The sequence below is a fragment of the Liolophura sinensis genome, chromosome 1, assembly GCF_032854445.1.
Source record: "Liolophura sinensis isolate JHLJ2023 chromosome 1, CUHK_Ljap_v2, whole genome shotgun sequence".
Classification (NCBI taxonomy): domain Eukaryota; kingdom Metazoa; phylum Mollusca; class Polyplacophora; order Chitonida; family Chitonidae; genus Liolophura; species Liolophura sinensis.
The window spans coordinates 7,399,563-7,470,754 of NC_088295.1; the positions used below are offsets into that span (position 1 = coordinate 7,399,563).

The 71,192-nt window shown below is 41.2% G+C and overlaps 3 protein-coding genes across 4 annotated transcripts in view; 1 reads left to right on the forward strand and 2 right to left on the reverse strand.

Annotated features, from left to right (window-relative positions):
• Positions 1–931, reverse strand: part of LOC135474354 (RYamide receptor-like) — a 16,956-nt gene extending 16,025 nt beyond the window's left edge. Inside the window, exon 1 of the mRNA XM_064754365.1 lies at positions 221–931. Within this exon, the coding sequence (XP_064610435.1) occupies positions 221–931 (711 nt within the window). The remainder of the gene's footprint in view (positions 1–220) is intronic.
• Positions 932–18,742: 17,811 nt separating this feature from the next.
• On the reverse strand, positions 18,743–57,782 carry LOC135462064 (long-chain-fatty-acid--CoA ligase 5-like). Of its 2 annotated transcripts, XM_064739415.1 has the most exons (22): positions 57,767–57,782; positions 56,735–56,970; positions 55,014–55,122; positions 54,530–54,597; positions 54,037–54,138; positions 53,001–53,100; positions 52,302–52,474; positions 51,473–51,505; positions 47,675–47,726; positions 46,951–47,024; positions 46,465–46,542; positions 45,698–45,832; positions 44,885–44,967; positions 38,589–38,739; positions 35,118–35,190; positions 32,727–32,815; positions 32,377–32,493; positions 30,795–30,848; positions 29,863–29,952; positions 20,748–20,849; positions 20,246–20,317; positions 18,743–19,655 (listed from the first exon to the last, which is right to left on the reverse strand). In XM_064739415.1, exons 2-22 carry the CDS (start codon positions 56,912–56,914, stop codon positions 19,515–19,517), a joined length of 2,076 nt encoding a protein of 691 aa, XP_064595485.1. In that variant the 5' UTR covers positions 56,915–56,970; positions 57,767–57,782; the 3' UTR covers positions 18,743–19,514. The 2 variants fall into 2 exon arrangements, with proteins under 2 accessions (XP_064595485.1, XP_064595483.1); XM_064739413.1 differs by lacking the exon at positions 57,767–57,782 and having other exon boundaries at positions 56,735–57,332.
• Positions 57,783–65,416: 7,634 nt separating this feature from the next.
• On the forward strand, positions 65,417–66,193 carry LOC135475327 (uncharacterized). Its single transcript, XM_064755565.1, has one exon. It carries the CDS (start codon positions 65,417–65,419, stop codon positions 66,191–66,193), a length of 777 nt encoding a protein of 258 aa, XP_064611635.1.
• Positions 66,194–71,192: the final 4,999 nt, after the last annotated feature.

Consider the following 71,192-nt stretch of genomic DNA (forward strand, 5'->3'; position numbering starts at 1 on the left):
CAAATAAATAAGTAAATAAAGAAATAAATAAATAAATAATTAAATAAATAGCACGCTTTAAAGTTACCATACATCGAAACGTCAAAATGGCATGTGAGGAAATGTTACCTACGGAAATTTCTAGCATTCTGGCTAAGGTAGAAAGTTGACCAAAAGGGAAACATGACGTACTCTCATGACGACAAACAGAAAAGCCTTTATTCAGAGACAATATACCCACCTTGGTTTTAGAGGGTGCCAGTTGAAACTTATTGGAAGTGTTGCCTTCACAGTCGGGATTCTTTATCCACATCATGTAGCAAATGCGGGCATAGGAGAATGTGAGTAGAGTGAGAGGGCCGAAGTAGTGCAGGGCCATGATGAAGAGGCTGTAGATGTAACGTGTGGTCTGGTCATCCCAGTGCTCTAGGCACATGCCCGTCGTGTTGTTCTGTCCGATGGTGACCAGCCGCGACTGAGTCAGGGTGGGCAGGGGGATGGAGACGGACAGCACCCAGATTCCAGTGATCACCGCCGCTGCCTGTTTGGGAGTGATCCGTCCCATGAACGGGTGCACTACGGCGATGTAACGATCCACCCCCATTGCCACCAGGGTGTACGCGCTCAGAAACACGGCCACCACCTGTAAGTACGTCACCACCGGGCACATCAAAGTTCCGAACGGCCAGTGTTCCAGAAGTAGATTGGCCACAAATGTAAAGGGGATACAAAAGACAGCCATGAGCATATCGCTGATAGCGAGATTCACGATGAAATAATTCGGTACAGTTCTCATCCGTTTGTAGGCAAACACCAAATAACAAACTATTCCGTTACCGCCGATTGCCACGACCGTTATCAGACTGTACAGCAGAGTCAGTACCGTTTTCGTGGAGTCGCTTATCCCTAGAAATGTCCTGTTAGACTCCACCGGGTGTTCACTAGAATTCATGGCCCTTTCACGGAGAACTTCACAACTGTCCAAGATATTAAAGCCGTCCGTGAGATCCGAGACCACATGCTTACCGCAAGGATCAGCCAGGACACGGCGACAGAGCTGTGCTATCTACCTGCCTCCGATACATCCCTGTCTGCGCGCGACTGGCCTTGGGTCTATCACACGTTCCCAGTGACTGCCGGACTATTCGTTTCCACGCAGCCTCGGGGTAGCTCTACTCCCCTCTTCACCAATATCACAGGACGACGACGACCAGAACCAATTTCCTTACAAAGGCCTGATCTCCGAGAAGAATACCTAGTCTTAAAAAATGAAATTAATGTAGGCGCAATATTTTCTGTCTGCGAACATCGGAAGCGTATGAATGAGATGGTAAGGTGAGATGGGTTTAGGCAGATTTGGTAGAATCAGTTCGCCCGTATTGACCACCGAGATAAGTTATGCATATCATACCTTTTCACAACAGAAAATAAAACGTATTAGTGAAATTATACTATTGTTAGCGCAAAAGGATAACAGAATGAGATGTCGGATGACAACAGCACACAATCAGAAGTTAGACAGTCATTTGAAAAACTTATCACAAATAAAACTGACATGGCATGAATTGTTGTCCGCTCCATTTTGTACAGTCTACCAAGGAGTTTAGTTAACAAGTAGGAATGGCCCTGCTAATTAGTAAGACATCCTAGTTTTACTTCCTAACATTCAAGGAAAACCATTGCATTTATATGAAAGGTGCGACAGAAGTGTGGTCACAACAGGATCGATCTTTAATTAAACTTTAATATCTTCAGCATGATAATAAAGCAACTTTCTTAGGCAACGCGATTTTATTTCGCGCAAGTACTTAAATACTTTAGAGTTTTGCGTGACATACGTAGCATTTGTCACATGAATTAAATTGGTATAGCTATAGTATATCATAGGTCGTTTCACAAACATTTATTATTATTATTACAAACGTTACAGTGTACATAAACATGACGTTAGCATAACTGAATCTTCTGATCGCATATTTGTTCTATGATGGTAATGTTTTCAGCGCCTTCAAATTGCTCTTCTAGAATTTTTCCTCTTTTATCGTTTGTAGTATTACATGATCTTTGTTTCCAGCGTCTTGTCGTTGCCTCCGCTGGCGAGGAATTGTACTGGAATAAGTCCAGTTGATATACATCGCTTAACAATCGTTTGACAATCAGTTTTGTTCATTCCTAATTGGATTTGCACTGTGTTGTTTTGGAGCAGTAGAGAGCTGACATGGATCATTGCGTGCATGATATCTGAGACAGATATACAATATAATCTGCTCATTTTCGCTTGCTTGAGCAGGTAGCTGAGGTTTTGTGTGCTAACATCCGACTGACGATCTAACCATGGGCATCGCCCTCTCCTATACCCCAAATCAGTGCCTCTCCAGCGCGACTGTCAGATGGAAATTTGACGAAAGCAGTTGCTACCTCTCTTGTTGATACCTTAGACAGTATACGGTTGGGAGCGTCATTAACGGGTCTATTCATGCAGCTGCCCCAGGCTTCGACAGACACGAAGAAATCTATATTACACAGGGGGAAGTAAGGTTGTTATTTTGCACAGAGATCAGATCACGAGTGAACAATCTGCCACAGGAAGCCTCAGAATAACAACAACACAGACATGTCATGATGTCGCAACTCCTCAGGTTATACTGGGCTTATTATTTACAATCCGTGAATGATTGGACTTTATTGAGAGATGTCATCCTCGAACGTAAACTCTTCCGGTATCAACTAATGGAGAATTGTGATATGTAATTCACAGCTGTAATATGGGATTTATCTCTTACTGGCCTAATATTTACTTTTCTATATTGATATTCTTTGAGTGTAAGCTCAATCATTAAGTATCGCAATATTTCGTTGATACTTGGTGTGTCTTGCTAGCACAAGGAGAACCTTGAAATGTAACTTTTCTTTCAGACAGCATCAACACATAAATTCATCAGGCTCTGCTCTGTACCAACATGTTGCGATGAGAATTTAACTCGGCCACATCATACGTGAATGTTTAGTGCTATGAGGTTTAATTAAAACAATCCAACGGTTAGAACTGTCTCTCATGTAAGAGAAAAATTCGCGGTGCTTCACGGTGCTGTCGAATAATTTATCATGTGAGAAAAACTTAGCACAACCTCACGCCTAGAATATGGCTTCTCAATTTTAATTGATGTGGCAAATCCACATAATGAAGGTATGTTTTGAGCCATGGGGGAACTAGCCTAACAACACAAGGATAGTTTGAGGGGAAATTAGCTAAGAACACGGCAAGGAAAGCTTTAGGAGAAATGAGCGTAAGATCACGGCAAGAACAGCTTTAGGAAAAATGAGCGTAAGATCACGGCAAGAACAGCTTTAGGAAAAATGAGCGTAAGATCACGGCAAGGATAGTTTCAGGGGAAATTACCAGAATCTCGCTGTAAGGATAAGTTTTCGTGTTGGAATAAAGTGTAATAACCTCATGCTCAGTATAGTTTCTCGTGGGTTCTGGGCTCTGCCACACAGTTTCTCGTGGGTGGGGATGTTGGCAACAATTCACGATTACAATAGGTACTAGGGAAATTAACACAGTTGTACTAAAAGATTAATTGACCGTGTGAGAAAAACTTTGTACAACCTAATGGTAATGATAGTTTGTCGTATGAGGGGAAATTAGAACAATCTGGGGATAAGGATACCGTTTGCTTTGTGAGAAAAAATTAGAACAATCTTGCGACGAGGGTAGTTGTCGCGTGATGGAAAATTAGAACAATCTCGCGTTATTGGTAGTTTGTCCTGAGAGGGGTAATCAGCACAATTAATGGTAAGGATAGTTTGTCGTGTAAAAGGAAGCTTAGAACTTAGCAGTTCATGGCTGCTGCTACCACTGAAGTATTATGCCAAAGACACCAGACGTACCCCAGTCATTCACATTTTACTGACCAGGCCAACCAGTTATGTTTCCTTACTATAAGCTCTCAGTGCGGGTTTGATCCCTGGATGTCCCGACTTCGAGGCGGACGCTCTGCGGAACCCTTCAGTACGTGTAAGTGTAAAGGTATAAAACGTACTATAGTCTATCTGTGAAGTTTGAAACAAAAGTCTCCGTTCTCCAGTGTTTTGAATGGATCCTCCGTGTTAGATTTTGAGCATGTGTAACCGTGACTTGTCTTTGAAGATGTCTGCCAATAGGCTGTCCATTGTAAGAGGTTTTTTGTCAGTAAAATGAAATTGCCTTTCACATGCCAAATAACAAATTGATCGAGTTCACGTGGTTCCATTCATTGTAGGAATCAAGACCCAGTTTCACAAAGATGTGAAAACGCCAAATGCAAAAAGTTTTTTCACTTATGTGATAGCGGTCAATTATATGGATCATGGAAGCCGGTTACTGAAAAGTGTTTCCCTAAGTGATGTGCACACCATATTGGCGGGAAAAAAAGTGGTCGTCAGCGAACGCTGGACTGGCCAAACGTCACAGGAGCGAAGTCCATCGCTTACAGCTGGCAAGGTCCAAACAATAAATAAAAGGACTTGGTTCCATTGTGTCTGGAAGTGATAAGTAGTCCAAAGGCCGCAGAGATTTCCGACTGGCTCTGACAATTTTTTTAATCCATAAAATTTGAAATGATTGTTGTATAGTCAGATAAAGCCCAGTAGCCCGCAGTGTAAATTGCAATTAAATTGCATTAAACCAGATTGAAAGATGATCAGAGACTTTTCTTTGTTAATGCCAAGTTAATTTCAGAATGAAACCAAGGACGTTGCCGTCGGAGACGGTGAGTTAATCTTGCTCACTTTTCAGATATGTTGATGAAAGCTTAACATCGTGCCCTTTACTCCAGATAACGTTAGCACAGCGGTGAGGACCGTACAAGATCTGTAGGCCTACGATGTTTTAGGACGTATCTGTAATACAACATAGTTACTAGCCCTACAGCATCGGTACATAGCATATACAGAGGTACATAATTAGGGAAGCACCATATCTATAGCATTGGTGTAGTGTTGATGGAAGTGTCATCTTTATAGCAGCACTGGCACAATGTAGCAGCGTTGGTACAATGTATCAGCATCGGTACAATGTAGCAGCACCGGCACACTGGTATAATGTTCCAGGACGTACCTGCACCATTATACTGGCGTAACGTTAATAGAAATGTTGTCTCTTCAGTAATGCAACGCTCGGCGCATTGCGTTAATGTCAGCTGTATAACATCGATACGATTTTAAGAGAAAATAGCAAAGGAATGTTGAGGGAAGTAGCAGTAGCAGCACTTTAGCACTGATGCAACGTCGAGGAAAGTAACAACTCTATAGCACTGATGTAATGTTGAGAGAAGTAGCAGCTCTACAGCACTGTTGTAATGTTGAGGGAAGTAGCAGCTTAATAGCACTTATGTAATGTTGAGGGAAGTAACAACTCTATAGCACTGATACATTGTTATGGAAAGTAGCAGCTCTACAGCACTGATGTAATGTTGAGAGAAGTAACAACTCTATAGCACTGATGTAATATTGATTGAAGTAGCAGTTCTATGACATTGGTGCAGTGTTGAGGGAAGGGGCAGCTCTATGACATTGGTGCAGTGTTGTGGGAAGGGGCAGCTCTATGACATTGGTGCAGTGTTGAGGGAAGGGGCAGCTCTATGACATTGGTGCAGTGTTGTGGGAAGGGGCAGCTCTATGACATTGGTGCAGTGTTGAGGGAAGGGACAGCTCTATGACATTGGTGCAGTGTTGAGGGAAGGAGCAGCTCTATGACATTGGTGCAGTGTTGAGGGAAGGAGCAGCTCTATGACATTGGTGCAGTGTTGAGGGCAAGGGCAGTCCTATAGCATTGGTGCAGTGTTGAGGGAAGGGGTAGCTCTATGACACTGGTGCAGTGTTGAGGGAAGGCGCAGGTCTAAGACATTGGTGCAGTGTTGAGGGAAGGAGCAGCTCTATGACATTGATGCAGTGTTGAGAGCAAGGGCAGCTCAATAGCATTGAAGCAGTGTTGAAGGAAGGGGCAGCTCTATGACACTGGTGCAGTGTTGAGGGAAGGGGCAGCTCTATGACAGTGGTGCAGTGTTGAGGGAAGGGGTAGCTCTATGACATTGCTGCAGTGTTGAGGGAAAGAGCAGCTTTATGACATTGGTGCAGTGTTGAGGGAAGGGGCAACTCTATGACACTGGTGCAGTGTTGAGGGAAAAGACAGCTCTATGGCATTGCCGTAGTGTTGAGGGAAGGGGCAGCTCTATGACATTGGTGCAGTGTTGAGGGAAGGAGCAGCTCTGTGACATTGGTGCAGTGTTGAGGGAAGGGGCAGCTCTATGACATTGGTGCAGTGTTGAGGGAAGGAGCAGCTCTATGACACTGGTGCAGTGTTGAGGGAAGGGGTAGCTCTATGACATTGGTGCAGTGTTGAGGGAAGGAGCAGCTCCATGACATTGGTGCAGTATGGAGGGAAAGGACAGCTCTATGACATTGGTGCAGTGTTGAGGGAAGGGGCAGCTCTATGACATTGCTGCAGTGTTGAGGGAAGGAGCAGCTCTATGACACTGGTGCAGTGTTGAGGGAAGGGACAGCTCTATGACACTGGTGCAGTGTTGAGGGAAGGGGCAGCTCTATGACATTGGTGCAGTGTTGAGGGAAGGGGCAGCTCTATGACATTGGTGCAGTGTTGAGGGAAGGAGCAGCTCTATGACATTGGTGCAATGTTGAGGGAAGGAGCAGCTCTATGACATTGGTGCAGTGTTGAAGGAAGGAGCAGCTCTATCACACTGGTGCAGTGTTGAGGGAAGGGACAGCTCTATGACATTGGTGCAGTGTTGAGGGAAGTGGCAGCTCTATGACATTGGTACAGTGCTGAGGGAAGGAGCAGCTCAATACAACTGCTGTTATGTTGAGGAAATGTTGAGCTCTGATGCAATACTAAGATAAGTACATGCTACGCTCAGGGCTACAAACAAGCGACTCTGGCCATTATGTTATATATAACGCAATTTTCCGACTACCCGTAATCTTTCCATCTGGTATATCAAGATACTTGTAACATCACAAGACTTATAATTGAGTAATGACCGCTGTACTGTACTCTGGCTTTTCACACAATCTAAGAAAGGCCAGGGATAATCTTGATTTCCCGCGATCGCCAGGGGGACAAACGTCTCTCGGTCGTTTATCTCCAGCTTCGATATGGGAACTCCCTGAGGTGAAATCTGCAACAGCCTCTAGGTTTTTGTTCCGGTCTGGCAGTCAAGATTGGTGGATGAAATCCGATTTCGAGTTATGTTTTGGAAGGGAGACATCACAAATATTTCCTACGTAATAACAGGCCGGTCCTATAATATTATATGACACAGGTTATGTTATATTTATCAAAACAGAGATAACATCTGTTGAATAACTTACCGGCCAGTTTACAGTAGCTGAACAATTCAGTGTAGCCATATCCTCACGAAACACCCTGAACTTTGCGATATAGGTGACTTTGTGATATAGGCAGACTTTGTGATAGCGGCAGACTTTGTGTTGTTCGCGCCTTCCGCGCATTCCACGCTTTCGGCGGGGACACGGAGGTCGTGGTGAGAGCGGTTTAATTAAACATAAACGATTTAATTTCTTGGGAGCCCGAATCTAACACAGCTTTGCTAAACCCGTGCCAATCGCCGGGTCGCCAGAGTCGGTATTAACCAGCATGGCACAGTAAATACTTTGTAATTTTACGTATTAATTCCAATTGTGGTAGCTACACTGTCTTGCTTAGATCAAGAGTTTTTTGTCTCTCAGAGCATATGACTGTTTTTTCAAGGTTTTTTGCTCTTGCACTTCGATTCAGTGTCGACATGGATGGGGCAACAGCTGACTAATCCAAAAACGGGTGCTATAATAAACTGAACGTGTTAAACAATTACAACACACAGACTGCTTGCATTTTAAAATTGCCTACGTAGCTTTAGAGTCAGTTCATTAGGAACTAACCATTTACGAAATGACTCGAACAATGCACTACGGATCATATGCTGTGATTCGATTGAGAGCCTTTCTCCATAAGCGTCTCCTCTCTTCGCTAATATTTAGTGTTTCTGTCCCCAGGTTGAGGATAATTTTTGGTGCCTTGTAGTAGCTAATATCTTTGTTTACACCAGGATGGTTAGAACAACCAAAAGCTCCACAACCTGGCATCTTCAATGAGACTAAGTGACACACAAACACATGTTCTGCGGTCATTCGCGCGTTTAAGTACAGGGAAACAAAATGGGGGCCCTGATTTACGACGCTCCGATCAGCTAAAGTGATGATGTCAAAAGAATACAACGAATAAGCATTTCTGAACACAAGGGTTTTGCACTGAATGATTTTGTTCAACGTTAAATCACATCTTTTAGCCAAGTGTGGAAACTCACACCTTGCTACAACACCTTGCTTTCAACACATCTTCGTGACACCTTGTCAGAAATCCAGTAGAAGGCTTAAAAAGTGGTAATGTCGTATTTTCGGAATTAATGACTGGAAAGCATATCGGTAGCGGATATGCAGTCAACATACCTGCATTCTATCACTCATTAACCTCGATTGAGCGATTGGCAAACGGTCGCCTGTACTTAAGCCCATGGGTCCGGACATACTTAGTGCACTAACCCAATGCGTACCGGCTACAATTTCAGAATTTATAATGATATAACAACTACAGTTGTATAAGCTATGTAAATGGGCCCTCCTGGAATACGCCAGAAGCGGCATTTCTAACAGATGCCGAATGCATCGGTAGGCGTGACACTAAACCTAGATTATAGCATGTTCCTTGATAGCTTGAAGGAGCTACAAGGACTTTAGTTTTTAACACAGGCACCACTGTTAAACAAATTTGATCCATTACGAAGATTCTTTATTGTGCACTGAAGACTTGAACGCGTCATTCATCATGGAGACTTATCGCATGTTCTTCGAAAGTTTAAACAAGCTATATCAGGCATTATGCTTGTACTGTTGAGGTCAACAGTACTAACTGATCACGTAGGCTATACCATGTCCCACGAAAGCTTGAATAAGCGTCATGTAGGCTTTATATACTCACACGTCATAAGTTCTATAGTTCTAGCTCTCCAAGCTGATTATCGAATGTTCATAAAAGTTTGAGCAATCTACAAGCTTGTGTTTCACACAAAAGCCATTGACTTGAATAGAGTTAGTCATATACCTGGATTGTCGCATGTTTCACGCAATCCGGAACAAGCGATAAACTAACAGGTCATTAAGTCCCATAAGTCTGGCCCTACACATACCAAAAAAAAAAAACACAAGCAGTAGTCACAATAGCCCGGTCTCTACAAGCAAATCATCGCATGTTCTACAAAAGCTTCAACAAGCCACAAACAGGCTTGAACACACTCGACATAAGATTCCACAGGCCTGTCCTAGAGCTAAAGTATCACATGTTAATAAAAGTGTTAACGATCTCCTAGCAAGTGTTTTGCACATACACCATTTACATAGATAGTGATGTCCATATACCTGGATGATCGCATGTTTCACAAAAGCTTGAACAAGATACACGGCCTTAAGCCTCACAGGCCCACATTTTGATTGCCGTACGATCAACGATGGCTTGAACAAGTTACAAGCAGGGGTTAGACACCCACGCTCCGCATAACCCCGGGTTATGGGCTGTATATTTATCGTTTTGAACAAGATCGCCACGTTGGACGCATGAACAGTTGCAATCAAAGCGCAACTCAGATACATAATTTTATTAACAACACCTTACCAAGCATTAAGGTCGACGATTTCGATACTGATTTACAGTCATCAATGAAAACTGCTGAATGCTTCTCTTAGCATGAATCAGTCCTAATTTTTACCTCACGGACCTACTTGGTCTGCGCTAATATACTGGCCAGAATCGCTCAACCTAACTGTGATTATTGACCCAGAACTTCCAATATGGTTGGCGGCTGATTTACGGATGTCTGTTTCGACGTCTAGACTCACGTAGATGAGCGCATCTTCTATGAAAGCTTGAATAATTTAAGAAAAGGTCTTTTACCTCAGAAGACTTGTTCCTACACATTGCAAAGACTCTGGGTACTGGACATAGCACTTTACGAGCGATCTCCCAAGTGTTCGTATTTCCACATAAAGTTTGATCTCGTAAATGTTCGTATTTCCACATAACGTTTGATCTGGTAAATGTTCGTATTTCCAAATTCGTTCAAGATTGAAGTATCGGGGAAATAAAACACAGGAGTACTGGCGAGACTTTACCACGTAATATATAATTAAAGACTATAGCATAGGGAGTAAAACCAGATCAGCGACGAATAAAACAACGAGACCGCGAAAATACGGCGTCATGTCAATTTACCACGGTTACGGTTTTATTCTAACTGTTCATAGAAAATATTTATAAAGTAGCAAAATGCACGCACTATGGCTTCAACAAAATATGTGCAATGATGTTAATTGCAATAGTTTAGAGTGAGTAAGTGCTTGGGGTTTAACGTCGTACTTAACAATTTTTCACTCATATGATGACGAAGGAATGCATGTGCATGTAATGTGCCAGCTTGTTGCGAACGGATTTTTTGCAGGACGCTGTTTTATCTAGTGCTGCTTCACTGAGACGCCTTACCGAAGGCAAGTAGGCCTGCCAGAGCCATTAAACTGATACGGTTCAACCAGTCGCTGCACTATCCCCTTCATGTTGAACGCCATGCGAGAAAGTTACAACTTCCTGGTTTAGAGTTTTAGGTGTGACTCGACCCAGGGTTGAGCCTGGATCTACCGCTCCTAAAGCGGACGCTCCAGCAACTGTGCTATCAGGGCAGGGCCAATAGTTTAGACGTCAATGGTCTAGAATTAGCACATTTAACATACAGTCAAATTAAAACAATGCAAAGGGAGGTTGTGTCACGTGACCTGATTGTATCAGTTGGGGTATAACGTGATTGTATCAGTTAGAACCAAGGCTATGTCACCGACCCGGCCATGCCAAAAAGGTTTGACATGACTGTGTCACCTTGCTGTCCCTGTCAGAAGGGTTTGGCGTGATTGTATCAGTTAGAACCAAGGCTATGTCACCGGCCCACCCATGTCAGAAAGATTTGACGTGACCGTGTCACCTTGCCGTTCCTGTCAGAAGGGTTTGGCGTGATTGTATCAGTTAGAACCAAGGCTATATCACCGGCCCACCCATATCAGAAAGATTTGACGTGACCGTGTCACCTTGCCGTCCCTGTCAGAAGGGTTTGACGTGATTGTTTCAGTTAGAACCGAGACTATGTCACCGACCCGGCCATGCCAAAAAGATCTGACATGACCGTGTCACCTTTCCGTCCCTGTCAGAAGGGTTTGACGTGACTGTTTCAGTTAGAACCGAGACTATGTCACCGACCCACCCATGTCAGCAGGGTTTGACGTGACTGTCCCACCTTGCCGTTCCTGTCAGAAGGGTTTGGCGTAATTGTATCAGTTAGAACCGAGACTATGTCACCGATCCACCCATGTCAGAAGGGTTTGACGTGATTGTATCAGTTAGAACCGAGACTATGTCACCGACCCACCCATGTCAGCAGGGTTTGACGTGACTGTCCCACCTTGCCGTTCCTGTCAAAAGGGTTTGGGGTGATTGTATCAGTTAGAACCGAGACTATGTCACCGACCCACCCATGTCAGAAGGGTTTGACGTGATTGTATCACTTAGAACCAAGGCTATGTCACCGGCCCACCCATGTCAGAAAGATTTGACGTGACTGTGTCACCTTGCCGTTCCTGTCAGAAGGGTTTGACATGATTGTTTCAGTTAGGACCGAGACTATGTCACCGACCCACCCATGTCAGAAGGGTTTGACGTGACCGTGTCACCTTGCCGTTCCTGTCAGAAGGGTTTGGGGTGATTGTATCAGTTAGAACCGAGACTATGTCACCGACCCACCCATGTCAGAAGGGTTTGACGTGATTGTATCAGTTAGAACCAAGGCTATGTCACCGGCCCACCCATGTCAGAAAGATTTGACGTGACTGTGTCACCTTGCCGTTCCAGTCAGAAGGGTTTGACATGATTGTTTCAGTTAGGACCGAGACTATGTCACCGACCCACCCATGTCAGAAGGGTTTGACGTGACCGTGTCACCTTGCCGTTCCTGTCAGAAGGGTTTGGCGGGTGTGATTGTATCAGTTAGAACCAAGGCTATGTCACCGGCCCACCCATATCAAAAAGATTTGACGTGACTGTGTCACCTTGCCGTCCCTGTCAGAAGGGTTTGACATGATTGTTTCAGTTAGAACCGAGATTATGTCACCGACCCACCCATGGCAGAAGGGTTTGACGTGATTGTATCAGTTAGAACCAAGGCTATGTCACCGGCCCTCCCATGTCAGAAAGATTTGACGTTACCGTGTCACCTTGCCGTTCCTGTCAGAAGGGTTTGGCATGATTGTATCAGTTAGAACCGAGACTATGTCACCGACCCACCCATGTCAGAAGGATTTGATTTTTTTTTTTGATTGGTGTTTTACGCCGTACTCAAGAATATTTCACTTATACAACGGCGGCCAGCATTATGGTGGGTGGAAACCGGGCAGAGCCCGGCGGAAACCCACGACCATCCGCAGGTTGCTAACAAACCTTCCCACTTACGGCCGGAGAGGAAGCCAGCATGAGCTGGACTTGAGCTCACAGCGACCGCATTGGTGAGAGACTCCTGGGTCATTGCGCTGCGCTAGCGCGCTAACCGACAGAGCCACGGAGGCCCCCAGAAGGATTTGACGTGATTGTATCAGTTAGAACCAAGGCTATGTCACCGGTCCACCCATGTCAGAAAGATTTGACGTGACTGTGCCACCTTGCCGTTCCTGTCAGAAGGGTTTGGCGTGATTGTATCAGTTAAAACCGAGACTATGTCACCGACCCACCCATGTCAGAAGGGTTTGACGTGATTGTATCAGTTAGAACCAAGGCTATGTCACCGACCCACCCATGTCAGAAGGGTTTGACGTGACTGTGTCACCTTGCCGTTCCTGTCAGAAGGGTTTGACATGATTGTTTCAGTTAGAACCGAGACTATGTCACCGACCCACCCATGTCAGAAGGGTTTGACGTGACCGTGTCACCTTGCCGTTCCTGTCAGAGGGGTTTGACATGATTGTTTCCGTTAGAACCAAGGCTGTGTCACCGGCCCAACAATATCAGAAAGATTTGACGTGACCGTGTGACCTTGCCGTCCCTGTCAGAAGGGCTTGACATGATTGTTTCAGTTAGAACCGAGGCTATGTCACTGACTCACCCATGCCAGAAGGGTTTCACGTGATTGTATCAGTTAGAACCAAGGCTATGTCACCGACCCACCCATGTCAGAAAGGTTTGACGTGACTGTGTCACCTTGCCGTTCCTGTCAGAAGGGTTTGGCATGATTGTATCAGTTAGAACCAAGGCTATGTCACCGACCCACCCATGTCAGAAGGGTTTGACGTGACTGTGTCACCTTGCCGTTCCTGTCAGAAGGGTTTGGCATGATTGTATCAGTTAGAACCAAGGCTATGTCACCGTCCCACCCATGTCAGAAAGATCTGACGTGACTGTGTCACCTTGCCATCTCTGTCAGAAGGGTTTGACATGATAATATCAGTTAGAACCGAGACTGTGTCACCGGCCCGTCCCCGTGAGAAGGGTTTGACGTGATTGTATCAATTGGAGTGAGCGAGTGCTTCGGGTTTAACGTCGTATTTACCAGTCATTTTTCAGTCATATGACAATGAAGTAATCCTTAGAGTGTATGTAATGTGCTTCCTTGTTGCAGGACGGATTTCCAAAGCTCTTTTATCTAGTGCTGCTTCACTGAGACGCCTCGCCGAAGGCAAGTAAGCCGCCCCGGCAGAGCCATTATGTTGATACGGCTCAACCCGTCACTGCACTATCCCCTTCATGCTGAACGCGAAGCGAGGAAGTTACAACTTCCTTCTTTAAAGTCTTAGGTGTGACTTGACGCAGAATTGACCCTGGATCTACGGCTCCCGAAGCGGACGCTCTACGAGCTGTGATGTTGGGCCGGTGTATCAGTTAGAACCAAGGCTATGTCACCTTGCCGTCCCGGTCACAGGGATTTGACGTGACTGTGTCACCTTCCGTCCCAGTCAAAAGGGTTTGGCATTATTGTGACAGTTAAAACCGAGACTATGTTACCAACCTGTCCCCGTCAGAACGGTTTGACGTGACCGTGTCACCTTGCCGTCCCTGTCAGAAGGGCTTGACATGAAAGTAGTTGAAAGTAACTTGATAGCGCCATCGTCTTATCAATTTTTACCCAAAAAATTCAACCCGATCGATTTACACTGATGACACGACAACTTTGTTTGCCTATTAGCCTTAAGTGATTGAGGTATTAGTAACGCGACATCGTCTTTTCACTTGTATTAACATGTCGTATTCCATGGCCTCGTAAGAAATATATATTGAAAGTTGATTTATAGAATTACCAAGCATGTCAGAAAAAATTACTAAGGTTAAGTCCTTTTATTATTAAAGAATTCGCTTTACACACAGATTTTATATGTTTTTTTTACACGATTGCTTCCCAAATAGCCCCATTTATGTAGATGCCACGTGTTTATGCCAGAGGGCAGATGGTACACGCTAATGCAACAGGATAACTGCAACCCTCTTATATCATCCATCTAAATAATATATTTATTGATTTCTTTCTTGAGAAACGCCAAACGCAAAAAGTTTTCACTCATGCGATAGCGGTCAGTTCTATGGATCATGGAAGCCGGAGTTATCGGTTACTGAAGAAGATTTCTAAATGTGATGTGCAGATGTGCACACCATATTAGTAGAAAAAAGTGGTCCTCAGCGAACGTTGGGCTGGCCAAACGTCACAGGAGGGACGTAGATCACTTATTGCTACCAAGATCCAAGTAATAGAAAAAAGGACTTGGTCCCAGTGTGTCCGTAAGTGATAAGTAGTCCAAAGGCCTCAGAGATTTCCGACTGGCTCTAACATTTTCTTTAATCCATTAAATTTGAAATCATTGTTGTATCGTCAGATAAAGCCGAGTAGCCTGCAGTGTAAATTGCAATTAAATTGCATTAAACCAGATAGAATGATGATCAGAGACTTTTCTCTGTTAACGCCAAACTTCTTTGAGAATGAAACAAAAGACGTTGCCGTCCGACACAGTGAGCTAGTCTTGCCCAATTTTCAGATATGTTAATGAAAGCTTCACAAAATTTCACTATCAAACGTTACCTTACGGCCTTTTCTCCAGACAACGTTAGCACAGCGGTGAGGACCGTACAAGCTCTGTAGGCCTACAATTGTTTATGACGTATCTGTAACACAACGTAGTTACTAGCCCTACAGCATCGGTAAATAGCATATAAAGAGATACATAATCTCTATAGCTTTGGTGCATTGCTCAGGGAAGCACCGTATCTATAGCATTGGTGTAGTGTTGATGGAAGTATCATCTCTGTGGCAGCACTTTTACAATGTAGCAGTATCAGTGCAATGTAGCAGCAACGGTACAACGTAGCAGCAACGGTACACTGATACAATGTTCTAGGACGTACCTGCTTCATTATACTGGCGGAAAGTGAACGGAAATGTTGGCTCAATTGTAATGTGTACATCAATGTCAGCTCTGTAACATTAAGTTCAATGTTCAAAGCAGAAACAACTCTATGGCATTGACACAATGTTGAGGAAAGTAGCAGCTATTTGGCATTGATATAATATTGAGAGAAATAACAGCTCTATGGTATGGTACATTGGTACAGAGTTGAGGGAAGGGGCAGCTCTATAGCACTGGTACAGAGTTGAGGGAAGGGGCAGCTCTATAGCATTAGTGCAGTGTTGAGGGAAGGAGCAGCTCCATGACATTGGTGCAGTGTTGAGGGAAGGGGCAGCTCCATGACATTGGTGCAGTGTTGAGGGAAGGGGCAGCTCTATGACATTGGTGCAGTGTTGAGGGAAGGGGCAGCTCTATGACATTGGTGCAGTGTTGAGGGAAAGAGCAACTCTATGACATTGCTGCAGTGTTGAGAGCAAGGGCAGCTCAATAGCATTGGAGCAGTGTTGAAGGAAGGAGAAGCTCTATGACATTGGTGCAGTATTGAGGGAAGGAGCAGCTCTATGACAATGGTGCAGTGTTGAGGGAAGGAGCAGCTCTATGACATTGGTGCAGTGTTGAGGGAAGGGGCAGCTCCATGACATTGGTGCAGTGTTGAGGGAAGGAGCAGCTCCATGACATTGGTGCAGTGTTGAGGGAAGGAGCAGCTCTATGACACTGGTGCAGTGTTGAGGGAAGGAGCAGTTGTATAACACTGGTGCAGTGTTGAGGGAAGGAGCAGCTCCATGACACTGGTGCAGTGTTGAGGGAAGGAGCAGCTCCATGACATTGGTGCAGTGTTGAGGGAAGGGGCAGCTCCATGACATTGGTGCAGTGTTGAGGGAAGGGGCAGCTCTATGACATTGGTGCAATGTTGAGGGAAAGAGCAACTCTATGACATTGCTGCAGTGTTGAGAGCAAGGGCAGCTCAATAGCATTGGAGCAGTGTTGAAGGAAGGAGAAGCTCTATGACATTGGTGCAGTGTTGAGGGAAGGAGCAGTTGTATAACACTGGTGCAGTGTTGAGGGAAGGAGCAGCTCCATGACACTGGTGCAGTGTTGAGGGAAGGAGCAGCTCCATGACATTGGTGCAGTGTTGAGGGAAGGGACAGCTCTATGACACTGGCGCAGTGTTGAGGGAAGGAGCAGCTCTATGACAATGGTGCAGTGTTGAGGGAAGGGGCAGCTCTATGACATTGCTGCAGTGTTGAGGGAAGGAGCAGCTCCATGACATTGGTGCAGTGTTGAGGGAAGGAGCAGCTCTATGACATTGGTGCAGTGTTGAGGGAAGGAGCAGCTCCATGACATTGGTGCAGTGTTGAGGGAAGGAGCAGTTGTATAACACTGGTGCAGTGTTGAGGGAAGGAGCAGCTCCATGACACTGGTGCAGTGTTGAGGGAAGGGGCAGCTCTATGACATTGGTGCAGTGTTGAGGGAAGGGGCAGCTCCATGACACTGGTACAGAGTTGAGGGAAGGAGCAGCTCCAAGACACTGGTGCAGTGTTGAGGGAAGGAGCAGCTCTATGACACTGGCGCATTGTTGAGGGAAGGAGCAGCTCCATGACACTGGTACAGAGTTGAGGGAAGGAGCAGCTCCATGACACTGGTGCAGTGCTGAGGGAAGGAGCAGCTGCTGTAACGTTGAGGAAACGGTGAGCTCTGATGCAATACTGAGAGAATTACAAGCTACGCTCATGACCAGAAACAAGCGATTCTGGCCATTATGTTATATATAACGCAGTTTTCCGACTACCCGTAATCTTTCCATCTGGTATATTAGGAAACTTGTAACATCACTAGACTTAGATTTGAATAATGACCGCTCTACTATACTTTGGCATTTCGCACAATCTCCGCATGGCTAAGGATAATCATCTTGGTTTCCCTCGGTCACCAGAGGGACAAATGTCTCTCGGTCGGTTTTCTCCAGCTGCATTATCGGAACTAACTGAGGTGAAATCTGCCACGGTCTTTAAGTCCTTGTTCGGTTTGGCCATCAAAGTTGGTGAATAAAATCCAATTTACACGGGTGCACAATCTGCGTGTGGTGATTTGTGACATTTGGTATAGCTTTTGCTGCTAAATTCGAGTTGTGTTTTGGAAGAGACAGAGATCACAAATATATCCTACGTAATAACTGGCCGGTCCTACGATATTGTATGACACAGGTTATGTTATAGTTATTAAAACAGAGATAGCATCCGTTGAACAACTTACCGGCCAGTTTACAGTTGGTGAACAAAAAAGTACAGTTGAATCCACACGAAACACCCCTGAACACAAGAAGCATAATATAGTGAACACGTAGACTACGCACTATTACATTGCACATTGCATAAAAATGAAGCCAGCGCCGACAACGAAAGCGAGGTTTTCTCATGTCTTTACAGTGCGTGGTACATAGAAACGGCGTTTCTTTGTCAAAGAATACTACCAGAATTACCAGTAACCATTATGTTTGTGTCTATCGTCTCTGTAATAAACATATTTTTCGCCAGAAGTTGACTGCTTTAAGTCGATATCAAAGCTTTTTAACTTTTATATACATGCATATGTAGATCCATCCTTCTTATAAACCATAAGCAATGATGCGGCCTTGGCAAGAAAAAAGTTAATAAACGAACAGCATGTTGAAAATAATTACCACGTAGTAATAATTTGGTGAAAACCAGTACAATGTTCTGGTAAGAATATACGGGGCTTCACGGGACACACGGTAAAGCCAAAGGGCAGAGGGCACATGAAAATGCCAAAGGGCACAGGGCACACGTTAATAAAAAAGGGCACAGGGTACAGGGCACACGACAATGTAAAGGACCGAGGCCAATGTCAAAGGACATATGGTGCACAATGGTGCACGTTAATAATATGGAGTTAAACAATGTTAAACGCCATAGTCTAATGACACGCCATAGTGCTAAAGGCCAGATCAGTGGCACACGCTAATGCCAAAGGGAAGAGGTCACACGCTAATGCCAAATAACACAGGGCACATGCTATTGTCAAGGGACAGATGGCATACGATAATGCCAAATGTGCACGTTACGGAATTAGGCATACTGTAATGTCACACCTCTGATAACACTTCAACAGGCACATGGCACACGCTAATGCTAAAAAGCAGAGAGCTGATGGGTTACGGTATCTCCGGAGAGCTGATCAGCCAAAGAGGTGATGGCATAATGTAGCGCACATTGACACAACAGGACAGATGGCACATGGTAATTCCGATGACACAGATAAAGATTAAGTTAGAAATCTGTGGCGTGAAGGTTGTTTTTTCTTCCGTCAACGCTGATATAAAGATGGGTACTTCTTTCATCTCCAGGTAATTCAGTAAAACATGTAATTGAACTGTTTCAGAACTTAATAGTCCTTTTATTATTCATTTTTTAAACATAAGTCATTGTTTTCTCGAAAAGAGAATGACAGAACATTTTACATCGGTGGTATCCTCAACTAGGTAATAGTAATAAAACTGTAACAGGAATGTCTCATGATCATTAAAACAAGCTGAATGACAACCTTTCCATAACGTCTTTCATGTAAACCGCTGACTTTGGTTTTCGCTCTCCACAGAGAGTCAAGTGGTCTCTGGTTTCTGCTTTCCATGCCACCACCGCTCTCCGGGGAGATTCAAGTGGTCTCTGGTTTCTGCTTTCCATGCCACCACCGCTCTCCGCAGACAGTCAAGTGGTCTCTGGTTTCTGCTAATACTCTCCACAGATAGTCATGTGGTCCTAAGATTTTGCTTCGCGTGCCGCCCTCAACAGACAGGATCGAAGTTTTTGTCTTCCGCTACCAAGTTCAGCTCTCCGCATACAGTGCTGTGGTCTTCGGCTTCTGTTCTGCTGTACCTCCTTACGTACAGATGAAGCTTGGCTTTGTGTTTCCATGTCATTTTCTCAGCCGCTGCCGTCTTATTTATTGTCAGTTTATTAGAATCTCTGTAAATGTCTGGGGGGGATTTGTTAGGCTTCTGCTTCGTCGTACAGTTCCCGCAGCTTCTCGGCATAGCTTTTGGCCAAAAGAGGTCGTTTGTTCTTGAACGTCGGGGTCAAAAGCCCGTTCTCCACACTAAAGGCTCTGGGCTCCAAGTAGATGTTGCGAACCTGATAAAATTACAAGAAGGTTTACCGAGTTTCTGCAAGATCAACAGACATGAAAATAAATAATTAAAATCACTCGAGTGTTAAGTATCGTAAGTACGTGACCAAGAGGTTACAGTACCCACTGAAGACTTTAAAGCAAATCGACAGACGGGCTATCAAATCCGAATCTGTAGCAGTAGCTAATGGCAAAGACGACAGTGAGCGGTGGAAACATGATAATGGAATCTTGCTTCTGGCTTCCAATCAGTACTTACATATCTGTTCCGATTTATCAGGCCTCCAACTTTTGGCTCACAAATTAAACAGGACACCATATCAAAATTCACTGATTACCCACAAGTGCACGGATTTGGCCTGGTACTTGTTTAGACAACTGTTGTTTTAAGTTTACATGTGTGTCTGGTCTGATTACATCGACATGTGTACTACAGTTTAATTGGCAAACGTTTTATCAATATGATTGAGTACTAATGCTGTGAAGGGGGTTATCAATGTCTCTGTGATAAAGGCAATCGTGGTAACAAAATACACACGTGGTTAATGTGTAACTTATTGTAATGAAGATTGGAGATGGTGATGAAAAACAGTACCTGTTCATACGACAGAAGGCCACCAGAGCATCCTTGTGACAGCATATCTGATAGGATCGTCTCCTTTACAACCTGGGAAACGTTAAACCAATTATAGTGATAAGAGACACTTTCCTGCCCAGACAACCTGAGAGTTCCTGATACATAGCTATATATGTGAAACATAGTTATCCTCTGAGCAATGTTGAAGATTAGCAGGTCTGATATCATGTCAGGTTGTCTTCTATGTGATTAGGATTTGAACTTCCATCATACTAAATTACAATCCAGCTCATATTACATGTCGCTAAAAGTCAAATTTTTCCAGTTAACGCTTAAGTTATCAGTTCCTGCAGATTAGACGCTTTCGTGGCCATGATATACAAGTCATGAGTTGGAAACAGGGACAACAGGTCATTTCCAAACCTTGTTAATTTAACCGTGCAGTAGCCAGAGGGTGGCATGAGGTATACCGTCCAAGCCCCGGGAATAAACTCACAACCTACTGATGCCGTAAGCCTACCTTTTTCAAGCAGAGGTCTTCCAGGCTTGCCTCTATCGCTTGCCGTTCGGCCCAGCTTCCGATCTCCTCCGGATCAGGCACGACGATAGCCACTGGATACGCCTGGACAACAAACAACGGCAGAGTTTAACATGATGACTCCTTCAACAAATCTCACTTTATTCATTGAAGAAGAAATGTCTTCGATATTGCTGTTTTACAAACATTGTCTTCTTACTCAAAATCACAAGATTATAAACCAGCAAACTACATTTGTATAAAGATGTGTACATTAGACATGAACTAGAAGTTTGATGCATTAATTGACGAGGGCTGTCTGATAGAGTAATGCATGAACGCTGTGCACATTATAGGAACTGTACATCAAGCTGTGATCCATGAGGGCTATGTGACCTATTGATGTTAAGGACTGTGCAGTGCAATGGTACATGATGTATTGGAATATCATCGACGAAAACACAGCTAACGCAATATAGTCCGTGGGCTCTGCTAATGCAATTGCGACATTTCGGGCACAGTTTGCGATTGCGACATCAAAGGGGAGGGCTGCTGTTACCAGAGTCATATATACACAAGGATGTCATAATATGTCATGAAATCTTGTTATTGAGAGCTTATTTAGAGACCGAGTATAATATGTTTTCATCAATTCTAAGCTCATGGTCATTGCCTTGCTGTACCACGATAGTGTTACCACGTGTCCTTTGACCGTCTTTGCTAAAATAAACGTGCCTTCCAGTAAATGGAGTAGGCAGCATGAAGACCAGAACTGACATCCGTTCCAGACATGAAATGGGGTTTCCGAAAACAGGCAGTAACAGTAAATATATGTTGATTATTTATTCAGATTACAGCAGCAGAGAGAACATGTTATTAGCTCTCCTATCGTGTCGCAATATCATGATTATGTAACATGAGATGGATTGTACAATCGAGCTCTTCCATAATGTTGCAATTACGACATTACTCTGCCTTCGAATGCCTGAAGCGACATTAGAGGAGTGTACACCACGTGAATCCCGCCCTATCAAGAAAACTGTGTCTCAGTACAACTGTCATAAAAGTTTATTGGACACTGGATTCATAATGAATGTAGCTGGACACTCTGCATGCACACATGCTTTATGAAACGGGGTTGTGTTTCAGTTCTCTTTAATGGGGAAATTCATGCATTCAGTGTAAAGGGTCAACGAGACATGTCAATGGCAACTGCAAAATCTAGGTACCTAGGTACAGCGATAATAGCAATGAATTATCAGAAAATTGTTTCACATCCGATGTTATCCCAGGTTTTGTTACTTCGTGTTCAGATTTTGGACCGCTCATGAACGAGGTTAACATTCAATGGTCTACATCTCCAATGAATGCCTTCTTACATGACCATTGGGGTCGGCAGACGATGCTTTATGGTTGTGCTGTTATCGCTGGGTGCTGAAGCCATGTGGCCTTCATCTAGTTACTGGCGAACCGTCGGTTAATACAGGTGGCAACCATGTGAACCTTTTTAGGTAGCAAATTTGATAGTTCGTTTTAATTTTAATGTTGTTTATTTATTTATTTATTTTTCCATTCATTTGATTGGTGCTTTACGCCATACTCACGAACATTACGCCTATATGAGTACATTGGCGACGAGCATTATGGTGGCAGGAGCATCTGCACGTTGTTGTTATTCTTCTACTGTTTATTTTAGTTTGACCATTCGGAAAATGACACGCTAACGAGATGGTGTATCAGAGTTTTAGTTATAGTATTTCAGACTTGGGTAACCACTGGTCTCACTGAACTTCTGCAGCAGGTGACGGAGTCCATCATGTTAATCCACCATATAAAACTTGCTCTTCGGGTGAGCGGGAAGCTAGACCTCGGTATTTAGACATGTATTGGCTATATTAGTCAGAGTAGGTTGAGTTTAGGTTAACCTTCAAAACGTGCTGTTTTTTGACGTTGATAATTGTTGTATCGATATTGGTTCACAGAGAATTGTGGTGCAAGTTCAGATTGTTGAGACCGGCCCCGATAGCACAGTTGGTAGAGCGTCCGCTTCGGGGGCGGTATATCCGGGATCACTGGTTGACCCGTATTCGTATAATGGCTCGGGTGAGGCGCCTTACTTGCCTTCGGTATGTCGTCTTAGTGAAGCAGCACTAGCTAAAAAGAGCGGTGGGAATCCGTCCTGCAACAAGGAGGCACATTAGACTCTAGACTCCTCCGTGGTCATATGACTCAAATATTGTTAAATACGACGTTAAACCCCAAGCACTTGCCCACTCACTCAGATAGCTGAGCATCGTGTCAACCAGGTATATATGGTTATTTGTGATTCGTCCCTGTTTTCCGCCGTAATACGATTGAAATCATTTTTTATTTACAGATGGAGTGGGTCTCAGAAAGTAAAGAGAATCCTTACACCTAATGAGGTATTAAAACTGATACCACTGTCGACGCAATGCTGCAGTTGATCACCAGGCGGCAGTTCATAAAGACCACGCGACACCATTAGCCGAAGGCTATGAATAATTGTCAAAATACCACTGCCATACGATCAATACTCAAGACGGTTATCAGCCTGTACATTTTCCATAATATTGCTGACTATAACGCCATCTTGCTTTACATCTGTTTACATGTGTTTCTCAGATATAGTGGGAAGGTAATCATAAGACATCATACTGAATTCAGGTCGATATTTGTAATTGTTTGGAGTCAGTGTATTGTCACCAGTAAGACTGTTCAATTTCTTATGTTATCCATCTCAGATTCACTAACAAATGGTCACGGCGCTCTAGCGACGAAAGACTCCACCATCAACATATCACTCGGTGTTGTTCAGTCTTGCTTTAAAGTAGAAGAAAACATCAAAATGATGCCAAAATCAGATGAGAGAGCGTCAAAACTTATTTGCAAATATCTTTAATATTTTTTGGGATTTTATTTTCAAGAGAAAACGGTATTTGAAAATACTTTTGTATGGTGGGTATTTGGGTACAAATTTTGGTATTTATCGTTGTTGCATAATAATGTTCTAAATTTGTTCATATCGAAACACATGCATTTAACCTAATTTATGATACTATTTATGAACATGTTAAAAGTATAAACCGTACGTGGGAAGGTCTGCCAGCAACCTGCGGATGGTCGTGGGTTTCCCCCGGGCTCTGCCTGGTTTCAACCAACCATAATGCTGGCCGCCGTCGTATAAGTGAAATATTCTTGAGTAAGGCGTAAAACACCAATGAAATAAATAAATAAAAGTATAGATAAGTATAGTAAAAATATTTATTAAACCTGTGTTACATCCTCATTTATGACATTATTAAACAAAGACTATGAATACCAATAGGTGGTCCGAAATACCCACCATACAAAAATTATTTTCAAAGTGTTTTATTCTCCTTACTGAAGACCACACTTTGGAATAACTTTTCGCACTCTTTTATCCGCACTTTATGTCATTTTTATGTTTTCTTCACCTTTAAAATCCCAAGTGACGTTACTGTTCATTTCATATGCGTCTGCGGGTTGAAAATGGTCGGAATATAAAGAAAACACTAAAAACATATTTCATACATACAAACTGTGTCATCTACGCCACATAATATGTGAGCAACGCAGTCCTATTTTCGCAAGAAAACTAAGGGCCTGAGAAAAAAAAAACAGACAATAAAATTGGCATTTTGTTTTTCTGACGCCGCGAGGCCAAATATTTGTTTGATTTCATTATTAAGATTAAAACAACATTGCTGTACACGGACGTTCATTTTCAATTTTAAATTAGCTTCTTAGATTTCATATGGAAATAGGTGAAAGTCCCGACGCCAAAAGACCATGTAGTTAATTTCACAGACGTTGTGGGGTTTGATGTAATAGTGTATGGCTTTGAGCAATACGCGTCCAAAATTACGCAGCCAAAAAAAATAGACTTAACTTTTTCCTTCCAGCAATGCAAATAATAGAATCAGTAAAAAGACACCTTAAATTTAATTTATACATTATATATAAATAGACGAAAGCTAGGAGTGTATGTCCTGTACCAGTTGGAATCGACATAAATGCACCAAGGTACATATTCTCTAGTAAGTTACAAGCGTAAAGAAACCACATCGATTACGGTTCAAGCCAGTTTTTATGTTTTTATGTAAGTATCTCAGACTTTCTTTTCCCGCATGTGGAACATCTGGCGAAACCGGTATATATGTGATGTAGTTTTTCTCCCGTAAAAAGCAGATTTTATTAAACATCCATGTAGAACTTTGACATATGTGATACACATATGTACATGTCGTCTGAGCTTTGGTCACAAATTTCAAAATAATTCTACCAACAATATGGTGGAAGGAAATGGGTAAAGCCTGGGGAAAATCCACAATCATCCGCATGTTGCTAGCAGACTTTCCCAAGTATGGCCGGAGAGAAAGTCAGTATATTCGAAATCAGAGTACGCCATACAACTCACCGCCTAAACAGTGAGTCATGCTTGTACTGAGATCAGGCCTTAGCTCTCCGATCTTTACCACATGTTAAACGGGAAGTCATGAGAAAGTAGTATTGTTCCATTAACTAGCTGAATCACAAGCTAAATGCTGACACAGCTGAAATACTGCTGAAGTCTATTTAAGCCATGGTGACCTACAGCGGAATCACAAACTAAATCTAGACACAGTTGCAGTACTTCTGAAGTGAGGTGAAGCCATAATGAATCACAGCGGAATCACAAGCTAAATGTTGACACAATTGCAATACTTCTGAAGTGAATGAGTGAGTGAATATTTGGGGTTTAACGTCGTACTTAACGTTGTATGACGACGAAGGAGTCTTTAGAATGTATGCAATGTGCCTTCTTGTTGCAGGAGGGATTTCCACGGCTCTTTTATCTAGTGCTGCTTCACTGAGATGACATACCGAAGGCAAGTAAGGCGCCCCGCCCGAGCCAGTATACTGATACCAGTCGTTGAATTATCCCTTTCATGCTGAATGCCAAGCGACGAAGTTACAACTTCTTATTTTTTAAGGTGTGACCCGACCCAAGATTGAGCCTGGATCTACCGCCTTAAGAAATGGGGTTAAGCCATAATGAGTCCCAGCACAGTGGCTGTACTGCTTACGTATATTTAAGCCATAAAAATGCACAGCAGAATCATAAGGTGAATGTCGACACAGTTGCAATACTTGTGAAGTGGGGTTAAGCCATAATGAATCACAGCGAAATCACAAGCTAAATGTTGACACAATTGCAGTACCGCCAAAGCAAGGTTAAGCCATTATGATTCACAACAGAATCACAAACTGAATGTTGACACAGTTGCAATACTTCTGAAGGGGGATTAAGCCATAATGATTCACAGCGAAATCATAAGCTAAATGTTGACACAATTGCAGTACCGCCAAAGCAAGGTTAAGCCATTATGATTCACAACAGAATCACAAACTGAATGTTGACACAGTTGCAATACTTCTGAAGGGGGATTAAGCCATAATGATTCACAGCGAAATCATAAGCTAAATGTTGACACAGTTGTAGTACTGTTGAAGTGGGGTTAAGCCATAATGATTCACAACAGATTCGCAAGCTGAATGTTGACACAGTTGCAGTACCGCCGAAGCAAGGCTAAGCCATAATGATTCACAACAGAATTGCAAGCTAAATGTTGACACAGTTGCAGTACCGCCGAAGCAAGGCTAAGCCATAATGATTCACAACAGAATTGCAAGCTAAATGTTGACACAGTTGCAGTGCCGCTGAAGTTAGGTTAAGCCATAATGATTCACAAAAGAATCGCAAGCTGAATGTGGACACAGTTGCTATACCGCCGAAGTGAGGTTAAATATAAGCGTCAAGTCCGACATTCCTGAAATTATACAAATAAGAAATAAAGCCGGTAACACACAAGAGAGAAGCGGTCATCAGTTTTCAATGATGCCGGGCAGACAATGAATATTCCAGGCATGAATTCCATATCAAAGTTCAAATTCGTAGTCCGTGAATGAGTTCCATGTCAAATAACAGCTAAACAAGTATCTCAGTCGCGCTTTCATTGCAACTGTTCATAAAGGCACCATGCTGATGTAATTAGCATGGCTACCTTTACGGCCCCTAGCCCCAGGTTAAGCGGTATTAGATACAGTTTGAAAATGACGAGCGTTACACACCATAACCGATCAGATTATGATTCAAAAGTAACGGACGATTACGTCTTTCCCGTTAATATGTAAAGATCTCATGCTACAAGAGGCGCCATCTATGATGTTACACATGACATACAAGATAGACGGTTACACTGGGCAACCAGCGCCATCTATGTTGTTAAATACCATATGCGTGATAGATATGTGCATAGGGATAACAGCGCCGTCTATGTGGTTGATCACAATGCAGATAGCCAGAGATTCTGAACGCTCTGTCCATACCTGCCAACGAGAGTGTTATATTCATTGTAAAATTTGAGAAACTTAGAATGAAGGCGTTTGATGGAGTATCCTTGACAAACTAGTTTTTGAACTAGCAACTTGTGACGCAGATTAAAGTCATCACAATTAACTACAAGGCGAGATATGTATACGCCATATGCAGGACCCTTTGGTATATTGCTGTCTAAATAAGGATAATTTACAATATCAAAAATGAAATTATCCCTTTTGTCGTAAAGGCAGCGTGAAAGGAGACCTTGTCCGTCTTTGTACAGATATAGATCCAAATAAGATGTATCATCAGGGCTATCTGTTGTCTCCTTTAAATCCAATGAAGACGGATAGATTTCCTTCACCGCTTCAGCAATATGGGGACTATTTAACGCCAGTAGATCATCAGTATACCGCTTGGTAAATGAAAAGGATCGAGCTTTAAAGATATTACTTTTAAGTAATTTCTGCATATGATTCACAACAGAATCACAAAATGAATGTTGAATGTGGACACAGGTGCATGCACGCCGAAGTGAGGTTGAGCCAAAATGATTCACAACAGAATCACAAACTGAATGTTGACACAGTTGCAGTACTTCTGAAGTGGGGTTAATCCACAATGACTTACAGCGAAATCACAAGATGAATGTAGTACCGCCGAAGTAAGGTTAGGCCATAATGATTTACAGCAGAATTGCAAGCTGAATGTTGACACAGTCGCAGTACTAACTAAGTGAGGTTAAGCCATAATTATTCACACCAGAATCACAAGCTGCATGTTGACACAGTTGCAATACTTCTGAAGTGAGGTTAATCCACAATGACTTACAGCGAAATCACAAGCTGAATGTAGTGCCGCCGAAGTGAGGTTAAGCCATAATAATTCACAACAGAATCACAAACTGAATGTTGACAAAGTTGCAGTACCGCCGAAGCGTGATTAAGCCAGAATGATTCACAGCGAAATCACAAGCAGAATGTTGACACAGTTGCAGTACTGCCTATGTGAGGTTAAGCCATAATGAATTGCAGCAGAATTATAAGCTGAATGTTGATACAGTGGCAATACTTCTGAAGTGAGGTTAAGCCATGCTGACTAACATCGGAATCACACAGTTGGTGGGAAGGCCTGACAGCAACCTGCGGATGGTTGTGGGTTTCCCCGGGCTCTGCCCGGTTTTCTCCCACCATAATGCTGGCCGCCAGTGAAATATTCTTGAGTACGGCGTAAAACACGAATCAAATAAATAAATAAACAAATAAACTGACACAGTTGCAGTACTACCTAAGTGGGATTAAGCCATAATGACTCACAGCAGAATCGTAAGATAAATGTTGACACAGTTGCAGTACCGCCGAAGCGACGATAAACTATAATGATTTACAGCGGAATCACAATCTGAATACACAGATAGCAATACTTCTAAAGTGGGGTTAAACCATAATGACTAACAGCGGAATCATAAGCTAAATGTTCACGCAATTGCAGTACCGCCCAAGAGAGGTTAAGCCATAATGATTCACAACGGAATTGTAAGCTGAATGTTGATAGAGTTGCAATACTGTCTAACTGGGGTTAACCAATAATGATTCACGGCAGAATCGCAAGCTGAATGTTGACACAGTTGCAGTACCGTCGAAGTGAGGTTAAGCCATAATGACTAACAGCAGCATCACAAGCTGCGTGTTGACACAGCAGCAATACTACTGGAGTATATTTAAGCCATAATAATTCACAGCAAAATCACAAGCTGAATGTTGACACAATTGCAATACTACCTAAGTTGGGTTAAGCCATAATCATTAACAGCAGAATCACAAGCTGAATGTTGACAGAGTTGCAGTACCACCTAACTGGAGTTAAGTCATAATGACTCACAGCGGAATCACAAGCTGAATGTTGACAGAGTTGCAGTACCACCTAACTGGAGTTAAGTCATAATGACTCACAGCAGAATCACAAGCTGAATGTTGACTGAGTTGCAGTACCACCTAACTGGAGTTAAGTCATAATGATTTACAGCGGAATCACAAGCTGAATGTTGACAGAGTTGCAGTACCACTTAACTGGAGTTAAGTCATAATGACTCACAGCGGAATCACAAGCTGAATGTTGACTGAGTTGCAGTACCACCTAACTGGAGTTAAGTCTTAATGACTCACAGCGGAATCACAAGCTGAATGTTGACAGAGTTGCAGTACCACCTAACTGGAGTTAAGTTATAATGAATCACAGCGGAATCACAAGCTGAATGTTGACACGGTTGCAGCTGACGAAATGAGTTAAGCCATTATGATTTATTAGCTGTATGAGGAGTTGAAAAAAGGAACGGTTCGAGGTAGAAACGGTTAATCTTCATCATTTTGGAAGGGATTACAGTTGCAAATTGCCAGTAAAGGTAAAATTTTACAGTGTACATTACACACAGCGCATTACTTTCTTCTATTTTATGACTTCAATGTCCCCAGTTCTTGGTACTCACCAAATTCCAAGTAATAAAGGTAGCTTGTACGACTATACCGATATACAAGTACAGAATCGGTAATCGACTAGTGCAGTGGTTGTCTTTCATCTGGAATATATCTCAAAATCTGTCAGTGTTTCTCTCGCTGACCACGTACCCATAACTAATGAATCTCGACTTGATCTGTTTTACCTAATGAAATCCCAAATCCTCTTTGCTACGGTTTAAGAACGGTGTATAATAAATACCTTCAGACTGTTTCCGTGGACGTAGATTTGCCCCACGAAAGGACATCTGGTGTACACGCTTTCAATTCGCTCGGGGGAGATGTACTCACCCTGAAAATAGATATTCTACATTCAAGCGAACAATGAGCGATTAGCAGCGGGCCATTCCAGCCCTAGCAGTATAGTCGGTGGTTAATGCATAAAAACAAAATATTCATAATGCCTAGAAAAATCATTGCCAGTATTGAATGTCACAAGATTTTCCCATCACAGAGGGTAAAGCTGTTGGGCAGCAGGAACGACGTCTACCGTAAGGCGTCCTGTGCCTTGTTCAGAGATACCCCACAGAGCACGGGATAATCAGAGCGATAATCAGGTCACAGGCTGAAGTGAATTAGCTAGATACAATCACCTCTTAGTGTTCACAGAAAGCAGTTCTGTGTCCTTAAATGACAATTGGAGGAAATCACCACACATGCAGCCACGGTGGTGTAGTGGGTAGCGTGTCAGTCCGGAATCCATACCTGAGGCTTTAACAGGAATGGACCAATAACTGGTCGGCCTGGTGTCAGTATAATCAGATTGGGTGGACATAGCGTCCGTCCGGGATTCAATTCGGAGTAGCCTACTGGTCCGGTTTCACAGCGCCGATAGGGCGTGTCTGGTGTCTTCGGCATGAGGCAGCACTATAAAGATGTCCGCATTAGTTCTCGTCTGCTACAAAGGGACAGCGTCGTGATATAACCGAAATAATGTTGACACTGACGTGAAATCCCAAACAAACAAAGAAAAGGCTACAGTCGACAGAGACAACAACAAAGTACATAATTATAATGTTCCTGGTACACTACGTAATGCAATACTATGGTCACCGAGGGACTATGTTGCCGTGTACAAAGCCACCTAAGCTAATCTTACCTTGCACAAGATCACGAAAATTCAGAACACTATACCTGTGATAATTTCATGATATGCTTTTTTCTGTCGATGATTTTTAGTGCACCGTTCTGAAAAATGTAAAAAAGTGGAAGAGTACTTTTGTTAAATTACACTCTGGAGCCACTAATTTTGCTACAGTACACTCTGAAGCCACTACTTTTGTTACAGCATACTCTGAAGCCACTATTATTGCTACAGTATACCCTGAAGCCATTACTATTGATACAGTATACCCTGAAGCCAGTACCCCCACTATTTCTCTATCAGAACGCGATATGTTATGCTCTTGTTACAGTATAATCTGAAGCCGCTTTTGTTGTTAAAGTACACTCTGAATCCACTACTTTTGTTACAGTATACTCTGAAATCACTACTATTTTACAGTATACTATGAAGCCACTATTATTGCTACAGTATATTCTGAAGCCACTACTATTGTTACGGTATAATCTGAAGCCACTACACTTGCTACAGTATATTCTGAAGCCACTATCCCCACTATTTCTCTATCAGAACGCGATATGTTATGCTCTTGTTACAGTATAATCTGAAGCCACTTTTGTTGTTAAAGTACACTCTGAATCCACTACTTTTGTTACAGTATACTCTGAAATCACTACTATTTTACAGTATACTATGAAGCCACTATTATTGCTACAGTATATTCTGAAGCCACTACTATTGTTACGGTATAATCTGAAGCCACTACACTTGCTACAGTATATTCTGAAGCCACTATCCCCACTATTTATTTATCAGAACGCGGTATGCTTATGCTTTTGTTGGAATATGCTCTGAAGCCACTACTCTTGTTACAGTTTAGGCTACTCTGAAGCGACAATCCCCACTATTTCTCTATCAGAACACGATATACTTATGCTTTTGTTACAGTATACTCCGAAGCCACTATCTCTACTCCTTTATTCATCGGAACGTGGTATGCTTTTGTTTTGTTACAGTATCCCTGAAGCCACTGTCCCTACTTTTTTTATCAGAATGCGATATTCTATGCTTTGTTACAGTACACCCCTTAAGTCAAAAATCACCACAGTAATTTACAAACCGGCATGTGGGGTTAGGACTTTGTTATCCGCTGCACCCCCAATGGCAAATTAGGTCGGACTAGATCTCTTCTATCGCGACAATACACTCTCAAGCTCGTATGGAGCTCTTGAAATCCATTGCTATGATACACTCAGAATCCTTCACGGTTACTGTAATTCATAAGATCGGGATAATTCACACGGATATACAGTAATTTACCATACTGGAGATAAAGGTTTATTCTTCTGTTATCGTCACACACAACATATTGACGTAATTACCAACCACTACAGCTATTCATCACACACCGACAGGTTTGTGTTTTTTCTTTTTCGCACGCACTGCGCTTTCATGCCGTTGCCACTGCAGTATTATAGGTTTATACTTTTGCTACCAGCGCCTCCTTCAGCCATTAATCCTACAGTAATTTATTGGATATAGTAAGTTGTTGGTATGGTCAGCTGGAAGCCGATGTGTATGTGCCCTGTGATTTTAGATTCTGTTATTGTCTGACAAAAAGAATCCTCTCATGTAAATCAGTATCCCACTAGCCTCTCGCCATTGGCCGATGTCTCCAGTCAGTAACCATCCCTCCTCGTCAAACACTTCGGCGGTTTTCTCCGGGGATTTGTAGTACCCCGAAAACACATCGGGGCCTTTTACGCATATCTGTCGATAAAAAAAAAAATCATTACCAAAATTAAGACTATAGATAAAAATTTTGGACGATTTCTTTGGTTGGCATGGTGGCTCTCAATTAGTTTTAATACAACGTGCAGTATATCCTGCCTCCTGACATCATGGCGATCATGTAGTTTTGTTACAGCTAATAAGGGCTCCCAATCTGCGAACCTGGCGTTATTCTGACCGAAATTTCCGCTTGTGACGTGTAATATATATACCTCTCCTTTCTTCTCGCTGACAAAGTAGCCCATGTCCGGAACGTCTGTCAGTTTCACATAATGACACGGTGTCGGCCCGCCGATATAATCTGAGGCAATACAATGAGAACTGATCGTCAAACCTTTCGTTTTATATTAAAGGTTCATTGAAAGAACATTGTCTGATGAAAATTGAAACTAGCAGAATCGCATATATATTGTTTTTGGCAAAATGGGCTAAAGTTTTATGCCTTAAATGAGTTTGTAATGGATTTATTTCGGTCAAAATGCGATTTTCTGTAGGGACCACTTCCATTAGAATACGTGTGATTTCACTGGTTGTTTGGTCAGTTTGAAAACATGAAGTAACTTACATTTATAAACTGAAACTTAACTATGAAGTAAAAGTGTTAGGTTTATCATCCTAATTTAAACTTATATGTATTCTGTTTCACATCAATGGCTCTTTAAGCAACAAATGGCACTGATGAACAGACATGTTCAGAGTTTTGTCACTGTCACTTCAATAGACTGAAGAATGAACGGAAGATGTCTACAGTCATTAAAATTATAACACTTCATGTGCATTTGGAGAATTGTATCTACAAGAAGACCACACCTGCAGGGCTACACAGAAAATCACATCTACAGGGTTATAAAGAATTCCACATTTACAAGGATAGACAGACCACGCCTACAAGATCATACAGAAGATCACATCTACAGGGTTATACAGAAGATCACATCTACAGGGTTATACAGAAGATCACATCTACAGGGCTATACAGAAGATAACATCTACAGGGCTATACAGAAGATCACATCTACAGGGTTATACAAAAGATCACATCTACAGGGTTATACAGAAGATCACATCTACAGGCTTATACAGAAGATCACATCTACAGGGTTATACAGAAGATCACATCTACAGGGTTATACAGAAGATTATATCAACAGAGCTATACAGAAGACCACGCATACAGGGTTATAAAGAAGACACTACCTACAGGGTTATAGAGAAGACCACGCCTACAGATCTATACCGAAGTTCACATCTAGAGGGTTATACAGAAGATCACATCTACGGGTTATATAGAAGACGACGCCTACAAGACCATACAGAACATCATATCAACAGGGCAATACAAAAGACCACGCCTACAGGGCTATAAAGAAGACCACGCCTACAGGGCTATACAGAAGACCACACCTACAGGGTTATACAGAAGGCCACGCCTACAGGGCTATACTTAAGACCACATTTTCAGGGTTTTAAAGAAGATCACATCTACAGAGTTATACAGAAGATCACATCTACAGGGTCATACAGAAGATAACATCTACAGGGCTATACAGAAGATCACATCTACAGGGCTATACAGAAGTTAACATCTACAGGGCTATACAGAAGATAACATCTACAGGGCTATACAGAAGATCACATCTACAGGGTTATACAAAAGATCACATCTACAGGGTTATACAGAAGATCACATCTACAGGGCTATACAGAAGATAACATCTACAGGGCTATACAGAAGATCACACCTACAGGGTTATACAGAAGACCACGCCTACAGGGCTATACTTTACAGGGTAATGAAGAAGATCACATCTACAGGGTTATACAGAAGATCACATCTACAGGGTCACACAGAAGATAACATCTACAGGGCTATACAGAAGATCACATCTACAGGGCTATACAGAAGATAACATCTACAGGGTTATACAGAAGATCACATCTACAGGGCTATACAGAAGATCACACCTACAGGGTTATACAGAAGACCACGCCTACAGGGCTATACGTTACAGGGTTATACAGAAGATCACACCTACAGGGTTATACAGAAGATAACATCTACAGGACTATACAGAAGATCACATCTACAGGGTTATACAGAAGATAACATCTACAGGGCTATACACTAGATCACATCTACAGGGCTATACAGAAGATCACATCTACAGGGTTATACAGAAGACAACATCTACAGGGTTAAACACATCACATCAACTGGGTTATACAGAAGACCACGCCTACAAGATCATACAGAAGACCACGCCTACAAGATCATACAGATGACCACGCCTACAAGACAATGCAGAGGACCACGCCTACAAGGCCATACAGAAGACCACGCCTATAAGACCATACAGAAGACCACGCCTACAAGACCATACAGAACATCACAGCTTCAGTGCTATACAGAAGATTACGCCTACAGAGATATACAGAAGAATGCTTCAACAGAGATATACAAAAGATCACTTCTACAGAGCTCAAATGTATAAGATCACTCCTACAGGGCTATGAGGAAGATCACAGATACCAGAATGCTTGTGTGACAATAAGATACTCCGCCAGGAAGGCTCCCCCGATTAAGAACAGGAACCTGTGCTTACCAGTGTCACAGTCGTCGGGAATGTGAAGAGCGATAGGTGCCGTGGTTTCTGTCTGACCGTAGCCCTCCAGGACCTAACACCAGAGAACAGAGAGATGGTAAGGGCGTAATACTACAGAACACAGAGATGGTGAGAACATAACACCACAGAACATTGAGATGGTAAGGACGTAATACTACAGAACACTGAGATGGTGAGGGCATAATACCACAGAGCATTGAGATCGTAAGGACTAATACCACAGAACATTGAGAACATTGGTAAGGACGTAATACTACAGAACATCGAGATGGTAAGGACGTAATACTACAAAACATAGAGATGGTAAGGACATAATACTACAGAACATAGAGATGGTAAGGACGTAATACTACAGAACACAGAGATAGTGAGGACATAATGCCACAGAACACTGAGATGGTAAGGACATAATACTACAGAACACAGAGATAGTGAGGACATAATACCACAGAACACTGAGATGGTAAGGACATAATACCACAAAACATTGAGATGGTAAGGACATAATACTAGAGGAAAATAGAGATGGTAAGGACATAATACCACAAAACATTGAGATGGTAAGGACATAATACTACAGAACACTGAGATGGTAAGGACATAATACCACAGAACATTGAGATGGTAAGCACATAATACTACAGAACATAGAGATGGTAAGGACATAATACCACAGAACATTGAGATGGTAAGGACATAATACCACAGAACACTGAGATGGTAAGGACATAATACTACAGAACTCAAAGATAGTGAGGACATAATGCCACAGAACACTGAGATGGTAAGGACATAATACCACAGAACATTGAGATGGTAAGGACATAATACTGCAGAACATAGAGATGGTAAGGACGTAATACTACAGAACATAGAGATGGTAAGGACATAATACTACAGAACACAGAGATAGTGAGGACATAATACTACAAAACATTGAGATGGTAAGGTCATAATACTACAGAACATAGAGATGGTAAGGACATAATACCACAGAACACTGAGATGGTAAGGACGTAGTACTACAGAACACAGAAATAGTGAGGACATAATACTACAGAACATTGAGATGGTAAGGACATAATACTACAGAACACAGAGATAGTGAGGACATAATACTACAGAACATTGAGATGGTGTGGACGTAATACTACAGAACACAGAGATAGTGAGGACATAATACTACAGAACATTGAGATGGTGTGGACGTAATACTACAGAACATAGAGATGGTAAGGACATAATACTACAGAACATAGAGATGGTAAGGACATAATACTACAGAACACAGAGATAGTGAGGACATAATACTACAAAACATTGAGATGGTAAGATCATAATACTACAGAACACAGATATGGTAAGGACATAATACTACAGAACATAGAGACGGTAAGGACGTAATACTACAGAACATAGAGATGGTAAGGACATAATACTACAGAACTCAAAGATAGTGAGGACATAATGCCACAGAACATTGAGATGGTAAGGACATAATACCACAGAACATTGAGATGGTAAGGACATAATACTACAGAACATAGAGATGGTAAGGGCGTAATACTACAGAACACAGAGATAGTGAGGACATAATACCACAGAACACTGAGATGGTAAGGACATAATACTACAGAACATTGAGATGGTAAGGACATAATACCACAGAACATTGAGATGGTAAGGACATAATACCACAGAACACAGAGATAGTGAGGACATAATACCACAGAGCATTGAGATGGTAAGGACATAATACCACAGAACATAGAGATGGTAAGGACGTAATACTACAGAACACAGAGATAGTGAGGACATAATACTACAGAACATTGAGATGGTGTGGACGTAATACTACAGAACACGGAGATAGTGAGGACATAATACTACAGAACATTGAGATGGTAAGGACATAATACTACAGAACACAGAGATAGTGAGGACATAATACCACAGAACATTGAGATGGTGTGGACGTAATATTACAGAACACAGAGATAGTGAGGACATAATACTACAGAACATTGAGACGGTAAGGACATAATACTACAGAACATAGAGATGGTAAGGACATAATACTACAGAACATTGAGATGGTAAGGACATAATACCACAGAACATAGAGATGGTAAGGACATAATACTACAGAACAATGAGATGGTAAGGACATAATACTACAGAACACAGAGATAGTGAGGACATAATACTACAAAACATTGAGATGGTAAGGTCATAATACTACAGAACATTGAGATGGTAAGGACATAATACCACAGAACACTGAGATGGTAAGGACATAATACCACAGAACATTGAGATGGTAAGGACATAATACTACAGAACATTGAGATGGTAAGGACATAATACCACAGAACATAGAGATGGTGTGGACGTAATACCACAGGAATGGTAAGTCCGGCCGAAAAATGAAAGAGTACACTCAAAAAGTAAGTAGCCGTCAGTTGAAAAGCCAAAACTGCATTTAAATATTCTGTATTTATTTAGAGGTTTTGACTAAAAAAATAACAACATCAAACACGTGATACTTAAGGTGATCCAAAATGACGACATCAGCATATACAAACTGGACTGACGACAGTGTGATAGTTGGATAAATGGTCACAACTAACAAGTGAAACCTACGGTCAGCTCACATCACTTGGGTTTTATTTTAAGTGTTGATGTAAATGCTTGAAAAGTAGCAGCCTACATGCCTCCCATCACCATGACTTAAGCACAACTAGGTAAAAAATGTGAAGCCCACCATATTATTCAAATATTAGATTTTATTGATACATGGAACGAGCGGTAATGAGCAGTCGAAGTATTCTGTGTACTAATGAATAAACGGTGATTTGTAAATTTATTTGATTGTGGTTTGCACCATACTCAAGAGTAGGCGGTTACTCCCGTGGTAGCACTTAGTGATAACCAATAGACAGTACGTCCTGTGGTAGCGCTTAGTAAGCAATAAAAAATTACTCCTGTGGTAGCAAGTAGTGGTAATGGACTGACAGTAAGCCCTTTTGCAACACGCAGTGGTAACCAGTAGACGGTTACTTATGTGCTGACAAATTGTGGTAACCAATAAACTATTACTCCTGTGGTAACACGTAGTGGTAATTAATAGACTGTAAGTCCTGTGATAATATACAGCGGTAACGTTTGCCAATGAAAATGATTTGTTGAAGAACTTGGCACGTTCCGTTTAGTGCCATAAATTGAAGAGAATTCTGTACAATATCGTTATGATATTCAAAATAATGGAATTCAAAGGTACATATCTGTGGTATTTCACTGTCACAGAGTTGTCACAGAATATGGCTAAACGCCTAGTATACACACACCAAACAGAACTATGCTTTGTACACTTGTGTACAAAGGCCTATCTGGTCATCACAATTAATCACGCGTAAAGTATTATGTGAGTTAGATGTAAGTAGAACATACCTGGCATCCGAAAACACATCTCAAAAAGTTTAGCACTAGGGGGGAAATTGGCGCCGAACCTGTGATTATGCACTTGAGGCGACCTCCTAAAATCGACTGCACCTTTCCGAAGACAAGTCGGTCCCACAAGCTATCATTCCGCACAATGTGCCTGGGGAATAAAATACAATATTGACGTTACAAGTAACGTTGTCCTGAACCAATATGTTCGCACAGGCAAACACAAAGATAAGTTACACTGGAGAACATGTTATACGGTTACAGACAAGGTGATTTAAGCAAAAGATGTTATGCAGTTACAGACAAGGTCATCTTGCCAGATATGTTATCCTTTTATAGACAGGGCTATGTAGGCACACATGTCATACAGTTACAGACAGAATGGCGTTGACAGACATGTTATCCGGTTACAGAGAGAGTGATATTGCCAGACATGTTATCCGGTTGCAGACAGGGGGATGTTGGCAGACATGTTATCTGATTACAGGCAGGGTGAAATCGGCAGACATGCTTTCAGGTTACAGAGAGAGTGGTGTTGACAGACATGTTATCCGGTTGCAGACAATGTGTTATCGGCAGACATGTTATCCGGTTACAGAGAGAGTGATGTTGGGAGACTTGTTATCCGGTTACAGACATTTTGGCAAATATGTTATCTGGTTACAGACAGGGTGATATCGACGGACATGATGTCAGGTCATGGAGACAGTGGATGTTGACAGACATGTTATCCGGTTACAGACAGTCATTTTGGCAGATATGTCATCTGGTTACAGACAGGGTGATATCGGCAGACATGTTGTACGGTTATACACACGGCGATGTTGGCAGATGTGTTAACCGGTTGCAGACAGGGTGATGTTGGCACACGCTTTTTACGGTTACAGGAAGGGTGATGTTGGTAGACAGTGTTATAGGGTTATAGACAAGGTCATGTTACAGACATGTTATCCAATTACAGACAGGGTGATGTTGGTAGATATGTTATCCGGTTACAGACAAGGTGATGTTGGCAGACTTTGTAATGAGATCTGTCTATGTGCAATACAAGGGAAATAACTCTGAGGACTGTATTGTTTTTGTTAATATTACGACACTTGTACGTCTGCTTTCCGGTAATAAATTACTCCATGTTTTGCCTCTAAACTAATCGTGTCCTTACGTGGCGACAGCGGTTAAAATTTGCAACTTAGTTGCAAACTCTGTTAGAAACAGTTGCGCCCTTCACTTCATAGTGGTGAACGGTTTATTGAGGACTGTTCGGCTTAGTGGTAACGGTGATTCCTTGAAACCACCGGATCCGCTGAATCTTTCCAGTGGTAGCGTCAGCGAAAATTGTCGCCACTTTAAACATCAATGGGACTTGTACCGAATAACGTCCGGTGTCGGCGATAAGTCAGTGACAACTCAGTGTGCTGTCTTCCTGCACGTTATTGGAGATGAAGCTATTGAAATGATCAACACAATGACCCTATCGGAAGACCATAGGAAGAAATTGCCAGCCATTGTCGACAGGTTCGAGAGAGACTGTAACCCCGGGAAAAACCTGTCGTTTGAATGCTACAAATTTGTATGTCGTCACCATTGACGTCGGAGTTTTCCAGGATGATGTTATTGTTCATAGGTCTGAAGTCTTAGATAAGTGTCAGAGAGAATTCTGGAGAAATGCCTAAAGCTAAACAAGGACAAATGTCAGTTCAGGAAAGAAAGTGTAGAGTTCTGAGGGCATATGGTGTCAAAGGATGGAATTAGGCCCCTTCTTGATAAGATCGGGACAATGAAAGATCTTAAACAGCCTACTAATGTTAAAAAAGTTAGACAAGTAATGGGTATGTTTAACTATTTGGGTAGACATGTCGCAAATATGGCTCGGATAGCCAGTCCACTGAATAATTTGTTGTGGGAAGATGTTGTTTCGACATGCACAAGCCACAGCAAGAAGCTTTTGAGAAAATGAAAGTGTTAATTTCAGAAGCGCCAGTGCTAGCGTTTTATGAAGTCAGTAAGCCCAAAGCTGTAAGCGCAGACTCACGCCAGTATGGTCTTGGAGGTGTAACCTTAAAGGTGCACGATGATGGGTTTAAACACGTAGCGTATTGTTCACTTCGGTTATCCGTGACTGAACAGAATTATGCTCAAATTGAGAAGGAGTGCCTGGCAAGCACTTGGGCTTGTGGGAAATTTAACAGATATTTGTGCGATCTGGACACCTTTCGGCTGGTAACTGACCATAAGCCATTAGTGCCACTCGTTAATGATAGGAACATTAGTAAATGACATGACATTAGTGAAACCCCAATTCGTTCTCAGAGACTTTTGCTGAGAGTCATAAGATTCAGTGCCAAAGCTGAATATGTGTAAGTGTCTGGTAGTGTCAGAACTTCTGTCGATACCTCTAGACTCGATAAATCTAGTTGAAACATCTGACACAGAAGTAGTCGCGCATGTGCAAGAGGTAGGTGCAAACTTGCCCATCAGTGATTCTTTCCTTAAGGAAATTAAATCTGAAGTTGACAAGGATCTTACTTTGCAAACAGCGATATCGTACACGTTGGCCGGTTGGCCAAGATATCTGCAGGATGTAGCAAATGATCTTCGTAACCTGTACTCCGTACGCCGTGAATTTAGCGTAATAGACGGAATACTTGTGCGAGGCACACGTATTGTAATACCGTAAGCCATGTGATCAACCATTCTGGAAAACATTTATCATGGAGATCGAGGGTTGAGTATGTGCCGTGAAAGAGAGAGACAAAGCGTGTGGTGGCCGGAATTAAATGATCGTCTTGAAAGAGTTATTATAAACTGTGAGTTCTGTCAAGTAAAACGCCGTGCTCAACTCATAAGACACTGAAATCTTCTCCATTGCCGGAGAGACCATGGCAAAAAATTGCCGCTGATGTAAGTGACTTAGAAGGTGAAAGTTACCAAGTTGTGGTTGATTATTATTCTGTTACATTGAAATTGCTCTTTTGTCGCAAACTAAATGACCCATGGTGATAGGGAAATTGAAAAACATGCTGTCCCAATGGGGATACCTAAAACATTAGTCAGTGATAGGGGTCCCCAATTTGCCTGTAGTGAGTTTAAGAAGTTTACAACTCAGTACAAAAATGAGCATGTGTCAAGTAGCCCTCATTTCCATCAGTCGAATGGGGAAGCTTAAAGAGCTGTAAGAAGTCCTAAAATATTCTCCATCAGGGTTACCCGTTCTTAGCTTTGCTATACCATAGGGATACTCCGACATCCTCCACCGTATATAGCCCGATGGAACTAATGCTATCATGTCAGGTTCATACTAAAGTGCCTGTTCTTCCGTAATCCCTAGAATCCAAATGGCCCAGTGTTACGAAGCCATCTTTAAACATTGTATTATAGTTTGTTTTATTTCTTCCTGAGTTATTGTCTGACCTACATTTTCCCATTTGTTTACGTTATGGCCTGTACTGCAATTCAGTCCAATGACCTCGGGGCTTCAGTGTTTATGAGTATAGTGTCATTATACGTAGGGTATACATTCTGGAATATGTATCGGTGTTGTAAACATGTTTACGACCATCCAGAATTTTCTTTGACGTTAGTCTATAAATATGATCGACGGAGTTGTGAAGCTCGCAGTCATTCATTCAAGTCCGCGTGTGAGTCTTTATGAGAGCAGTCATAATTACTGTTATTCACTGTGAAGGATTTTGCTGGGTTTCAGCTTTCACGACATTCGTCTTTCATACTCCATTTTCTGTACAGAGCACTTTGTGTTTCTCCACTTGCTATTTTTGGAGACGTTATTTTGAAGCTTGTATCGCTCATTGTCTATGTGTGCCATTTGGTACATTTCTTCCTTGTTTACCCTGAAAGTGACTTTGTGTATATTTCCGGAGAAACATACATCGACAACTCGACATCACGGGCGCTACTATCAACCCATCAGCCCTGAGAAGTTAAACATTCACAGGCAGTTGGGGAATTAACCACTTATCGGACTGTCATCCGTAGATTGAGGAATCCACCTTAACTGTAGATTCTATATTTACGTGAACTGACTCGCCTTTGGAAGCCGGAAACTTCAGTCTGAATTTGGACGCTGTACAAAATTATTTGTCTTATTTATTTAAATTTAAATGTCTTATTTATTAATTTTATTTAAAATATTTATTTATTTATTTAAAATTAAATGTCTTAAATTTATTTATCTATTTTTTAAAATATATGTATTGAACTTATTTAAGCGTCTTCGTGTTTCTTTGTTTGATCTTGTGTAAGGCCTATCGCTGAACTGAGAGTTAAACAAAAAGCCAGTTTCTCGTCTTTACCCTCCGATAGTGAGGTAGTAAGGTACCCTTACATCAGTAAGTCAGAGGTGTCGTAGAGGGATTGTAAAGCCAAGTCTGATCAGTCGTTCTATTACAATAGAAAACATGGTGCAAGAGATCTTCCTCCGTTATATCCAGGAGATCCTGTACCCATGAAATTAGAGTCTGATAAGCAGTGAGATGCTATGGCCACAGTTATCCAGGCAGCTGGATATCCCAGATCGTATCTTGTTGAAGGGGAAAATGGGGGTGTTTATAGGCGTCACCGGACACATTTACTTCAAGTACGGTGTAGTCCTTGTGAGCAAGTTCTAGTGGTAATTCTGAGAATTCCGGCCACTGAAAGAGGTCAAACAAACCCTAACAATCAAAATGTTGAGGAATCAGCAAGAGGTATCTTGTCGGATCCTATAATAGAACCTAATGTAAACAAAACGTCGTCATTTGGGCGTGTAATCAGACCAGTGAAGCGTCTAGATCTGTGATTGTATTTTGTCGTTTTTCTTCAGGACATTGTTAAAGGTCTTGTGTCCTTAATAAAAGTCTTGATTTGATCACATTAATGTTCTAGAGGTGTTTAAAATTCAAAGACTGCAAGTGTGTGTTTTCTTAAATTTGTTTTCATACTATTGTCATATAAAGCTTGTGTCTGTTCTCCTCGACTCATGGATTTCACAGACCTTAATGTAAACGTAAAGGGGGAGATCTGGCCTTGTACGATACAAGGGAGGTAACTCTGAGGACTGTATCGTTTGTGTTAACATTAAGAAACTTTACGTCACTTTACAATATTACGTCTGCTTTACGGTAACAAATTACTCCATGTTTTGCCTCTGAACTGATCGTGTCTTTACAGACATGGTATCCGGTTACAGACAGGGTCACCTTTACAGACATGTTATACAGTTATATACAGGGTCATGTAGAAAGGTTGATGTTGGCAGACATGTTATCTGGTTGCAGACAGGGTGATATTGGCAGTTATACCGTACGGTTATAGATAGGGTGATGTTGGCAGGCATGTTATACGGTTACATACAGGGTGATGTTGACAGACATGTTATATGGTTACAGACGAGATGACGTTGTCAGACATGTTATACGGCTGTAAACAGGGTGAAATTGGCAGATATGCTATCCGGTTGCAGACATGGTGCTGTTCACGTACATGTTATCCGGTTGAAGAGTGGTGTTGGCAGGCATGTTATCCGGTTGCAAACAGAGTGGTGTTGGCAGGCATGTTATCCGGTTGCAGACAGGTCTGTGTTCGCGTACAAGTTATCCGGTTGCAGACAGGGTTGTGTTAGCGTACATGTTATCCGGTTGAAAACAGGGTTGTGTTCGCGTACATGCCATCCGGTTGCACAGAGAGTGGTGCTTGCCTACATGTTATCCGGTTGCAGACAAGGTTGTGTCCGCGTAGATGTCATCCGGTTGCAGACAGGGCAGGCATTTTATCCTGTTGCAGATAGGGTGGTGTTGGCAGGCATTGTGAACACGCCGTTGAGAGGGTGGTGTTTCCCGACGCCTTGGCAAGCAGCATATTATTTGCTTGATGAGAGAATTGTTTTGATGACATTTACATGTATATATGTATTTCCCAACTTCCCATGAGGGCTGTATGTTGACACGTTCTGTGGTTCCTAAAAGCGGGGTTGCAGAAATTGGATGGTGTTGTAAAAAGGATGGTGTTGCTAATAAAACGGTGTTGACAAAATATGGTATAGCCAAGAAGATGGCGTTGCTGAGAACAAAGTGTTGCGGAGAGTATGGTGCGTGTTTACAAGCTACAGGACTGTTGGTATAGGCCTGCAGGCTTTTTATCTTTGTCACATGTACAATATACACGGAAACCCATTGAGCAACATTTACCTGAGATTAGTCACTTTAAACAACTGTACAACAGGATGCTGCACAGAATGTCTCTACACTCTTTATCACATATCCGTTGAATAATAGCTGTAGTGGACATGGTTCAACACTCACCGATTAATCTCAGCAAGCTTCGCTCTTAAGGCCAAGTTGAAGATTAAAGACTTGAAACGATTGGTCTTTGAGGCCGACAAAATCTGTTGGAAAGGAAAAAATCTGTGAAACATATGAAAATGACGACAGATCTATACATGGGGCATACTTGGGATTAAGATAGACTTAATCTTTCTTAAGCCCAGACTGTACTTAATTAAGTAGGTACCATTAGATGATTGAACATTGTTCTTGGTTTAGACAAAAAAAATGCTTTCAGAGTGTAGGACCCGCAGTTAATCTTTTTTGGTTATTTGACAAGTCAGGAAGATAATTTAACTGGCAGGGATTTTCTTATCTGCGTGATAAGCATATCTACATGACTTTTTTATGTTTTGTGTGTGGATTTTAGTACGCCATATACTGCCTTATGCAATTTACTCATGTTGACATTATCCACATTGCAGTAGTTGTAACTACACGTTTCGTTCTGAGAATAATCTTCAATTTAATAGTCACAATTTTTTTTTCACGCACATATATATGTACATCTGTGTATATCAAATGCTGTGGATTTGACAACTTCCTGCATTATGTAACCTGCCCATGCTGATTTCATCCATATAGTATGGCTTGTAACTGCGTGGTATCATCAGCACGCCTGTTTTAGATACACGTACGCTTAGACTTGTCACACATCATTCATTCCAAGGGAGCCGCCATCAAACAAAATTTTCATCATCAACTAACACGGATTTCTGAACTGTGCAATTCACAATCTATTTTAAGCTAGAATAAGACCTCACATAATTGCCTTGATAGCTAAGCGGCTACCTTGTCGTAGAGCCTGTTCAGTAGTCTGGGTACAGTGGCGAAGATGGTCGGCTTCAGCTCGGCGATGTCGTCCGTCAGGCGCTTAATGTCGCCTTGGTAAAACCCGATCTGTCCACCATTGGTGAACATCATGAACTTTGTGAAATAACAAGAATGAAGTGATATCAGTGCGACAGACAAACCACTTATGTCTCTGTTAGAGAGAATTTTACTTCCGGTCCCTGAACAAAGATCAGTAGAATTCAGTGAATTAGTAGCTATTTCAGGACACCGCAATAAAATTGCGAGAAAACATATGTAATTAAAGCGGATGAAATTCCAGTTAATAAAAAAGCATCAAATGTTATCATATTAAAGGTTTATCTTGTCCTGGCAGGTGATTGAACATTGGTGTCTGTAGCATTGTCAGCAACAATAATGCGTTTATCACTCTAATAATATACTTTTCCGAAACCTAGACAGCTTAATGTGTATATTCTTTGACCTCAACGATAACCCTTAAACGTAGACCTGTCATATACGTGTGTACAGTTGTCAGAGTTGGACTACAGTCATTCGCTTATTTACATGAACACTATGAAATATACATTCCTCCAACAGATTCGGCAAATGGTAATATACATGTGTAGCCATCGATTTACTTGCATGTACCTCTCTCACTTACGAACCACCGAAAATTTGGCCTTTGGCCTTTGGCCATCGACTTCCCTGCATCACCTCTGGAACACATGTGTTGCCACAAATGTTGCCTTTGTACATCAACTTACCTGCATGCACCTCTCGAACATATGCGGCAGCGGTAGATATGACATGTGAACATCGTCAGGGGTGACTCTAAAGCCAAACTGTTGGATCAAATAGGGCAATCAATTCAAACTACATAAATAATTTACGTATAAGTCTGCAGATGAATGTATTACATTTCCGGGTTTAGCACAGAGGTAAACTAAGTACATTAGTTATTCCACCAGAATATAACACATTGTTACATTCAGTATGCTAATTATTTCGCAAGGTCTGTTTATATTATATTACACATGTTTATTATTCTTTCAAAACTAGCAACCAGCTGTTTCAGATAGTTTTATCACTCCAACAAAATCCCCGTAAATAAGATAAGAACGTAGTTATAAATGGGCACTAATATTCAGTTATTTATGAATATATAAACATAACATACAGCATTCTTTAGCACTCCAGTTCCCGGAAGCATTGTTCGAAATTTATAAACAGGAACCTTGAGAGGAACTTACGAAATCAAACTTTGTGATGAAATCGACATTGGCAGCGATGTTGAAATGAGATAACATTACTCCCTTGGGATCACCTAATGCAAGAAAACATGAAATTTGTTATGCAACTATAAACATTAGCAGTTCAGGATCATGAAAACAAGAAAATGTTTATCTAGTTATGTTCTACAAATACTGTCGCTTTAAAATCATCTAAAACAAGAAAACATGGACCTTGTTATGGAACTACCAACATTATCTCTTGAAGGTCTCATGAAAACAAGAAAATGTGTAACTTGTTATGAAACTATCGACAATGATGCTTTGAGACCACCTAAAACAGAGGCGGGGGGAGGGGGGATGGAGTTATGGAACTACTTCATGTGGCGTCGTTAAACTGTACATCGTCACCTACTGCGAATTCTAGAAGTTCTTAAAACATCCAACCATAGCTATGACAATATTCAAATTGTTTTATTTTTAATTTTCTATTTTCCCGGACTAGAATAATCGAATGTGAAGTATTCTGGCCAGTCCTAAATGTTTATTCTGCTTCTCTTTTCATGCAGAAAAGGTTATGGTCTTTTGGTCGCATATTCCACGGTTCCGAGGTAATATGCGAAAGCAAAACAGCAGGACTGGGCTCCGATCATCCCAATGGCACTTATATCCCCGAGCTCATCATTCACGGATGTTAGATAATTGTGTAGTCTGAGCAGTAAGGAGCATCATGGTATACGCATACCTGTGGTGCCGCTGGTATAACAGATAGTCGCTAAGTCCTCTGGTTTCGGAGGCTGTTTAAACAGATCAAAATTTGGCTTATTTTACTATACATACATGTTACGAAATTTTATTAATCCCAGTATAATTATCAACAGACGAATGGTAATACTTATTTCTTCGTAACAAAATACTACCACTTTTTCTATGTTTTTCATAGGTATATATGCATACAACTTTAACACAACGTGTATTTATTTTGGCTACTTTTAAAGCTGTATTGGCTGAGTGGGCACATTTGTTAATGAAAACGTTTTCACCTTACCCCTTTCATGTTTCGTTTCATAATTAACAACTGATTATGCTTGTCATTTAATTTATTTAAATATTAGATATTATTCAACAAACACTTGTAACCTGTTATCTCTTTCAAATATATATGCTTTATTCAGCAATGCTACCGCGTTACATGGGGTTCTTAGGAGGCTTATCAGCAATGCTACCGCGTTACATGGGGTTCTTAGGAGGCTTATCATGTAACTATACATGATAAGTAGGTATTGTCCAGTTTCTATTTACGTATTCTGCCAGTGTCTCATAATTCAGATATCAATAAAGCAACACAATAACGGTTAAGGTCCACGTGTAACTCATCACAATCCTGATATATTGCTTTCCTTTGCTGGAAGAAGCCCAGCTCATGCCGACTTCCTCTCCGGCCGTAAGTGGGAAGGTCTGGCAGCAACCTGCGGATGGTTGTGGGTTTTCCTCCCACCATAATGCTGGCTCCCGTCTTATATGTGAAATGTTCTTGAGTACGGCGTAAAACAGAAATCAAATAAATAAATAAATTTACTGGAAGTATAGTGTATATAATCACCTCTGTGTTTTATTCAGCACTTTTTCCTTGTCGATCCAGCAGAAAAAAACGGAATACCGAGATCTTTTACGCCACGCTAGTCAGTGATTCACCATATAATTTCAGCTACATGAACAATAACATTGTTTCATGTGATTATTATGGATCACTATAAATAAGTGTTCTATTAGTACCGTACTCTAGTATATAATATACAGTGAAATTGAGACACCTTAGAAGAACCGAAGACAAGGCGGTGAGATTGAGAACCTAATACCAGAGGGTGAAATTGAGACATCTCAAAACAACCGAAGACAAGGCGGTGAAATTGACAACCTAATACCAGAGGGTGAAATTGAGACACCTCAAAAGAATCGAAGGCCAGGCGGTGGGATTGAGAACCTAATACCAGAGCGTGAAAATGAGACACCTCAAAAGAATCGAAGGCCAGACGGTGAGAGTGAGACATCTAATACTAGATGGTGAAATTGAGACGCCTCAAAAGAACCCAACACCAGGAGGTGAAATTGAAACACCTAATATTAGACGGTGAAATTGAGACACCACAAAAGAACCAAAGACCAGGCGGTGAAAATGAGACACCTAATACTAGACGGTGATATTGAGACACCACAAAAGAACCGAAGACCAGGTGCTGGAAGTGAGACATCTGATACTAGACAGTGCAATTGAGACACCCCAAAAGAACCGCAGACCAGGCGGTGAAGGTGAGACACCTAATACTAGACGGTGAAATTGAGACAACCCAAATAAACCGGAGATCTTCTAGAACACGGTATTTAAGTTGACCAACACTACTTGATAGTGTAGATTTCTACACCTAAACGTAGTGTTATCTAAGACTGCACTTTTGTGGCCTTTTAAAAGAAATAGTGTTATAATCTATATTCATTTATTAATTTATCTGATTGGTGTTTAACGCCATACTCGAGAATATTTCACTTATACGACGATGGTCATCATTATGATGAGAAGAAACTGTGTAAAGTGTTGGTCTATAACAAAAGCAGTGTTTGCCTACATCCAAAAGTAAAGCACGCCACTACAAAAAGTTATGGAAATTAAAGGAAAAGATTGACTCGGTAAGCCATAGTAAAAGATCAAGAAGATAAACTTAGGCTTGACATTGTCGAAAAATACAAGTAAATACATAACAGTAAGTACATGTCCTGTCACTTACATGTACATGTACCAGTGTACCGTGTATATGTATACCGCTATACAAATATACAAATATGCTCAGAATAACATAAAGGAGGTGGGTGAGGGGGTGAGGGGGTGAGGGGGAGATTCCTATATAAAGCCTGAGCGTGGACCTCATTGATATACCAAGATAAGCATAGGTTTGTAGTGAGATAAAATTTGGTGGGCGAGGCGTAAGCAGGTCTTCAGTTTCATGTATGTATCTAGTGCCGGGTCAATGTGCGTAGGCAGGACAATGTTAAAGTCATGTGGAGCGGTCAGTAAGTTCAGACGTGCGTAATGTTGAGTAACATATGGGAAGTCATGTGGAGTGATCAGTAGTTCAGACGTGCGTAATGTTGAGTAACATATAGGAAGTCATTTGGAGTGATCAGTAGTTCAGACGTGCGTAATGTTGAGTAACATATGGGAAGTCATTTGGAGTGATCAGTAGTTCAGACGTGCGTAATGTTGAGTAACATATGGGAAGTCATTTGGAGTGATCAGTAGTTCAGACGTGCGTAATGTTGAGTAACATATGGGAAGTCATTTGGAGTGATCAGTAGTTCAGACGTGCGTAATGTTGAGTAACATATGGGAAGTCATTTGGAGTGATCAGTAGTTCAGACGTGCGTAATGTTGAGTAACATATGGGAAGTCATTTGGAGTGATCAGTAGTTCAGACGTGCGTAATGTTGAGTAACATATGGGAAGTCATTTGGAGTGATCAGTAGTTCAGACGTGCGTAATGATGAGAAAGGCATGGGAAGTCATGTGGAGTTGTCGGTAGTTCAAAGGTGCGTAATGACGAGAAAGGCAGCGAATGTAGAGAGGTCAGTAGTTCAGAGGTGCGTAATGATGAGAAAGGCAGCGAATGTAGAGAGGTCAGTAGTTCAGAGGTGCGTAATGATGAGAAAGGCAGCGAATGTAGAGAGGTCAGTAGTTCAGAGGTGCGTAATGATGAGAAAGGCAACGAATGTAGAGAGGTCAGTAGTTCAGAGGTGCGTAATGACGAGAAAGGCTACGAATGTAGAGAGGTCAGTAGTTCAGAGGTGTGTAATGATGAGAAAGGCAGCGAATGTAGAGAGGTCAGTAGTTCAGAGGTGCGTAATGATGAGAAAGGCATGACAAGTCATGTCCAGTGGTCAGTACCTCAGAGGTGCGTAATGGTAAAGACATGCCAGGTAGACTGGAGTGGCAAATAGCTCAGAGATGCGTAATGATGAGAAAGCCATGGAAGTCATGTGGAATGGCCAGTATCTCAGAGGTGTATAGTGATCAGAAAGGCATGGGAAGCCATGTGGACTGGCCAGTAGCTCAGAGGTGCGTAATGATGAGAAAGGCATGGGAAGTCATGTGGAGTGGTCAGTAGTTCAGAGGTGCGTAATGATTAGAAAGGCATGGGAAGTCATGTGGAGTGGTCAGTAGTTCAGAGGTGCGTAATGATGAGAAAGACATGGGAAGTCAGTAGTTCAGAGGTGCGTAATGATGAGAATATTGTGAGATGAAAAGACCAAGTGCAAAGATAAGTGCAGTATTAGAGACTGGAGAATGATCCAGAGGGGCTGAAGATGATAACTGGTAGAACTAACATCAGAATGGAGTTGGGGCGGATTAGATTAGCAACAGGATGACCAAGAGCTATCAATGATATGTAGGCAAGTATGGAGTGGGCAGTTGTTCCCAAAAAATGGCAAGGGCTATGAAAGAAATGTGTAGTAAAGATTTCCATAAGCTTTAGGAAAGCTGCATACGTACCACAGGTTCCCGCGGGTGGCTGCGACCCAGATCCTGTAATCATAACAGAACATCATGTAGATAGTACAAGCTCATCATGTGTTTATGTTATCAAGTTAGACACTTCTTATATATAAGTACATGACTACCGTGATCCAGCAGGAACTTATAATCGATACACCCGATTCTATAGCAGACGAATGTTAACAAAGTACAGTATCCAAATAAGTAGTTTATCAAATGATGCATAGGTTGCCAACATTCACGGGCGATGACAAGCAAAATAGTATAACGTACAAAATTTCTACTCTTTGTTGGAATGACAACAAGCACGTCCTATATTTAAAATGACATAAACAGTTAATTCTACTTGGGGTGTTTGATCTTTTTGATCAAAGTTGTTTGATCAAGTCGGCCCGACACGCCTTTTCACAAGACATGCTAGACATACTTACGGTGCCTTTGATTGACACGTCCTAAATTTTCTATTTACATAAATCCCTTGCGGCCAGATAAGTATCTCATTGGATAACGGTGACGGTATGTCCAGTTCCGGTTAAAAAACTTTCAAATCGTCTGATCAAGGTGGTAAACCAATCAGCGCAGCAAAGATAGTATTTTTAATGGTAGTTGCAAATGGAAAGTTGCGTTAAATGCTAGACGCTGTTTACAGCTTAGAGTTGGTCGTCTATTAAAGTCAGTGAGAACTGAGTCCATCTTGTCTCTGATTCCTCATGCTGTGAACTGCTTTGGAAGAATTCCGAAATTTAAAAGCAGGGGTATCTGAATGGAAATATTTTACAAAATTTAATGTGCCATATAGACTTGTTGATATTGTTGATAAGCTCACCTCGACATAGGAGAAGGACTTAATGTCCACGCCAACTGCCCGACCTTCGACCACTAGTCGCTCACTCAGCGCGTCCATCATTATCAGTCGCTTTAGCGACGGGGTTTTCTTTGCGTTCCTCACCAGACTCATTGCTCGGTTTTCGCTGTCACACACCACCGTCTCTAGCTCAGCTAACGAACACATAACAGTTTTCACCTTGAAGAAATGTGTAGCTCTGACAGTAACAGTACATTTGCTGTCTGTTAAAGTCTTTCCCGAGCTGCGCTGTTTACGAATAACGCCCAGATAATGAGAACAATTCATGGGCCGCTTTCTTGCAATTTAAAATGAACTGAGCCAGATGTTCTCTACTGTTTTTGGTCAACACGAAAATTGGGGCATGCAATATAGAAAGCAGTACATGAAACTCTGACGGAAAATAATAGGATCTTTTTCATTATATTTTTTATTCATACATTCATTTACAGTCATATTGCGATTGTGTATGTCATTTCTCTGCAATTAGAGGCTTGTCAAGAGAATTATCGTTTCGTGTTCAGAATGAATGGTTCTTTCTAATGTGGTGCTAAAATGGAGCAGATTGGCCGACACGGTCTGCTTTTGAATGGGTAGTTTCCATAACCATTATTCATGAACGTACATGTAAGTCTTGACCGAGAGGGTGTTATTTCCCTAACCTCTGCTGGATAAGGTTACCTTGGTTGATGATGAAGGAAGTTGCCCCGCGCCCCAGGCTGTCGTAGAGGGGCACTACCACCATGGAATACGCATTCACGGCTTGCTCCGTCAGGGTCCACTGAAATATGGAAAACCGCTACAGAATCAAACAAACCATGCTACTACACTTCGGGAGCTACGAAACAGCTAATATAAGGCCATTTTACTGCAACACAGGACACGCAATACAGCTTAAACAGGCCATTTTACCGTAACATGTAATAGAGAACGTGTAATAGAGCAAAACAGGCTATGTTACTGGACGCACATTAGTGCTTCAGTAAAACACAGAACATGCAATGCTTATATAGATAACGTTGTCGTAACACAGGACATGCAAAACAGCCACATTGTCATTTGAACTATGCTACAGTAGCGCGGTATATAGAATAAGGCGATGCAACACTAAAACTACCTAAAATCGAAAACAAAATCAGATAAATATTGAAAGTTGTATTAAATGCAGTTAATGTTCAATATTCTTACATGTTTAAAAGATGTTTTAAATACTTAACTACAGCATCGCCGACAACAGAGTCAACAGTCAACAAGCAACACATTTGGTGGCTTAGCCTTAGATGGGGGCACAAATATGTTTTAACTGGTCTGGGTTTATTCCATTCTCAAGGGGTATATCTGTGAGCTCTAGGCTTTTACGCCAAGCTTATAGCTTTGGTATAATGGAACACAATTCAAATTCCAATGGGTATCTGTACATACGTAAAATCTCAATAAGAAACAGAGGTAAAACTACAGTGGGTAACGGTACAGAAGTCCAATTCAAATGGATAATAGTACAAAGGGCAAATTCCATTGGGTAATGGTACAGAAGGAAAAATCCAGTGAGTAATTGTAGAGAAGTATGATTTCAATAGGTAATGGTACAGAAGTACATCCCAATGGGTAATAAAAAACAGAAGTGAAATTTCAGTGGACAATGGTACAGAAGTAAAATTTCAATTTCTATTGGTACAGAGGGAACATTTGAATGGGTAATGGTACGTGCGTGTCGCACCTCAATCCGGCTAAGGCTGTAAATGCCCAGGAACGTCCCCTGACGGGGACATAAGCCTAACTCCAGTAGGCCCGATCCGAAATCCTTCACCCTGTCAAAAACCTACAACATCAAGCTTGACATGAACGGGTCCGTGAGAACAACAATAATCAACAATCCTCATTAGTATAAAAGTCGCTTTTTAAAAAGGGCTAGACACTGATCGTATTCAACAGAAAAGCAGTAATTCTCATTTAATATATGACAGCCACTGGTATTACTAAACCGAGCGTAAATCAGACAGTGATGATGATCATGTTTACTTATCCCATAAAGTCCACTGAAAATAACTTTGATCATACGATATTTAGTTATAATATCTATCTCAACATGCCAGAGGATTACACCGACAAAACTCATTTATCATACAGCAGCAACTGATTATGAACAACTCCGTGAGTGTCAGCCAATTATAATAATCACTTAGCATATAACAGCAAATGACTATGCTCACCTCCGCGTATGTCAGCCATTGATAGTGACCTTCCGCGCCGCCTCTCTTCCCCAAGCATTTGCCATTTCCTGTTAACACACGTCTCAGTTATTCAAATGTGAACATACTGTAGATAAGGTGACTTACTGCATTCCTAATACGATATGCAGAACAACCCTTAATTTCGCAGTAATAAAATATGCTCACTGGACAAGCTGAAAGTGTCTGCTCATACGTATCTATATGTGGGCAAACACACGACCTCTCTCAAGGATGTTTATTCCGATGTATTCATGAATTGAGAGTTGGCAAAAAAAACTGGTATGGAAATATCACCCAAAATTAATCACAGACTACATGTAAATAAATAATTTCATGATGTGGTCATACTATATATTACATGAGTATGGAATCTAACGCTTCTATTCATGTATTAAGAGCCTCGCCCGCTTTGCTCTAGGGCACTGTAACACTTCCGGCATATAACTTCCTGGGCGTAACGTACGTGATATGCGGAGCCCCCTCTGAAAGCCCTCGTACAGCGTGTGGACATCCGGTAGATAGCATTCCTCTGAGAAAGGATCTGTGACTAGAGGAGATTGGTAAACACCATCCTGTCAAGAACATAACAAATCATCTCAGTCAACAGCAGGTCTCCAATTATAGTGAACGTTCCCGGTCAATAATCACAAGACCGATTTCCAACATGACGTTCAACGGGAATTTATTTATTTATTGATTGATTTATTTATTTATTTGATTAGTGTATTACGCCTGTATTGTCCTTCTTAACACTACAGATGTACATATGTTCCCCTCAACACTATAGATGTGCTTATACTCTCGGCAAACACTATAGATGCACGTATGTTCTCCTCAACACTACAGATGTACGTATGTTCTCCTCAATACTACAGATGTAAGTATGTATTCCTCAACGCTATAGATGTACGTAGGCCCTTAATCAATACTACAGATGTACGTTTACCCTCTGCAACACTATAGATGTACGTGTGTTCCCAATCAACACTACAGATGTACGTTTGCTCCTAATTAACACTATCATGCTGGCTTCCTCTCCAGCCGTACGTGGGAAGGTCTGACAGCAACCTGCGGATGGCGTTTCCACCCAGCATAATGCTCGCCGCCGTCGTATAGGTGAAATATTCTTGAGTACGGCGTAAAACACGAATCAAAGAAATAAATAAATTAATTAATTAATTAACACTACAGATGTACGTAGGCCCCTAATCAACACTACAGTGTACGTATGTCCCTAATCAACACTACAGATATACGTGTGTTCCTAATCAACACTACAGATGTACGTGTGTCCCTAATCAACACTACAGATGTACGTATGCCCCTAATCAACACTACAGTGAACGTGTGTCCCTAATCAACACACTACAGATGTAAAGTATGGCCCTAATCAACACTACATATGTACATTTGCTCCTAATTAAACTAAAGATGTACGTTTGCCCATAATCAACATTACAGATGTACGTATGCCCCTAATCAACACTACAGATGTACGTATGCCCCTAATCAACATTACAGATGTACGTTTACTCCTAATCAACACTACAGATGTAAGTTTGCTCCTAAACAATACTACAGATGTACGTTTGCCCGTAATCAACACTACAGATGTATGTATGTCCCTAATCAATAATGCAGAAGTACGTTTGCCCCTAATCAACATTACAGATATACGTATGCCCCTAATCAACACTACAGATGTACGTATGCCCCTAATCAACACTACAGTGAACGTGTGTCCCTAATCAACACACTACAGATGTAAAGTATGGCCCTAATTAACACTACATATGTACATTTGCTCCTAATTAAACTAAAGATGTACGTTTGCCCCTAATCAACACTACAGGTGTACGTTTGCCCCTAATCAACACTACAGATGTACGTATGCCCCTACTCAACATTACAGATATACGTTTACCCCTAATCAACACTACAGATGTAGGTATGTCCTTAATAAACACTACAGATGTACGTTTGCCCCCTAATGAACATTACAGGTGTACGCATGTCCCTAATAAACACTACTGATGTACGCTTAACACGAGCCCAATTCAGCTGGAGGAAGCTCCTTGTAGAACATGTCTGTCACACTAATGCTCTGATCATATTAAACAATCTGCTGTAAATAAGAAGGAATAATCCTATTCATTTTAATTAGGATTGTGAAAGATAACATACATCGAGCTCAATCCCCTGTCTGAGCCTGTGGACTGGGTGGCGCCGTGCCGGGCCGGGTCTGTTCAGGCACCTGTACACCGTGATGGCCAGCGCTAGCCCCACTCCTCCCGCAGTGACGCCCCACATGGTCCCCGACACGGCCGGCAAAAGCTGAACGTAAGGCCAGACATAATCCGACATCGTCACACCTGTTAGCTGGGGTTACCGTGTGGTGAACGGTGGCTGGAAGCTGGAGGCTGGACAGTAGCGGTGACCAGGGATTGATAAAGAAAAGAGGAACACCAATAACGATCAGTGAGGTACTCCCCTTTTTTTCGTCCGATAGAAACTATGTCCTCATTCAGTCTGCTACATACAATAATAGTCCAGAATAAACGTGAAAATATGAAAATAGAAATGTAGGCCAATGCTAGTAAGGTATCGGCTGATGTCAAGTAGGGAAGTGATTGGGAGTTATCCGACGCACAAGTCACGCTGACTTCCCCCTCTCTCACATATCGGCCTCCACCAGAGGCGCGTACTCAGACAGAGACGTATAATCTATAATGTCACCTAGCAACTGTACACAGGCTTTCAACGTTCAAGCAGTGGGTTGAGCTTACATAAATGAACGCTCCTAATGGCCCGAGTGTATACGAGTCTAGAGGTCAAATTCAATGCACGTGCTGCGAAAGGAACATAAAATAAGCAGACATTGCCATACTATAATTTAGAACAAATACAAATCTGTATACCGAATTCATTTATGTGACAACCAGGTAGGACACATACTGGAGCTTTGTCTACATTGTACTCTACGGTGATATGTGCATCAGTTAGTGTTACGACCCAAACTGTCTGTACTATAAAGATGGCTTGTTCGAAATACACGACAGTTTAGCCGCACAAAAAAGTAACCAAAACCAGCAGATTTTATTTTACAACAATTTATTAGGTTTAACAAGAACAGATGACAGGACTTTTACAAATACTAAAGTACTTAAGTTTAACAAGAAAGGATAGCAGTATCTATACAAATACTAAAGTACTTACATGTACAACGGTGTCAAGTCCAAACGGACGCCATATATTCCACAATGCTTAAAAATGCACAGAGGCATTATTCAAAAGAGGGAAAATCCACAGTATAACTGAGTGTATGATGAAATATACACAAAATTCCACAGACAGGGTCCGTGTACTAATAAGCACTGTGTACGCAAGAGTACAAATTAAATATACAAGTTCAGACTGAACAAGTGCTCGGTGGAGATAGGATATAACAAAGCCAGAGGCTATGAAGACACCAAAATTCAGCACAAAAGGCCTACTGAAGTAACACACAGCGAAAGTATCCAAAACTCTCAATAATTCTCCTTTCTCCCCCTTTGACCTGCTTTCATAGGTCTTATATAGACTGGTGGAATTTTCTAGAATAAGAAACACTTTTTGTAAACAAACAGGCCCCGAACTGAGCGTATTCTGGAACATTCTAAGGTAGAGGCAGACAGCAGGCCCTGAACTCAGCATATGTAAACAGTGGCAAGCTAAATTTAGAAGCTGACGGCAGTTGTTCACATAACAGTTAGAATGTAGAAAGTAAGCCAGTTAAGCTTGATGCCACAGACATGTCATGAACTATGTTACCTGAAGCTTGAAGCCTCGGATATGTCCATCATTAACTTGGCTCCTTGAAACCTAATTCCTCATATATGTCAATAAATAACGTCAGTTACATGAAGCTCGAAGCCCCATCCTAAACCAGAATCCTGGAAGCCTAATCCCACAGACTTACATGTCATTAACCATGATACCTGAAGCTTAACAGATATGCCCGTCGTAAACCCGGTGCCTAGAAGCCTAAACAATCCTAAACCAGGCTCCTAGAAGCCTAATCCCACAGGCTTACATGTCTTCAACTATGTTACCTGGAGCTTGAAGCCACAGATATACACATCATAAACCCGGTGCCTAGAAGCCTAAACCATCCTAAGCCGGGTTCATAGAAGCCTAATCCCACAGATTTACATGTCATGAACTATGTTACCTGAAGCTTGAAACCACAGATATACCCATCAGAGACCAGGCGCCTAGAAGCCTAAACCCACATACATACCTGTCATCCATTATGATGTTAATTGTAGTATGATACCACAAATATACCCATCAAACATGTATACCAGTTCCGTGAGATATAAATGCCATAGATAAACATACATATCTTTAACAATATTGCCTGAAATTTGTTGATAGAAATATGACAAATCAGACTGCATGAAACCTACTTCAGTATATTTCTGTTACGAAGCCATAGTTACTCCATGCATGGAACCTGGGCCCGTTTTTAACTAATACCAATAATCAGATTCTAAGAAGCATTAGGCCAACTTTTGTTACTTTTAACTCTCTTATCTCTATTATCTCTCTTGTGGCTTATTGTCGGGTATACCATTACTTTAGACAATGTAAACCTGTGCATATACTGATACCCGAGTAAAAGAGCATGTGTTACTGGGCTTTATGAAGGATAGTCAAATCCTTATATGTTGACTGTTTACAAGTGTAGGCTTAGGCGACAGATCTTCTCAGTGAGAAGAAGACTGTGTATCCAGATGTCAAATGCCAGCAAATGCCTGAAATATCTGTTTTGAATCGTCAGCAGAGAAAATATCTCATATGGACTGACAATCAGTAAAACATACAGTATGTCAGCTAAAGTGAAAGGTCAGAGCGAGTAACGTCTGACGGAGGAAATGTCAGTGTAGCAGTATATGATAGGGAAACTCGCGTTAAATATATCTGTTAGGGAGGAACGTCTGAGTAGGTAATGTGTTGGCAGAGGAAACATCAAGCGCTGAAAACTTCTAGTTTTTAAGTGACACACTTCATCATTATCTAAGGTGGAATTTATTTATTTGATTGGTGTTTTAAGCCGTACTCAAAAATATTTCATACGACGGACGCCAGCATTATTGTGTGAGTGAGCGAGTGAGTGCTTACGGTTTAACGTCGTTCTCAACAACTTTTCGGTCACATGATGACGAAGGAGTCCTTAGAATGCATGTGATGTACGTCCTTGTTGCAGGTCGGATTTCCACCGCTCTTTTATCTAGTGCTGCTTCACTGAGACGACATACCGAATGCAAGTAAGCAGCCTCTCCAGAGCCATTGTACTGATGCGGGTCAACCAGTCGTTGTACTTCTCCTTAAAGGAGAACAAAACATAAAAATGATGCCAAAATCAGATGAAAGAGCGTCAAAACTTATTTGCAAATATGATCTTTAATATTTTTGGGGATATTTTTTTTCAAGAGAAAAGGGCATTTGAAAATATTTTTGTATGGTGGGTATTTGGGACCAACTTTTGGTATTGATTGTTGTTGCATACTAATATTCTAAAAAGGATGTGATGCTTGCTTAGTAAATTTATTTGAATGTAAATTTGTTGTTCATATCGAAACATATGCATTTAACCTAAATTATGATAATATTTATGAACATATCAAAAATATAAATATAACCCAAATTAAGGTTTAACGCATTTGTTAAGTGTAAGGAACAAATTCTAGTGCAACAATATTTATTAATCCTGTGTTACATCCTCATTTTTGACATTATTAAACAAAGACTATAAATATCAATAGGTGGTCCGAAATACCCACCATACAAAAATTATTTTCAAGTGTCTTTTTCTCCTTAAGGAAAAATTGGAAAAAATATTGAAGACCACATTTAGGAATAACTTTTCGCCCTCTTTCATCAGAACTTTATGTCATTTTTATGTTTTCTCAATGTTTAATGCTGAACACCAAGTGAGGAAGCTACAACTTCCTCTTTTAAGGTCTTAGGTGCGACACGACCCTGAATTGATCCTGGATCTACCGCCCCATTTTGGTGGGAAGAAACCGGGCACAGACCGGAGATTATCTTCGCTGTAAGTGACACACTTCATCATTATCTATGGTGTAGCGACACCCGTTTTCACCTCTATGATGTAAATGACACACTTCTTCATTATCTACGGTATAAGTGACACATCTCTTCATTATCTACGGTGTAACTGACGCATACCATCGTTATCCACTATGTAAGTGACACACACCATCGTTATCCACCATGAAAGTGACACACGTAATCATTATATACGGTGTAAATAACATACATCATGATTATGTACTTGATGGTTATCCACTATGTAAGTGATACACACCATCGCTATCTACTATGTAAGTGACACACTCCATCGTTATCCGCTATGTAAGTGACACACTCCATCGTTATCCGCTATGTAAGTGACACACACCATCGATATTAACTCTGTAAGTGACACACACCATCGTTATACACTGTGTTGGTGACACACACATCTAAATAGTGCTCACTGCGTAAAAAATCATAATCAATGATTGTGTTTATTTTCTGTATTATTTACTTCTTGTAACTTACTATCCGCGTGACCTACTGATAGATAAACTATGCTTTGTCCTAGGAGTGAATTCTGAACTGGATATGAAAAGATCTCAGTCAGATCTGTAACATATATTTGTCCAGCGTGCAGCTAATCTCTTGACTATAAACTGATGATGATTTCACATCATGCACATATACACATGTAGTTTATCTACCTTCTGTGCTTCTGGCCTATAAAGCAGCAATATGCTCCACATTTCACTGGCCCTGACACTGCCTGCATTCAATGTGTAATGGAATAACATCTTGCTTACCTAGCCGCATACAGTGCATTGCGCTCAAAGGACAACTAACAAAGCTTTGCCCTCAGAGTCGTCTGCACCTATAAGGATGTGACCAAGCTTGTATTTCCCACATTTTAATCCACATATATAGTAGTACCATGGGACAAATAAAAACAGTACTGAATTGGAGTAAACTTCTTGAGGGAGCGGGCCTTGGTCTAGTGGTTAAGTGTGCCAGGATACAGCTTTTAGTAGAGAATTTGTAGATTTCCTTCCTGTTACTGCTTGTAGGACATTTGTAACAATCAGCGTTAGACGACGCCGTTTTGCCCATTTCTGCTCCATAAATATGGTGTCTATAAACCTGCATGTAAGTCACATGTGGCTCAGTAACTTTATATCATAACTGATCGGTGGTTTTGCCCCGTAAGCATTATGAAACTTATAAAATTGAGGAATTTCTCCAGTTGCACGTGTAGATCTAACAATCCACAAATCTCACATCCGTCTGATTAGGCACATCTTCCACAAATACCAAGTCCATAGTCTGATCATTTATTCTAGGGATTTTTTTAGTGTTCACGATTTTACATTTAAAGTTAAAAATTTATTTTACTGACATTTACGGTTCATGGGTAACATGACTGTTTGCATACTATGTTATTGTTTTTACTTTTATCGTGTTTATTCTGATTTATTTTAGATTCAGTCTTAATTTTGTTTTTAATTTAAGCGATGGCTTTTGCATATAGGATTGTATTTACATATATATTCAGACCTTGTTCTGGGCGATGAGATTTGTGGATGTCGACCAGCCTTTCTCCGCTGTGGTAGGCCGACCTGACAAGTCTGCTGACATACAATGTACATGTATGAAGTTGCGGTTAAAACAACTACAACTATATTTAGTTTCCTCCATGGCCGAGTGGTGGGCGTGCTAACGCAGAACAATACCTCAAGAACCTTTCACCAAGGCGGTCGTGAGCTCCACTCAAGTCCAGCCCTTGCTGGTTCCCTCTACAGCCGTACGTGGGTAGCTCTGACGGCAACCTTCGGACAACCTCCCAATATAATACTGGCCGCCGTCGTATAAGTGATATATTCTTCTGTGCGGCGTAAGTATAATCAAATAAATAAATATATACAGCCGGATTCGAACGCTCCGGGAAGACTAACGGTGAATGCGAATAAGCCAGCCAAGGGTTTCCTTTAACTTGCCTATTTTCAGCGCTCTATAAAATCACTCACGCATGGTGGCAGCCAAAATTTGCTTTCGTTAGTGACAGGTAACACCACCATCCCTACATATCTATAGGTCGGACGTTCATTATTGCACAGAAAAATGCCCTTAAATACATTTTCTAATTCATGGTGTTATTTAGTCCATAATATTGGTTTCGAGGTCAATAGTGAGCAGTTCTAATGTGAAAGTACTGCACCTTCTTAACATCTTGCTGACTGATACTATTGGACTTCAGCGGTATAAATGTCACTGAGTGATGAAAGTGGACATTTTTATTCGGGTACAGCCTCTCAAACACAACACGGCTGTGGGGGATTCAGTGACGGAAACATTTACTTCGTTACTAAGTACTAGCATCGGCTCAAGTTTCTTCTAAAACGCACAGCTGGATTATTCGCTGTACAGTTATTAGAGTATTGACCCAGTAATAGCGCCTACTTTGGTTTAATATAACATTACAAACCCAACGAGGTACGTGTAGTACAGAGCCAATAGAAGCGTCTTCATTTGGTACAGGTTATAGCATGATCGTGTTACAACAGCCCATTTAGTTTTTGCAGGTTCCTCTCACCATAATGGTGGCCGCCGTCGTATAAGTGGAATATTCTTGAGTACGGCGTAAACGGCATAATGGTGGCCGTCGTCGTATAAGTGGAATATTCTTGAGTACGGCGTAAAAGCATCGATCAGTCAAATATTTTTTACAACTAGCATAGCATATTCCTTATAAAGGATTTTTATTTGCTGCATACTAGCCGTGTCATAAGAATAACCTCTTTAATATTTCTTACAATGAGCACACTATATTCTCAATTAAGTGTCTTTATTTCTTCCAGGATAGTATTAATTCTGCAGAAGAAACTTTATTTGTTACAGGATAGTATTGATCATACAGGAGAGACTTTATTTGTCACAGGATAGTATTAACCCTACAAAAGAGACTTTAATTGTCACAGGATAGTATTAACCATACAGGAGAGACTTTATTTGTTACAGGATAGTATTAACCATACAAGAGAGAATTTATTTGTTACAGGATAGAATTAACCTACAGAAGAGACTTTATTTGTCACAGGATAGTATTAACCCTACAAAAGAGACTTAAATTGTCACAGGATAGTATTAACTCTACATGAAAGACGTTATTTGCTACAGGACAGTATTAATCCTATAGAAGAGACTTTATTTGTTACAGGCTAACATTAATACTACATTAACCCAACAGGAAAAACTTTATTTATTACAGAATAGTAGTAACGCTGCAAGGGAGACTTTATTTGTTACATGATAGTATTAATCCTACAGAGGAGGCTTACATGTATTTGTTACTGAACAGCAGTAACCCTACAGGAGAGACTTTATTTGTTACAGGATAGTATTAACCCTACAGAAGAGACTTTATTTGTTCCAGGGTAGTAGTCTCCAAAAGAGACTATTTCCTACAGAATAACTTGTTTCAGGATAGTAGTCTTCAGAAGAGACTTTATTTGTTCCGGGACAGAAGAGACTTTGTTTTTTCCAGGGTAGTAGTCTTCAGAAGAGACTTTATTTCTTTCAGGATAGTAGTCTCCAGAAGAAAGATTTTATTCGGTACAGAATAGCATGGCCACATCACTGGATATTAGACTACAAAAGAGACTTTAATTGTTCCAAGATAGAAGAGACTTTAGTTGTTCCAGGATAATAATCTACAAAATGAACTCTATTTGCTACAGAATTGCATGGCCACATCAGTAGCGATTTAATATATATTGATACAGGATGATATAGACTCTACAAGTTGGTGGAAAGTATTAAGTCTATAGGAGAGACTTTATTTCTTACAGAATAGTATTAACTCTACAAGAGAGAGTTTATTTCTGACAGGATTTATCACAGGATAGTATTAACTCTACAAGAGAGAGTTTATTTCTGACAGGATTTATCACAGAATAGTATTAACTCTACAAGAGAGAGTTTATTTCTGACAGGATTTATCACAGAATAGTATTAACTCTACAAGAGAGAGTTTATTTCTGACAGGATTTATCACAGGATAGTATTAACTGTACAAGAGAGAGTTTATTTCTGACAGGATTTATCACAGGATAGTATTAACTCTACAAGAGACCCTTTATTTCTTACAGAATAACATTAACTCTATAGCCAGGTGTTACGGTATTGAAAACAGCAACAGAAAACAGACTCAGTGACTCAATATTACAATGTAAACAATGGCTTTGTATATAAAATGAGACGTACAGTTTTTAGACAGTTCAACAACAACAACATAAAAAAAAACACACATCAGTATTACCGGTCTTTAAAAGTTTCCAGTTCACCTTTGCATCCCAAGGAACGTGTTCCAGGTGATCCAACGTAAAGACCATGGGATAAACACACAATTCACACAAGTCACAAATTGTCCCAGACAGGTACTTCGCCAGGTTAGCGAACGCGAACACAGTACACAGGTTACACAGAACTGGAACAGTCAAGCCTTTGAATGACGTCACACCCGCAGAGCACAACACAGGGTAAATACAGGCATGGAGGTATAATCCACTTTAGAACAGTTTCCCGCAGAAACTCACAAACGAGCCGTTCAGAGACGTAGAGTAATGTCACCTTGTGGCAGAACGAACGTCCTTTACAAAACTGAAAACTTCAGTTTAGAGTCCTTGACGACCTTGTCGGTCAGGTGAGGTCAGCGTGTTAAACAAATTACACAGTCAACACTGTATAATCATAATAAAGATCCGAACACTATAGTCATTAGTTACAGCCATGGATGACGCAGAAGGAGACGACATGGAAGTCGTGGAAACGCGATCCACTACAAAACGAACGCGCGATTTTTCAACAGATAGAAGCTCCCAGGAAGGGAAGAAAGCAAAGCAGGTGGGTCAGAAGCAGGGAAATAACAATAACAATGTTGTAATTTCATCTATGGGGGGCTTACCCGTCACTGGGTGGAACCCAATTAAATTTGGTCAGAGTTTACAACAAGCAATTGGCAATGTAAAACAAGTAAAGAAAATTAACGGTAAAGACCTAATGATTGTTTGTAATAGTGCCACTCAAGTCAAAAAGGCACTCAGCATAACAACGCTGATGGGAAGAGATGTCTCCTGCAGGCTGCACTCCAATATCACCCTTTCACGTGGGGTGATTTATGGGTTAGGGGAAGACATCACTGAAGAAGAAGTACAACAAGCACTGAAAAAATACAAAGTAACGAAAGCACAGCGTCTGACTAAAGGGAAGGAAAAAACTAAAACCAAATGTATGTTGTTATATTTTAATTCGGATGCACTACCGGAAGAAGTTTCTCTCGGTTACGAAATATTTCCTGTCAAGCAATATGTTCCACCCGCCATACGTTGCTTCAAATGTCAGTCCTTTGGGCATATTTCAGGGGAATGTAGGGGACGCCAGCGATGCCCAAGATGTGGCGGTCCCCATACATTTGATGAATGCCACAACCTGGATCGCCCCAAATGTGTCAACTGCGGGTCAAATGAGCGAGCTCTAACAGAAGGGCCGGTAGTAGATACCCCCTGAACAGCCCCATTCTATTACGATTACACCCGTCAAGCCAATCCTTAGGTCCATAGCTACTCAAACCCCACGTGGTGAACCCACTCAGACAGACGATATGTCCTTCACAATGGCCACAAGGCTTATCGCCATCTTTTCGGAAATACTAATAAAAGTCTTCGAAATCGAAGACCCTAAGAGTTTGGTACAAGTAGTGTTTAGCATCGCTCAGAGTCGTCTTGGCTCTGAGGCTGTTGATTTTAAAAGACTGAACAATATTCTATTTACTGTGTCCTCGGATGGTGAACATTCATAATGTATCCTTTATATAATATAAATATATATTCCTATCTTGTTTTACCTCTATTATCAATGACTTTTAACATGTTACATCAAAATATTTGCGGTCTTGGCGCTCATGGAGAGGAATTCAAGTGTTATATTCAAAATCTTAAGCCCGCTCCTCATGTTATATGTCTTCAAGAAACTTTTTTAAAGCCACATTTGGATTTTACTTACCCTGGGTATTTTATAGGTAGAATGGATAGGAATACAGACGGGAGAGGGGGCCTGGCCATGCTTCTGAAAGACGGCCTATCCTTTTCAGAACTAAAGTTACCTCCCTTTAACAGTATTGAGGCACAATGTTTTAATATTGCTACGAGGTCTGGTGCACCCACAAGTGTTGTTAATATATACAATCCTTCTAGTCGTATTGATAGAAAAGATTTTGATACTCTTATGTCTTATATTAATAGCACTTATATATTGTGTGGGGACTTTAACGCTTACGGACCCTTATGGGGTAGCATTACAACGAATTTCAATGGAAGGGTAATGACTGCTCTAGTTAATGATTATGAAATGTGTGTTTTAAATGATGGGACGGGCACTCGTGTAGATCCTCATTCTGGTAATCTGTCTCACTTAGACCTTACTCTTTGCTCAGCAGATATAGGTCTGTCTTTTAATTGGTTCGTTGATACCATAAGCCCTTGTCCTAGCGACCACTTACCAGTTCTAGTCACCTGTAATATAGACCACCATGTGAATCCTGTAGGCCAGCCTCCCAGATGGTGTGTGAAAAGGGCAAACTGGGATGTATACAAAGAAGAATGTTTGAGGTCTTTTTCTCAGGATGTGTATAATAATGATGTTGATATTTTTGCAGATAATGTACTTAATGCCATTGATGTGGCTGCACAAAAATGCATTCCAAAATCCTCAGGTAAGGTGTCTAGTAAAATACCTGTTCCTTGGTGGAACGACGATTGTTCTAATGCTATAAAAAATCGGAAACGTTTAAAAAATCGTGCAAAACGCACTCGCCTATACCAAGACATTGTTTTATTTAAACGAGCTAAAGCTGTAGCACAGCGGGTGATTAAAACAGCTCAGAGAGATCACTGGCGACAATACTGTTCGAATTTATCTGAAAATACAAATACCAAAGAAGTCTGGAATAAAATAAACTCGATTAAAGGTAAAAGAAAATCAAATAACACCCCAACTATTGTTCATAATAATAGTAATTATGTTACTAATATTGACAAAGCCAATATTTTGGCAGACAGTTTCTCTTTCGTTTCCAGTTCAAACAATTATTCTCCTGAGTTTATATCCCATAAGGAAAATATTGAAGAAATGCATCCTTTTAATAATATTCTTTTTGATGACATGCCAATTAACAATGATTTTTCTTTACTAGAATTAAAGCAGGCCTTATCCTCATGTTCGGATTCGTCACCGGGTGAGGATACTATTACGTACTCCATGTTGTACAATTTGCCATATCACTGTATGACTATATTACTATTGCTGTACAATGCCGTTTGGTCTAGTATGAAACTCCCTGCTAAATGGAAAACGGCAATTGTTGTGCCCGTTGCTAAACCAGGTAAGGATCCCTCGTTCACATCTTCGTACAGGCCTATAGCCCTCACGTCCTGTCTCTGCAAGGTCATGGAGCGTATGATAAATTCTCGATTGATGTGGTTTTTGGAGAAACACAATATACTTAGTCCAGTACAGAGCGGTTTTAGAAACAAACGTTGTACTACTGACCATGTGGTTAATTTAGAAACCTCCATCAGACACTCTTTTAAATATAAAGATTATTTACTTGCCGTGTTTCTCGATATAGAAAAAGCGTACGATATGGTTTGGAGGACTGGGGTGTTAATTAAGCTGCGTAATATTGGCATTGGTGGGAAAATGTTGGGTTTTTTGAAGGATTTCCTGTCCGGACGTTTTATTAAAGTTCGAGTGGGACAGAGTTATTCTCGCATGGTTCCGGTGGAGAATGGGGTTCCCCAGGGAAGTGTCTTATCTCCCACTTTATTTAATGTAGCCATAAATGACTTACCCAATGCCATATCCCCTAAATTAAATTGCACGCTTTTCGCTGATGATAAATCCATGTGGTTTTGCTCTAGGTCCCTTGCCTCTTGTGTCAAGCATATTCAGCAAGGTCTAGATGATATAATGAAATGGAGCCGGGACTGGGGGTTTAAGTTTTCTTCTGTTAAAACAGAAGCTGTTGTGTTTACACGGCGCCATACTGGTAATGTTTGTCTAACCCTTAATAACTCGACGATCAAAATCTCCTCTTCTTTTAAGTATCTCGGGGTTATATTCGATAATAGGCTTACTTGGGGTAGACATATTGACTATTTGATAGCAAGATGTGATAAAGTTCTAAATTTAATGAGGTGTGTATCGGGCAAATGTTGGGGGGCTGAGAAAAAATCATTACTACTGCTATATCGCTCTCTCATCCGGACCAAACTTGATTATTGTTGTGAAGCCTATGATTCTGCTTGCATTACGCTTAAAGAAAAATTAGATTCTGTTCAGTGCGCAGCGCTGCGGATGTGTACAGGAGGTATGCGCACCACACCACTTAACGTTCTACAGGTATTCTGTAACGAGTGACCATTGTCTATCCGTCGGCGCCTGCGCACCCTCAAGTTCTTTTTCAGGCTCAAATGTTCGGTTAATAATGCTTCGTCTCGTTTGCTCGAACCTTCCTTTTATGACAACTTGCATGACTTAAATAGTTATGCTGGGTTACCATTTAGTTTGAGATCAAAGAACATATCTTCGTCTTTAGATTGTGATAATGTTGCTTTGCAGTCATCCCGTGTTCCTGATTTCCCCACATGGAATCTAGAACTTCCCTACATTTCGACTACTCTGAACGATGATAGAAAAAAATCTGATAATCCGAATGTTTCCTTACTATGTGCTACGGAATATATACATACAAGCCTATCCCAGTACTTGCAGGTATACACTGATGCCTCCAAGTGTCCAGACAGCAACAGAGTTGGTGCAGCTTTTTGTGTCCCAGAGTTAAAATATTCCAAATCCTTTAGATTATCCAATTTTATCTCAGTATTTACAGCAGAACTTACAGCTATCATCTGTGCTCTTCAGTTTCTCCTCGACCTAAAACCTTCCAGGGCTGTTATACTTACCGATTCTTTATCTTCCTTGCAGGCCATGTCAAATTATGTCTGGTATAATTCTTCATCACTTGTGTTTGAAATACTACATTTATGCACCGCTCTTCGTTACCAGGGCGTCTCTGTGAATTTTGACTGGGTACCAGCTCATGTCGGTATTGTGGGAAACGAAATGGCAGACTCCCTGGCGAAGAGAGCTTCATCCTTTTTAGATATATCCATACACGTGCCCTTAAACATTAATGAAATCATGAGTCATGTCGCACCTAAGTTTGTGGATATTTGGCAGCGGCAGTGGGATGAAGCTAATAAGGGGAGGTTTTTTCATGAGTATAATCGTTCTGTCTTGTTAAATTCGCCAATATCATTACGTTCCCGACGAGATGAAACGCTAGTTTTCCGCCTTATTTCTGGACATGTACCTACAAATACCTATTTATTCAGAATGAATCTGCACCCATCTGGGTTATGTGACGTATGCCTAATTAACGATGATATCGCTCATCTCTTATTTACGTGTACCCGGCACTCTAACGCTCGCCGTGTTCTTTACCGGGACTTACGCTCCATTGGCCTTCGGCATTTTACGTTAGCATCTGTTTTAAATCCTAAAGCGAACCGAAGTAAGACTTTCCAGGCCCTGGCGAATTTTCTTAGCAGATGTCGTCGTTTTTAATAATGGTTTTTTTTTTAATGTTAACATGGTTGGATCGGCCTATTTGTTGCTTTTAAAGTGGTTGTTGTCGTTTTTTTACCCGAACAGAACTGATGTGAGCTGACGCTTCTACTGTTTTTTTTTGTCCAGGCGTTGTGTATGTATACTGTTCAGCTCCTCCTGTACTATACTCTGTGTTCCATATATGTTATAACATCGTGAGTGTTCTAACGCCCACCTTTCCCAAAATCTCTCTTTAACCCATGTACCTGCCCATCTTGTACTGTAAATATGGATTGTACACTAAGAAACGGTCATCATAGTGAATAATGACCCTCTGCAAACACTTTTTTTTTTTTTTTTTTTTTTTTTTTTTTTTTCTTCTTTTAGTCATGAAGCCCAAAATTCGTCGGCTATAATGCTACAATGTCCATAGCACTAGTACTGAAACTTCTTCTTCTTGTCCTAAATAATATACTCTTCCTTTATATACTATCCAGCTTAAAAGCATTTTCAATGACGCCAAGTTTTGGCGCGCATCGGCCCTTTGGGCCGGAAAAGCGCCAGTGCAAATCAACCCCCCCCCCCCCCCTATAACATATAATTTATATTTCAGATAATAATACAGATATTTCTACTTGCTCAGCTCGATAGAAGGTATAGATATGTCTGGACGCGGTAAAGGAGGCAAAGGTCAACTTAACCCCCTTTCTTGTACAGGCGTTCATTGAGAGTGGTTTTTCATAGTGTTGTATATTTGACTTTTTTTTTTTGCATTTATTTGTGATAGCTTTCGGTCTTGTAAAATTCTTCTAAATTAATAATACACGTTTGTTGCTTAGTATTGGGCTTTTTGACAACAATTTTTTTTGTTTTTTTTTTTGTTTTTTTTTGTTTTTTT

What these genes read in the sequence shown, in the direction of transcription:
- LOC135462064 (XM_064739415.1), bottom strand. Translation starts at nt 56,914, where the DNA reads ATGTCGGATTATGTCTGGCCTTACGTTCAGCTTTTGCCGGCCGTGTCG. An exon ending in TTCCTTCATCATCAACCAAG is followed by an intron (nt 52,475 to 53,000) that starts GTAACCTTATCC and finishes TGTGTTCGTTAG; the next exon opens with CTGAGCTAGAGACGGTGGTG. An exon ending in GCCTTCTGTCGTATGAACAG is followed by an intron (nt 19,656 to 20,245) that starts GTACTGTTTTTC and finishes TAATTTTATCAG; the next exon opens with GTTCGCAACATCTACTTGGA.
- LOC135475327 (XM_064755565.1), top strand. Translation starts at nt 65,417, where the DNA reads ATGGATGACGCAGAAGGAGACGACATGGAAGTCGTGGAAACGCGATCC.